Source organism: Artemia franciscana, chromosome 4 (genome assembly GCF_032884065.1).
Source record: "Artemia franciscana chromosome 4, ASM3288406v1, whole genome shotgun sequence".
In the NCBI taxonomy this organism is placed as follows: Eukaryota; Metazoa; Arthropoda; class Branchiopoda; order Anostraca; family Artemiidae; genus Artemia; species Artemia franciscana.
Window position 1 is genome coordinate 33,408,473 of NC_088866.1, and position 61,017 is coordinate 33,469,489.

General features: G+C 32.4%; 2 protein-coding genes across 2 annotated transcripts; both read left to right on the forward strand.

The window, feature by feature from the left end:
- Positions 1-11,945: 11,945 nt before the first annotated feature.
- LOC136026325 (macrophage mannose receptor 1-like) lies at positions 11,946-15,188 on the forward strand. The gene has a single exon (XM_065702749.1). The coding sequence runs from the start codon at positions 11,961-11,963 to the stop codon at positions 12,918-12,920; it is 960 nt and encodes a 319-aa protein (XP_065558821.1). The 5' UTR covers positions 11,946-11,960; the 3' UTR covers positions 12,921-15,188.
- A 10,928-nt stretch (positions 15,189-26,116) lies between these two features.
- LOC136026326 (macrophage mannose receptor 1-like) lies at positions 26,117-40,226 on the forward strand. Its single transcript, XM_065702750.1, has 2 exons — positions 26,117-26,248; positions 37,579-40,226. Exons 1-2 carry the CDS (start codon positions 26,197-26,199, stop codon positions 38,445-38,447), a joined length of 921 nt encoding a protein of 306 aa, XP_065558822.1. The 5' UTR covers positions 26,117-26,196; the 3' UTR covers positions 38,448-40,226.
- The last annotated feature ends 20,791 nt before the right edge of the window (positions 40,227-61,017 follow it).

Here is a 61,017-nt window from a genome sequence, read left to right on the forward strand (position 1 = left end):
GGTGTCCCCGTTGTAGTTGTGTCCCTGTGTCCCGGTCGTCATTTATATTCCCTGTGTCCCGGTCGTCATTTGTATCCCGGTGTACCGGAGTTGTGTCCCTGTGTCCCGGTCGTCATTTATATTCCCTGTGTCCCGGGTCCCGGTCGTCATTTGTATCCCGGTGTCCCGGTCTGTATATACATTCGTTTTTTAGTTTTGTTTTTCTCCTTTATTTTTTTCCTTTTTTTTTCTTTTTTAGCTTATTTAGATTTTTAGATTTTTTAGTTTTTTTATTAGTTTTTAGTTTTTTTTTCTTTTTAGTTTTTTTGTCCCGGTCGTCATTTATATCCCCCTGTTTCCCCCGGGTCGTCATTTATACTCCCTGTGTCCCGGTGCTTTGTTGATTGCTAATCGAACATTCCTTTTGTCCTGGTCGCTTTCTCTTTGAGTGTCGTCATTTATTTTTTTCTTTTTTAGTTCTTTTAGTTTTTACCTTTTTTAGTTTTTTTTAGTTTTTAGTTTTTTTAGTTTTTTACCTTTTTTTAGTTTTTTTAGTTTTTTTTAGTTTTTTAGCTTTTTTATTTTTTTTATTAGTTTTTAGTTTTTTTGTAGTTTTTGCCTTTTTTTTAGTTTTTTTAGTTTTTTAGCTTTTTTATTAGTTTTTAGTTTTTTTTGTAGTTTTTGCCTTTTTTTAGTTTTTTTAGTTTTTTAGCTTTTTTATTTTTTTTATTAGTTTTTAGTTTTTTTTGTAGTTTTTGCCTTTTTTTTTCTCTTTGAGTGTCGTCATTTATTAGTTTTTTCCTTTTTTTTTTTAGTTTTTTATTGGTTTTTACCTTTATTTTAGCTTATTTTTCAGTTTTTTCCTTTTTTTTAGTTTTTTTATTTTTTATTTTTTTTAGTTTTTTACCTTTTTTTAGTTTTTTTAGTTTTTTAGCTTTTTTACTTTTTTTATTAGTTTTTAGTTTTTTTTGTAGTTTTTGCCTTTTTTTAGTTTTTTCAGTTTTTTTTTTAGTTTTTTATTGGTTTTTACCTTTATAGTTTTTTTAGTTTTTTAGCTTTTTTATTTTTTTTATTAGTTTTTAGTTTTTTTTGTAGTTTTTGCCTTTTTTTAGTTTTTTCAGTTTTGACGTCACCTGATCCAGTTTTTTCAGGTGACGTCACCTGACACATCCATCCACACATCCATCCATCCATCCATCCACAGACAACTTATTTTTATATATATAGATATCTTCTATCTATCTATATAAAAATAAGTTGTCTGTGGATGGATGGATGGATGGATGTGTGGATGGATGTGTCAGGTGACGTCACCTGAAAAAACTGGATTAGGTGACGTCAAAACTGAAAAAACTAAAAAAAGGCAAAAACTACAAAAAAAACTAAAAACTAATAAAAAAAATAAAAAAGCTAAAAAACTAAAAAAACTATAAAGGTAAAAACCAATAAAAAACTAAAAAAAAAACTGAAAAAACTAAAAAAAGGCAAAAACTACAAAAAAAAACTAAAAACTAATAAAAAAAGTAAAAAAGCTAAAAAACTAAAAAAACTAAAAAAACTAAAAAAAGGTAAAAAACTAAAAAAAATAAAAAATAAAAAAAAACTAAAAAAAAGGAAAAAACTGAAAAATAAGCTAAAATAAAGGTAAAAACCAATAAAAAACTAAAAAAAAAAAGGAAAAAACTAATAAATGACGACACTCAAAGAGAAAGCGACCAGGACAAAAAACTAAAAAAAAAGGCAAAAACTACAAAAAAACTAAAAACTAATAAAAAAAATAAAAAAGCTAAAAAACTAAAAAAACTAAAAAAAGGTAAAAAACTAAAAAAACTAAAAACTAAAAAAAACTAAAAAAGGTAAAAACTAAAAGAACTAAAAAAGAAAAAAATAAATGACGACACTCAAAGAGAAAGCGACCAGGACAAAAGGAATGTTCGATTAGCAATCAACAAAGCACCGGGACACAGGGAGTATAAATGACGACCAGGACACAAGTAAAAAAAAAAATTAACAAAACTAAAAAGAAGGTAAAAACTACAAAAAAACTAAAAAGAAAAAAAAACTAAAAACTAATAAAAAAACTAAAAAATCTAAAAATCTAAATAAACTAAAAAAGAAAAAAAAAGGAAAAAAATAAAGGAGAAAAACAAAACTAAAAAACGAATGTATATACAGACCGGTACACCGGGATACAAATGACGACCGGGACACAGGGAATATAAATAACGACCGGGACACAGGGACACAACTACAACGGGGACACCGGGGGAAACAGGGGGATATAAATGACGACCGGGACAAAAAAACTAAAAAGAAATAAAAACTAAAAACTAATAAAAAAAACTAAAAAATCTAAAAATCTAAATAAGCTAAAAAAGAAAAAAAAAGGAAAAAAATAAAGGAGAAAAACAAAACTAAAAAACGAATGTATATACAGACCGGGACACCGGGATACAAATGATGACCGGGACCCGGGACACAGGGAATATAAATGACGACCGGGACACAGGGACACAACTACAACGGGGACACCGGGGGAAACAGGGGGATAACCTGACAATCTATTTATATGCAAAGACAATGGGACAGCAAAGAATGTTGTATATTCGCAAGTTTTACGTAGTTAAAACCATATATATATATATATATATATCTATATTCACAGGTGGGACATAGGGACACAACTACAATGGCGCGTAACTATTATGGCGCGTAACGACTTACGCGCGCGGGGGGGCTTGGGGGGGGCGCGAAGCGCCCCCACCAACTAGGTGTTGGGGTGGCGCGAAGCGCCACCCCAACAGCTAGTATATATATATATATATATCTATATATATAAAAATAAGTTGTCTGTCCGTTACGCTAGATTATATCTTCTATATATATAAAGAAAACAAACTAGAATGTAAAAACTGGAAATTGCATAAATATTTCGAAATATTTTGACAATAGATAAAAGTAATTCGAAAAAGAAAAATGGTAAAAAACTAAAAAAAAACTAAGAGAAAAAACTAAAAAAAAAAATTAAAAATTAAAAAAATTAAAAAAAGAAAAAACCTAAAAAGAAAAAACGTAAAAAAATAAAAAAGATAAAAAACTAAAAAAAAACTAAAAAAGCTAAAAACTAAAAAAAGAAAAAACTAAAAAAAAAACTGGGAATTGCACAAATATTTCAATATATTTTGACAATAGATTAAAGTAATTCGAAAACCTTAAAACAGATACCCCAATCACTTTAAATTAATCAAGTATTCAATAATACAAAATGTAGTAGCAGTTACCGTAGTACATTGGCTTTGATACTCTCTTTCGAATTCGAAGGATGTGAGTTCAAGCCACTTTGCGGTAATCTACTGGACATCCAATTACTGCTGGAAATACAAACTCTGGTTCTTTATATATATATATATAATAAGCTAAAATAAAGGTAAAAACTAATATAAAACTAAAAAAAAACTGAAAAAAACTAAAAAAATGCAAAAACTACAAAAAAAACTAAAAACTAATAAAAACAGTAAAAAAGCTAAAAAACTAAAAAAACTAAAAAAAGGTAAAAAACTAAAAAAAATAAAAAATAAAAAAAAACTAAAAAAAAGGAAAAAACTGAAAAATAAGCTAAAATAAAGGTAAAAACCAATAAAAAACTAAAAAGAAAAAAAGGAAAAAACTAAAAAAAATTTTCATCTAAAAAACTAAAAAAAACTAAAAAAGGTAAAAACTAAAAGAACTAAAAAATAAAAAAAAAAAGACGACACTCAAAGAGAAAGCGACCAGGACAAAAGGAATGTTCGATTAGCAATCAACAAAGCACCGGGACACAGGGAGTATAAATGACGACCAGGACATAAGTAAAAAAAAAACTAACAAAACTAAAAAGAAGGTAAAAACTACAAAAAAACTAAAAAGAAAAAAACTAAAAAAAAGGCAAAAACTACAAAAAAAACTAAAAACTAATAAAAAAGCTAAAAAACTAAAAAAACTAAAAAAAGGCAAAAACTACAAAAAAACTAAAAACTAATAAAAAAGCTAAAAAACTAAAAAAAGGTAAAAAACTAAAAAAACTAAAAACTAAAAAAAAACTAAAAAAAAGGAAAAAACTGAAAAATAAGCTAAAATAAAGGTAAAAACCAATAAAAAACTAAAAAAAAAAACTGAAAAAACTAAAAAAAGGTAAAAAACTAAAAAAAAATAAAAAATAAAAAAAAAAATAAAAAAAAGGAAAAAACTGAAAAATAAGCTAAAATAAAGGTAAAAACCAATAAAAAACTAAAAAGAAAAAAAGGAAAAAACTAAAAAAAAATTTCATCTAAAAAACTAAAAAAAAACTAAAAAAGGTAAAAACTAAAAGAACTAAAAAAGAAAAAAATAAATGACGACACTCAAAGAGAAAGCGACCAGGACAAAAGGAATGTTCGATTAGCAATCAACAAAGCACCGGGACACAGGGAGTATAAATGACGACCAGGACATAAGTAAAAAAAAAACTAACAAAACTAAAAAGAAAAAAAAACTAAAAACTAATAAAAAAACTAAAAAATCTAAAAATCTAAATAAACTAAAAAAGAAAAAAAAAGGAAAAAAATAAAGGAGAAAAACAAAACTAAACAACGAATGTATATACAGACCGGGACACCGGGATACAAATGACGACCGGGACACAGGGAATATAAATGACGACCAGGACACAGGGACACAACTACAACGGGGACACCGGGGGAAACAGGGGGATATAAATGACGACCGGGACACCGGGACAGGGAATGGTCGATTAGCAATCACCATCAACAAAGCTCAAGGGCAATCATTAGAATCATGAGGTATAGATCTGAATACAGATTGTTTTCCCATGGACCATTATATGTTGCATGTTCAAGAGTCGGTAAACCTGACAATCTATTTATATGCAAAGACAATGTGACAGCAAAGAATGTTGTATATTCGCAAGTTTTACGTAGTTAAAACCATATATATATATATATATATATATATATATATATATATATATATATATATATATATATATATATATATATATATATATATATATATATATATATATATATACTAGCTGTTGGGGTGGCGCTTCGCGCCACCCCAACACCTAGTTGGTGGGGGCGCTTCGCGCCCCCCCCAAGCCCCCCCGCGCGCGTAAGTCGTTACGCGCCATAATAGTTACGCGCCATTGTAGTTGTGTCCCTATGTCCCACCTGTGAATATAGATAGATATATATATATGGTTTTAACTACGTAAAACTTGCGAATATACAACATTCTTTGCTGTCCCATTGTCTTTGCATATAAATAGATTGTCAGGTTTACCGACTCTTGAACATGCAACATATAATGGTCCATGGGAAAACAATCTGTATTCAGATCTATACCTCATGATTCTAATGATTGCCCTTGAGCTTTGTTGATGGTGATTGCTAATCGACCATTCCCTGTCCCGGTGTCCCGGTCGTCATTTACATCCCCCTGTTTCCCCCGGTGTCCCCGTTGTAGTTGTGTCCCTGTGTCCCGGTCGTCATTTATATTCCCTGTGTCCCGGGTCCCGGTCGTCATTTGTATCCCGGTGTCCCGGTCTGTATATACATTCGTTTTTTAGTTTTGTTTTTCTCCTTTATTTTTTTCCTTTTTTTTCTTTTTTAGCTTATTTAGATTTTTAGATTTTTTAGTTTTTTTATTAGTTTTTAGTTTTTTTTTCTTTTTAGTTTTTTTGTCCCGGTCGTCATTTATATCCCCCTGTTTCCCCCGGTGTCCCCGTTGTAGTTGTGTCCCTGTGTCCCGGTCGTCATTTATATTCCCTGTGTCCCGGTCGTCATTTGTATCCCGGTGTACCGGAGTTGTGTCCCTGTGTCCCGGTCGTCATTTATATTCCCTGTGTCCCGGGTCCCGGTCGTCATTTGTATCCCGGTGTCCCGGTCTGTATATACATTCGTTTTTTAGTTTTGTTTTTCTCCTTTATTTTTTTCCTTTTTTTTTCTTTTTTAGCTTATTTAGATTTTTAGATTTTTTAGTTTTTTTATTAGTTTTTAGTTTTTTTTTTCTTTTTAGTTTTTTTGTCCCGGTCGTCATTTATATCCCCCTGTTTCCCCCGGGTCGTCATTTATACTCCCTGTGTCCCGGTGCTTTGTTGATTGCTAATCGAACATTCCTTTTGTCCTGGTCGCTTTCTCTTTGAGTGTCGTCATTTATTTTTTTCTTTTTTAGTTCTTTTAGTTTTTACCTTTTTTAGTTTTTTTTAGTTTTTAGTTTTTTTAGTTTTTTACCTTTTTTTAGTTTTTTTAGTTTTTTTTAGTTTTTTAGCTTTTTTATTTTTTTTATTAGTTTTTAGTTTTTTTGTAGTTTTTGCCTTTTTTTAGTTTTTTTAGTTTTTTAGCTTTTTTATTAGTTTTTAGTTTTTTTTGTAGTTTTTGCCTTTTTTTAGTTTTTTTAGTTTTTTAGCTTTTTTATTTTTTTTATTAGTTTTTAGTTTTTTTTGTAGTTTTTGCCTTTTTTTTCTCTTTGAGTGTCGTCATTTATTAGTTTTTTCCTTTTTTTTTTTAGTTTTTTATTGGTTTTTACCTTTATTTTAGCTTATTTTTCAGTTTTTTCCTTTTTTTCAGTTTTTTTTATTTTTTATTTTTTTTAGTTTTTTACCTTTTTTTAGTTTTTTTAGTTTTTTAGCTTTTTTACTTTTTTTATTAGTTTTTAGTTTTTTTTGTAGTTTTTGCCTTTTTTTAGTTTTTTCAGTTTTTTTTTAGTTTTTTATTGGTTTTTACCTTTATAGTTTTTTTAGTTTTTTAGCTTTTTTATTTTTTTTATTAGTTTTTAGTTTTTTTTGTAGTTTTTGCCTTTTTTTAGTTTTTTCAGTTTTGACGTCACCTGATCCAGTTTTTTCAGGTGACGTCACCTGACACATCCATCCATCCATCCACAGACAACTTATTTTTATATATATAGATATTTTTTTATTAGTTTTTAGTTTTTTTTGTAGTTTTTGCCTTTTTTTTCTCTTTGAGTGTCGTCATTTATTAGTTTTTTCCTTTTTTTTTTTAGTTTTTTATTGGTTTTTACCTTTATTTTAGCTTATTTTTCAGTTTTTTCCTTTTTTTTAGTTTTTTTTATTTTTTATTTTTTTTAGTTTTTTACCTTATTTTAGTTTTTTTAGTTTTTTAGCTTTTTTACTTTTTTTATTAGTTTTTAGTTTTTTTTGTAGTTTTTGCCTTTTTTTAGTTTTTTCAGTTTTTTTTTTAGTTTTTTATTGGTTTTTACCTTTATAGTTTTTTTAGTTTTTTAGCTTTTTTATTTTTTTTATTAGTTTTTAGTTTTTTTTGTAGTTTTTGCCTTTTTTTAGTTTTTTCAGTTTTGACGTCACCTGATCCAGTTTTTTCAGGTGACGTCACCTGACACATCCATCCATCCATCCACAGACAACTTATTTTTATATATATAGATATATATATATCTATATTCACAGGTGGGACATAGGGACACAACTACAATGGCGCGTAACTATTATGGCGCGTAACGACTTACGCGCGCGGGGGGGCTTGGGGGGGGGCGCGAAGCGCCCCCACCAACTAGGTGTTGGGGTGGCGCGAAGCGCCACCCCAACAGCTAGTATATATATATATATATATATATATATATATATATATATATATATATATATATATATATATATATATATATATATATATATATATATATATATATATATATCTATATATATAAAAATAAGTTGTCTGTCTGTGGATGGATCAGGTGACGTCACCTGAAAAAACTGGATCAGGTGACGTCAAAACTGAAAAAACTAAAAAAAGGCAAAAACTACAAAAAAAACTAAAAACTAATAAAAAAAATAAAAAAGCTAAAAAACTAAAAAAACTAAAAAAAAGGCAAAAACTACAAAAAAAACTAAAAACTAATAAAAAAAATAAAAAAGCTAAAAAACTAAAAAAACTAAAAAAACTAAAAAAAGGTAAAAAACTAAAAACTAAAAAAAACTTAAAAAAAAGGAAAAAACTGAAAAATAAGCTAAAATAAAGGTAAAAACCAATAAAAAACTAAAAAAAAAACTGAAAAAACTAAAAAAAGGCAAAAACTACAAAAAAAACTAAAAACTAATAAAAAAAGTAAAAAAGCTAAAAAACTAAAAAAACTAAAAAAACTAAAAAAAGGTAAAAAACTAAAAAAAAAAAAAAAACTAAAAAAAAGGAAAAAACTGAAAAATAAGTCATTCTACAATAAATTCAGAGCTTGGCATGCACTATTGTAAGTGTCATGTATAGTACCGTTTACAGTGCTCAAATACTCAAAGGATGTCGGACCGGGTACATTCACCAAAAGCAGGCGTAGAATTAAGCATTCATGTTGATTGGGGTGAACAGTGTAGAGTTTTCCTATTGTGGAATCTTTGAAGATGATAGGTTGGCCGTCGACTGACGTACCCTGTTTTCGACGTTCAAATACTTTATTTTTAGTATTCCTTCTTTAGTAAGAATCATTTTTGCAAAGCGAAAAGAAAGCGGTTAACTTTGTATCCGGTGGATTCAGGGCTCTTTGTTGCACGTTGGTTTCCGAGAAATAAACACGTTGACCATTCTGTAAATCTACCGCTAAGTGAACAACAGCTGGACTACGTTCATGTATCGGAAATAAAAGAATTCACCAAACAGCTTCATTACTGCTTATGTATCTTCCAGCCTGATATTGTACGATTTCGTCGATATCTTTGATTTCGGGCTGCAAGCTAAAAACTGCCATATCACTGCCTTTGTTGACGTATTTACATATGTATTTGATTGCCTTTACGGAATTACAGTATTCAACGTTTATGTGTGCATTAAATTTTTTTGATAATAATGGGGAATATGGAACAACCCACTGGTTATCTACTTCGATGGTGGTACCGTTACGCTTCTTCATTATTGCTATTTTACCGCCATCTTCAGTAGATCTTCTTCTATATTGTGGGTAACCATCATTGCCAGTAATTGTGTTGGATACTAAAAGTCGAGGATATTGCTTTGTGCACCTTCCTTTTGGCCATGCATGGTGATTTTTCGTTCAATGCACCGCAAGGTCCATGTATCATATTTTTTACAATAATATCATGTAACCCCTTATCGACATTTTCATCAGGTATTTCAGCAGAAATCACATCATCAATTTCGTTCGAAGTAGTTTTTTTTATGTAGCCAGATTAGTATATGTGCGTGTGGCAAACCTCTTTTTTGCCATTCCACTGAGTACATCCAGCATCGCACTGACCCAAACACTTCAAGTTTTACTATGTAGTTTATCAGTGATTTCAACTTTTGCCGGAAGACACGGGCCGTAATGTCATGTCTATGAACCGCCGATTGTCCTTGAAGTAAAAGCTGCCGTATCTCGTCCTAAGATTGGTTACATGTAAATGTAATAAATAAATCTGGACGACCATAGAGACGAACATACGCAATAGCATCTTGAGCATATTCATGCATATGACGGGGACTGCCAGCATATGACGAAGGTAAAATTGTTAATCTTCCAACGTTTGTGGTATTACCGTCATTTACAACTGCATCTCGCAAATGAATGTATTGTTCAGAGCGTTGCTTGGTCTGATTCAGGCGGATATATAGCAAACGTTCTGATTCAATTTTAGCATACATATCAACGACGTATTGGTGAAACAATTGACGGCATTTTAAAATATAATTTTCTTCATCCTGCCGAATCATTAGTCTATAGGAATAATAGTGCATTGCACTGCATTTCTTATTAATTTCTTTGTTAGTGGCTGGATTCATCAATTTAATATTAAAGTGATAGCTGTCGGCTCCATCCCAAAAAATGATAGGATATTGTAGGGCATCGTAGCATCGATGAGTTTCCGCAATTCTTAACAACTGAGCGTTTCGCTTATGAAGAATAATATCTCGAGGTAAAAACTGATCACCGACCATAACGATTGCCACTTAGTCAATAGTTGGAGCATTGTATCTACGCACATGTTGGCCAGGAGGCGTTTTGTCAGCGGAAATAACAATTTTATGCGTATTAGTAGGCATCAAATCGTGGCTGTTTTGAACAGACGCACTAAATTATTATTTTCGTGGAAAAGATGTTGCAATGGGGAAACGATTGTCCTTTCAACGTTGGGAGAAATTTCGCAACTTGCATCCAATTCAGAATTTCTATCACTGATGAAGTACAATTGTAAAAATTTATAATTCTCGCCTGAGAATGGTAGAAGGGACCCTGCTCTATGATAAATTTGCCCTTTTACTTTGAAAGTAGACATAAATGTATCTTGATTTTCGATTTGGGCTCCAAACGACGTCATTTGGAAACATGAGTTATATTTTCTGATTTGTGATAAAAAACGCTTAGATTCTGACGTAGTTCCAGTAAGGAAAGTCTTCAATGGCTCTGGTGGTGCAGCCAATAGAGGAAGTTTAACTTTTCCCGAGGCGCAACACATTCCCATTGTTTTACCATTGAATTTCAAGGCCTTGCAATAGGGACAAATTTTAGACATAGTCCCGATTTGAACACATCTACTCAAGCTATAATCATCGACTGGGCTGTACCTGAATGCCAGGCGATAACTTTCAGGTTGCTCTGATTCCTCGGCATGCTTTCTTTTCTTACTTTCTCTATCAGCAGCAAGCCTGATTTCTTGCTGTTCTTGTGATTCCTCGGCACGCCTTCTTTTTTCACTTTCTCTTTTAGCAGCAAGTCTGGTTTCATGTTACTCTGGTAGTTCCTTGGCATGCCTTCTTTTTTCACTTTCTCTTTTAGCAGCAAGTCTGGTATCATGTTGCTCTGGTAGTTCCTTGGCACGCCTTCTTTTTTCACTTTCTCTTTTAGCAGCAAATCTGATTTCGCGTTGCTCTGGTAGTTCCTCGGCACGCTTTCTGTTCTATCTTTCTCTATCAGCCTCCAGCCTGTTTTCTTGCTGTTCTTTTGATTCCTCGGCACGCTTTCTTTTCTTACTTCCTCTATCAGCAGCAAGTTTTTTGGCATAGACTCTTTGAGCATCTTCCTCGGCTGTTGCCATTGTAAGTTCATCAGTCATTTTACAGTTAAACATTAATAGATTTCCCCGTGAACGCATGTCTTAAATACCTTTAATGACATCACCGTCATAACAAAAATGACGACAACTAACTTCATGACGTCAGTCAACACACAAACATGACGTCACCCGACAGACCCAAACACACAGAGACAACTTATTTTTATATTTATACTATACTGAAGAATACTGAAGAATGAATCTTATCTTATTTTTGCTTATTTGAAACTAGCGTTAAAGCGTATATCAACTGGTATGTTTAAGCTTAACTTAGTGAATCAGTAAATAAATTGTAAACTTACCCACTTGACTGTGTCACAGCTCTTTCTTAATGTTACTTTGGTACTAGTTGGGATTATATACTAACCATTATTGAGAAATAGTTACAAAATACCTACAACCACAAAAATTACTTAACTTTTGTCAATATGATAGAGCTGTATAGTCTAAAAAACAAGAGATGGCCGAAGGGGTTAGAAAACATATTGACTATAAGCCACTCTGATAACAAGAACAGAGCTGCTGGACCCGTCATCAGTGTGGGTGTTTATTCTTGTGCTCAATTCGAAATTGCTAAGTTTATGACTGTTTACCATGCAAACCGAGGTACAAGTAAAGAGACAAGTCATCAAATGGAGGGTAGTAGGAGATCTTTCAGAAAACTAGCATTGGTACCACATCATATTTATCATTGAGAGGTTGTAAGTTTGCCCAACTGGTGCTAGAACTCACACAAAGGAAGTATTTTGGGATTTTTAGAGTGGTGCTAGCAAATGTTTTTAGCATCTGCAAAATACAAGTAATTTCTGGGGGCATTCGTAAAAAGAAAACTAAGAAGACATTATATAAAAAGTTTTAATGATAAAAAACTCGAGCAACAAATTACATAAGCAAATTACTCTATATATAAGAAAAATATTGTAAAAAGTCCATGATAAACGTGAAGGTTCAGTGCTCAGTAGAAAATAACTATCATCAAGTATTTATTCGTAGTAAATTTGCAACTTTTATTCTTCTTTTAGTTCAGAAGCATCCAGACTCAAAAAACGGAGCATATTGTGCAGATGGATGGAGCCTAGTTTGCAGCAATGAAAATGACTGTAGCTGCTTTCAATACGTTGACGGCTACGTTCGCTACGAAATTGCTGAACAGATTTGTAATGGTTTCGGAGGAGAATTACCCTCAATCCATTCAGAAGATAAGAACAAGTTTCTTTACGTGTTTCCAGACGACTTACGACGCGGTGCTTGGATAGGACTGAGAAGAGTTAATAATTCCTTTATATGGGTGGATGAAAGCGATTTGAACTATGCCAGCTGGAACGATGATGCACCCACAAATGGGGCCAATTCCAGTGACTGTGTTCATTATGTTGGATACGAAGACGAGGGCTATATCGTGCCCTTCAAATGGCGTGATAGTCCTTGTACTGAACTACGACCAATATTCTGTGAAATGCCACTTTCTAAACCAACAACTACAGTTCCACCACCTACAACGCAGCAACCCGATCCATGCCCTAATAACTATACAGAAAGATGCTTCCAAAACAACGTCTGCTATTGCTATTCAGTCAAACAAAAAATGTACTGGGGAGATGGGATTGCTGCTTGTAGAAATGAAGGAGCTGATATGATTTCGATACACTCCAGTGAAGAAAATAGCTTTATCCGGGAGATAGCAGGATCAGAAATTGTGTGGATTGGTTGCTTGTATAATTCAACATACTGGGTGGATGGCACCAACATGAATTATGAGAACTGGCTCAGTTCCTATAATAGTCACAATTTAGGATATATGAGCTTTGAGTATAGTGGATATTGGAGGGGGTCTATAAATATTGGTGAATATATGACTGTCGTGTGCAAGAAGCCAACGTATCGCAACTAAGTAAAAAAGAAAAACATTACACATACATTTACTATGGAACAACTTTCTAGCTCAAAATGTTTGAAATAGAGTTAAATATGAAGTTTTTTTGTAAAAATGTATAGTTAATTTTCAAAAGACTAACAAATTAAAAAAAATCATAATTGAGTAATGTTCTAATTTTTGCTTTAATTTAATAAGAGGAAATAACTGAAAAGAGGCTTGAAGACCAATAAAAATATTTCTAATGTGTAAGAAATTGTTTGGCTCCCAGACCCTGTCCCAAATAACTAATCAAGTCATTTTATCCTTCCATAATAAGGTAACGTGCCTGGAAATTTCAAGTTAATCCCCCTATCGCAACTAACCAAAATAGAAAAAACATAACACTTACGTTTACAATGGAACAACTGTCTTACTGAAAACTGTTTGAAACAGAGTTACATCTGAAGTTGTTTTAAATATGTATAGTTGTATAATTTATTTTCCAAGGATACACAAATAAAAAAAAAATCATAATTGAGTACTGTTCTAATTTTTGCTTTACTTCAATAAAAGGAAAACCGTGTCCCCCTAACCGTGTCCGAAGCAACTAATCAAGGTCATCTTACCGTCCCATCATAAAGCACAGTGTCTGAAAATTTCAGTTTCATCCCCCTAACCACGAGACAAAACAGGGAAGACCTACAAAAACTGTTTATTTTAATATGTGAATATAAAGAGTTTCCGCAGAGAAAAGATTCCTCCTCTCCTGCTATCAAATTTAACATTTGTCTCTGTACATAAACTACCCCAATAATGGTATTTTCTTCAAAAATAAGAATTTTACCTGAAAAATAATGTTTTCTTAGTATTTAACTTTAAAATATCGAAAAAAAACCATAACGACTGGATTATTTATGTCGCTAAAATTGGGAGTCTGGTCCTCTACCGACTGAGCTTGCCATTCCTGTTAAGTGGTTTCACGCCTTTTTTGCGTTAATGTATAAAAAAATTGGTTTTTTATAGGATATAGTTAGGGACCCTTAAGAATCACCAAAACAATGGTTGGAAAGAGACGTCTCTATATACTGTTTCGGTAGGTTTTCCATGTATTTGTAATATTGTTGTACTCTAGCTTTTTAGGTTCCACGTTTGTCTGAATGCTCAACTCAAAAAGACTTAACCGAACCAAATCGGAAAGAAAAACCAATTTTTTGGCTCGAGAAATAATTGAAATACTAGAATGCATTAATCTAAAAGTACCTAGGATGCTAACATAAATTTTTATTCTTTTAAATTCATAATTAGCGCAATGATTTTGCAATAGACATTTGAAAGTGGTGTTTTTTCCTTTAGTTGCATTTTTATTGTTGGCATGAACATCAAAATTGCACCATGCCATTTAAATGGCACGATAGTCCTTATACAGTACTGTGAAAAATCCTGAACGAAGAGTCTTTCAATAATTATAAATATAGTTTCACCCAAGGGTAGTCCTATAAAAGCTACATCTGTCCTTTCTGTTTAGTACGATTGGCCAGACAACACATATATATTGTCTATAATTACACATAATTATTGATGGTAATCACCATCAATAATTAATTGAAATCAATAATTAATTCAATAAATAATTGAAACTCAAAACGAGCAGAAACTAAGAGGAATACGTCTGATGCCCCCCCCCCGGTGCCTTCTAAAGACCAAAAAAATCTTGCACTTTACTGAAAATAACCGTTGTTTAAAGTTTTTTGTTCGTTATTTTGAGCTATGTGTTTTTATTTCTCTTTATATCAAAAAATAAAGATAAGGAAATCACCGTTATAACCAAGACAACTGAAAAAACTCAATCTATATATATATAAAAATAAGTTGTCTGTCTGTCTGTGGATCTGTGGATCAGGTGACGTCATGTTTCTGTGTCGACTGACGTCATGTTTTCGACTGACGAAATTACGAAATTACATTGGGACACAAATGACGACCAGGACACCGGCACATAGGGAATATAAATGACGACCGGGACACTCAAAGAGAAAGCGACCGGGACACAAGGAATGTTCAATTAGCAATTACCATCAACAAAACACCGTTAACAAACCATCACAAATGACGACCGGGACACAGGGAGTATAAATGACGACCAGGACATAAGTAAAAAAAAAAACTAAAAAAAAGGTAAAAACTACAAGAAAACTAAAAAGAAAAAAAACAAACTAAAAACTAATAAAAAAACTAAAAAAGCTAAAAAACTAAAAAAACTAAAAAATAAAAAAAACTAAAAAAGGAAACAAAAAGAAAAATAAAGGAGAAAAACAAAACTAAAAAAACTAAAAAGAAAAAACAAACTAAAACTAAAACTGAAACTAAAAAAATAAAAATAAAAAAAAACTAAAAAGAAAAAAGAAAAAAAACTAAAAAAACTAAAAAAATGTAAAAACCAAAAAAACTAAAAAGAAAAAAAGGGGAAAAGTACAAAAATTTATTTCATCATTTACCATTTCAAAAACGAATGTATATACAGACTGGGACACCGGAATACAAATGACGACCGGGACACAGGGAATATAAATGACGACCGGGACACAGGGACACAACTACAACGGGGGCGCCGGGGGGCACAGGGGGATATATAAATGACGATGGGGACACAGAGAATGTTCGATTAGCAATCACCATCAACAAAGCTCAAGGGGAATCATTAGAATCATGAGGTATAACTAAAAAAAACTAAAAAAAAGGCAGAAAACTAAAACCTAAAAAAAATAGCCATTCAAAAACGAATGTATATACAGACTGGGACACCGGGACACGAATGACGACCGGGACACCGGGACACAAGGAATATCAATGACGCCCGGGACCCTCAAAGAGAATTCACAGACTGGGACACCGGGACATAAATGACGACCGGAACACATGGAATACAAATGACGACCGGGACACCGGGGGGCACACGGGGATATATAAATGACGACGGCGACACAGGGAATCGTCGATTAGCAATCACCATCAACAAAGCTCAAGGAAATCATTAGAATCATGAGGTATAGATCTGAATACGGATTGTTTTCCCATGGACCATTATATGTTGCATGTTCAAGAGTCGGTAAACCTGACAATCTATTTATATGCACAGACAATGGGACAGCAAAGAATGTTGTATATGTTGTATATATTTAAAACACCAAAATGTTGTATAATGTTGTATTTAAAACACCAAAATGAACATGCTGGAGTAGTCACTCGGTGAGAGAGGGTGTCAGAACGGAGAATGAAGGTCCCAGGTTCAAATCCTGGTTAGGCTAAAAAAGGTAAAAAACTAAAAACTAAAAAAAACTGAAAAAACTAAAAAAAGGCAAAAACTACAAAAAAAACTAAAAACTAATAAAAAAATAAAAAAGCCGAAAAACTAAAAAAACTAAAGAAACTAAAAAAAGGAAAAAACTTAAAAAACTAAAAACTAAAAAAAACTAAAAAAAAGGAAAAATGAAAAATAGAAGAGAAAAAGAATACTAATAAAATTAAAAATAAAAATAAAAAAAAATAAAAAAGATAAAAAGCTAAAAAAAGTAAAAACCAATAAAAAACTAAAAAGAAAAAAAGGTAAAAAACTAAAAAAAATTTCATCTAAAAAACTAAAAAAAACTAAAAAAGGTAAAAACTAAAAGAACTAAAAAAGTAAAAAAAAACTAAAAAAAGGAAAAAACTGAAAAATAAGCGGGATATAAAACAGGGGGATATAAATGACGACCGGGACACCGGGACATAAGGAATATAAATGAATCAGAAAATACAACTCATGTTTCCAAATGACGTCGTTTGGAGCCCAAATTGAAAATCCAGATCAATTTATGTCTACTTTCAAAGTAAAAGGGCAAATTTATCATAGAGCAGGGTCTCTTCTACCATTCTCAGGCGAGAATCATAAATTTTTACAATTGTACTTCATCAGTGATAGAAATTCTGAATTGAATGCACGTTGCGAAATTTCTCCCAACATTGAAAGGACAATCGTTTCCCAATTACAACATCTTTTCCACGAAAATAATAATTTAGTGCGTCTGTTCAAAACAGCCATCGATTTGATGCCTACTTATACGCATAAAATTGTTATTTCCGCTGACAAAACGCCTCCTGGCCAACATGTGCGTAGATACAATGCTCCAACTATCGACGAAGTGGCCATCGTTATGGTCGGTGATCAGTTTTTACCTCGAGATATTATTCTCAGGGTTTCCACCACACGTGCTACAACTAAAAATAGGCCTACCAATAATACTTTAAAGAAATATAAACCACCAAAGCTTTGCTATGGCACTCGACTTGCCGTAAAAAAAAACAATGGAAAACCTAATAGAGGCCACAATCTTGACAGGGCCTTTTGAGGGTGAGGCTGCTCTTATTCCTCGCATTCCCAAGATTCCAACGGATCTGCCTTTTCAATTTAAAAGATTGCAATTCCCAATTCGATTAGCATTTGCAATCACCATTAACAAAGCTCAAGGTCAATCATTAGAAAAATGTGGTATAGATCTTAATACTGATTGTTTTTCCCATTGACAATTGTACGTTGCATGTTCGAGGGTCGGTAAACCTGACAATCTATTTATATGCAGCGACAATTGGACAGCGAAGAATGTTGTATATTCGCAAGTTTTACGCAGTTAATTTGTATTTTATCTATCTATCTATCTATCTATCTATATGAAAACAAGTTGTATGTATGCATGTTTGTTTGTTTGTAAAAAGAGCGTTTGCATATGATGTCATTATTAGTACATACGGCTTTGTATATGCAGAGACAATGGGAAAGCCAAGAATGTTGTATATTCGCAATTTTTACGTAGTTTAACTCCTGCAGACGAAATGAATGCTTGCCTAAAAAATTCTAATTTATAGGCACACGTAAAAATATTAAAATTAACTACAAATATGCGTGTCCGATTGCAAAACGATGACTCTGGTCAAACAGTAGACTCAATTTCAGGACGTATATAACTACCTGCTGATTTCTGTAATTTAGTGACGTCCAAAAATGAATTGATTGAAAAAGTATTTCCGAATATTCTAAAAAATTATAAAAATAATAAATGGCTAAGTGAAAGAGCGATTCTCGCACCCAAAAATATAGACGTCCACGAAATCAAAAATATTGTTTTGAACAAGATTCGAGACCAGACAGTCCTTTACAAGTCAGTCGACACAGTTTTGGAACCAAATGAAGCGGTTTATTATCCATCTGAATTTTTAAATTCCATAGATCCTTCAGGGTTTCCACCACACGTGCTACAACTAAAAATAGGCGTACCAATAATACTTTTAAGAAATATCAACCCACCAAAGCTTTGCAATGGCACGCGACTTGCCGTAAAAAAAAACAATGGAAAACCTAATAGAGGCCACAATCTTGACAGGGCCTTATGAGGGTGATGCTGTTCTTATTCATCGCGTTCCCATGATTCCAACGGATCTGCTTTTTCAATTTAAAAGATTGCAATTCCCAATTCGATTAGTATTTGCAATCACCATTAACAAAGCTCAAGGTCAATCATTAGAAAAATGTGGTATAGATCTTAATCCTGATTGTTTTTCCCATGGACAATTGTACGTTGCATGTTCGAGGGTCGGTAAACCTGACAATGTATTTATATGCAGCGACAATTGGACAGCGAAGAATGTTGTTTATTCGCAAGTTTTACGCAGTTAATTTGTATTGTATCTATCTATCTATCTATCTATATAAAAACGAGTTATGTGGATGCATGTTTGTTTGTTTGTAAAAAGAGCGTTTGTATATGACGTCATTATTAGTACATACGACTTTGCATATGCACAGACAATGGGAAAGCCAAGAATGTTGTTTATTCGCAATTTTTGCGTAGTTTGAAACACATATATAAATCTATCTATATTTACAGGTGGGACACAGGGACACAACTACAATGGCGCATAACTAATATGGCGCGTAACGACTTACGCGTGCGGGGGGGCTTGGGGGGGGGGCGCGAAGCGCCCCACCAACTAGGTGTTGGGGTGGCGCGAAGCGCCACCCCAACAGCTAGTATATATATATATATATATATATATATATATATATATATATATATATATATATATATATATATATATATATATATATATATATATATCTATATTCACAGGTGGGACATAGGGACACAACTACAATGGCGCGTAACTAACGTGGCGCGTAACGACTTACGCGCGCGGGGGGGCTTGGGGGGCGCGAAGCGCCCCCACCAACTAGGTGTTGGGGTGGCGCGAAGCGCCACCCCAACAGCTAGTTATATATAAATTGAAAGCTTAATATATACACAGATATTCAATCCTAAAAGTCAGAATGATTTGGACTTATGAAAGTTCTTAAGCTCGAACTGGCCAGACATGACAATAAACAACAAAGAGAGATAAAACTCTACAAAAAGAAAACTTCAAACGAGACGACGGCCAGTAGAAAGGAAGGACTAAAACAATGCGGATATTTCGCCTGTATCCAAACAAGGCGTCCTCAGCTCAAGATAAAAACTAAAAGAAAACTAAACTAAAAGCAAATAAAAACCACCACCAATAATAATAAATACAATTGTCGCTATTTATCCACGTAGGGAAAAGCAGCTATTTGAGTTACTTCAATGAGAATCAAAGAGCAAGCTGAGGACGTCTTGTTTGGATACAGGTGAAATATCCGCGTTGTTTTAGTCTTTCCTTTCTATTGGCCGTCGTCTCGTTTGAAGTTTTCTTTTTGTAGAGTTTTATCTCTCTTTGTTGTTGATTTGGACTTATCAAAATACAAAAAGGGGAAGTATTTAAAACACATTTTGTTTTCAAATGCAAAGAATTTAAATAAATAAATAGTTTTATTCCTCACGCCTCTCAATAAAAAAATTTCCACATAACTGACACCTTTTGAAAAGAAAAATGTTATGGCAGGGCGAAGAGCGAATCGACTGCAGCACGATTGCCATTTAAAGTCGTCCTATGTTGATAGTCTAGAGATATGGTATGTTTATGTTTAGGCTATTGGAGAAGGCTTCCAGTGATTTTATCTTTTCGTCTGGGAATGGTAGTTTGTTCCAGATCCTGATGACCCAGGGTATGAACAAATGATGGTAAAAATTAGATCTTGCAATCTTCATCTTCATAGGCTCCAATTGCAGACTATGCGATCTTTTGTTGCTTTGGGGAGTTATTTGAACAAGCTTGTCTTTTACGTTACCAAAATTCTCATGAACTATCTTGAAGAGGGCTTTTAAGTCTAAGATCGTTCTTCTTGTCTCAAGTTTATGGAGAGTGAGCCTTCTTAGAGCTTCGTCATACGGAAGGTTTCTGAATCCTTGAAGTCCTTGCAAAAAGTGTTTCTGGACTCGTTCTATTCTGTCAATATTCTTTTTGAGATATGGTGACCAGATGACAGTAGTATTCAAGCTGTGGTCTGACGTAGCTTGTTTATGCTGAGATCTTTGAGTGAATGTCAAGGTATCGTAGGGAGTGAGTGAGTAGCCAGAGAGTTTTTGATGATTTACGCACAACCACGCTGATCTACTTTTCTGGTTTGAGGTCTAAGCTCAGAATTACACGAAGGTCCTTTTCACAGGTAGATTTTGTCAGGTCAATACCTTTCATTTTGTATGAGTACGTAGGATTTTGGCGGCTAAGATATACGACAGAGCATTTTACTACATTTGGTGAAAGTTTGCTTTGGATTTGTGATGATGCACTAGCTTCTTCTAGGAGCTTTATATCGTCTGCCAACAGGCCGAAGACCGTTTGGGAAATGGCATTTATTCAAATGTCTATGTACATGACGAACAAGACTGGGCCGAGAACACTACCTTGTGGGACGCCACTGGTTGCATTTGTGGATAGTGTGTCTGCAACCTTGACTGCTATTTTTCTATCATTCAAGTATGCTGGGAGCCCATTTTTTAGCTATCCCTTGATTCCATCGACTTCTAGGCAGTGGATGAGTTTTCGTAAGGATATTCCGTCGAAGGCCTTAATTAGATCGATTAGGATAATATCTATTGTAATCCCACAGTCCAGGGCAGACTGGATGTAGTTTTGTATAACTACTATTTGGGAAACAGTAGAATGATTTTTACGGAATCCATGCTGATGATCTAAGATGAGGCTGTTCAATTCGAAATGCAAGTTTAACTTTTCCACTGTGACCCTTTCCATGATTTTCAGGAAAGGTGAAGCAAGGCTGATCGGGCGATAATTCTCCGAGTCACTCCGTTTCCCGTTTCCTTTGAAAATAGGTGTTACATGGGATAGCTTCCAGGAAGTAGGAAACTTGCATTGCTCGAATGAGATTTGGAAAAGTATTGCCAGAGGTTCACATAGCTCGTCTCTCACTTCTTTCAGGATAAAGGACGGGATGCCATCAGGATTGAGTGCTTTTGACCCTTTCATGCCCTTCATTGCTCTTACAACACTTCCTGGCGTGAAGCCAATGCTGTGAATCTTCAGAATTCACGTTGCGTGTCAACACTGCTCCTTTAGTTTCTGCTTTTTTCGAGTTTGACTCTGTAATTTATTACAGTTTTTGTTCATGTTGGGTTTCAATTGTTTATTGATGGTGATAAGAATGAAATGTCAATTAAAAAAAAAGTTTTCATAACAACCTAGTTATGAATATATTTTATAACAATCCAAGGTCAACTTTCTACTTCAAGAGCAGAGCAGAATCAAAGATTTTTTGGCATGGGCTCACCTTGGTACTCGCTAGGGATTTGTGGAATCCCTGGTGTACCCCAACCAATGCAATATTTGCCACTAGAACAAGGAATGTTCTGCATACTGCTCCTTTGGTTTCTACCGGTCGTTAACACATGAATTTCATATGCTAGGTGCTGCTTCAAGTAGAAGAAGTAGGAGAAAGTATTGTGTCCCAGATATTGGCACCGTGAAGGGATATGCATATATTTCAAAACTTTGAAAAAGTCATAGACGTTTTTCACTCCAAAACAATTTTATTATCAAACGCCTCATGCGGCTATACAGATCAGTAACAGTTCTTGTCTATGCAAAATTAAAAAAAAAAGTATTAATGAAACTCGAGATAACATAAACTAAAGTCAAACTAAAACCTAAGACATTAAAAATTTTTACTTTCTGAAAAAAAAAATTCAAAATAAACTTTAAAATCAACTACGAATAAAAACAATAATGAATTATAACAAAATCTCCAAAAATTTGGTTAGTTCAAGATGAGATGGCTAGTTCTAATTCAGAATTTGAAGGAAAATACAGATTAAATGCAATCAGTAACTGTATTAGCGATATCTTTTTCATCTATAAATTTAGGAGTATTTTTGGCTGCGTGGATGTGAATGAATTCTTTCACTTATATTTGTGAGCGGGCTAAAGAAGCTAGGTATCTATTTCACACACTCCTCCTCCTCCTCATTATATTCAGAAATCCACTACATACTTCCTCCATTGAGCAAACACCTTGCTTTAAAAATTTTCTCCCGGCTTCTTCACATCCCATCCACAATTATACACAAAGATTGATGCTATTGTTAACGGACTGGTAAATTACAAGGAGTGGAAGGAATTGAAGTCAGACCAGAGACTGAATAATTTTTATACATGGAAAGTAGCCAGAGATGTCAGACATAATAACAAAGCTCAAATTACATTAAAGTAGAAAAATACTGTCGATTCATGTGGTAGATGGGTCAGTAACTTTAACACTGTCTTAGTACATATTAAGTAAGTTTAGAGTAAAAAGAAAGACACAAATGTTCTGTTTCTGTTCAAAAATGACTCGCTTGTCCCTAGTACATATAATTAAAAAGGCAGAAGAGACCCTAAAGAGAAGAACAAACTGAAAATTCAGTCTGAATCAATTGACAGTATTATTTTATGGGTTTCTTATTTATCATTTCGTGGTTGAGATCCCAAGGACGAAAATTCTCTTGCCAAAAATTTTACATAATAGGAGATAATAATGCAAAGGTAAATTCTGGGGATTGGAGAAAACATTGAGAGGAGAATTGCTTCGATATGTCTCGATAGCTGTGTTTACTTTACTCAGACCTAGCCTTATCCAAATACAGTGCCTGAAAAATACTATTACTACTGCTGCTGATAACAACTCACTGCAACCACAAGCCATTTGAGGCTAACACAGCTAATAATGCTCCTTTTCCATTCAAATATATCCAAATCTTACCTCTCCACACCCTGCCAAAAATTTATGCTCTTTAATTCTCACGGACCATTTTCTTGGTGGTTGGATAAGTCATAAGTCAATGAGATTTGGGTAAAAATTTGGATATTTTGGAATTTCTTTAAAAAAATCTATAATAGTAGAAAGCTCTACTGGTAAATAGATGGTAAATAAGATGGTAAATAGCCAATTTACCATCTAAATTAAGTTCAACATGCTCCCAGGCTATAGACAATAGGCATTTGTGTGAGCGACCTGCAGTTTTCATCTGAATAACAATGACCTTGATCTAATATGGGTTAGAACCACACCAAGCTATTCATCATTAAATAATTCAACTAACAACAATGAGTTTTTGCATGGATGCTTGAGTTTTTCCTTTAAATTAATCCTGTTCCCTACCAAAAAAATTAGATGTTCAAAATATAATCTTTGGAATCGAAATTAACGATATTTTATTCTAAAATATATTGAAAATAAAAAAAAAATATTATATATGTTTTATTCCCAACCTTAAGGAGGACAGGCCGCTTTCCCTTCATGGCCTGACCCCATCCACCCTCTAGAAAAAAAATTAACGATATTTATTTCCAAAACTTATGCGAGCTGACTCCTGACTCTCCATGGCCTGATATCTCCCCCCCCCCCTCGAAAAAAATATTAACGAAAATATATTCCACAACTCATGGGATTTAACTCCTGGTTCTCCATCACTCTACCCATTCAATACGAAGACCGATTCTTAACGATAATTTATTCCAAAATCAATGCGAGCTGACCCCAGGCCTTCCATCACCCGATCCTCTACTTCCAGAAAGAATTGCTCAAATTATGGCCTAGTAAAGATCATAAGGTTTCGGTGTTTTATTTTTTCCAGAGACAGAGACAGTTCATATGGAAGAAATTTTCATTTAAAATTAGAGGGGGGGGGTCACTCAATAGGAAATTGGAAGTGCTAATGCTCTTTTAAAAGTTAAAAATGATCAGAGGGCAACTAGTCCCTCAGCCTTTTTATCAAAATGGTTATGGTAAAAAATTTAAGATGGTTGTTTTATTAAAAATAGTTCATATGCAGAAAGTTTTCAACTCCTTTATTCATGAAAGACATGTGCGACTTTATGAGAAAATACTATTATTTCAGTCACGATAAAGGGAAAGACAGAATCCCCTGAGAAAGTTAAAATAATTAAGCATGAACACGATCTATATGTCACTGCATTTATCATTGTTGTTTAAAAAATTTGTTGTTAAAAAAGCGACAAACTCCCCTTCCCTCTTCATATTTGAGAATTAATTGCACAGAAGTTTGTCATTTTATTGCTTCATGTTTAGAATAGAGCTTTATAAAGATAGTGGCATTTGTTATGGAGTTGAAAATGAATGAGAAGATAGTATCGATGGCTGTGAGAAAGTTTGAACTGGGAAAGACAATATTGATTATGGGCGGTATTTTTAACTTTTATTCCTTTTTGGTGCCCACATCTGCCACACTAGGTGTTTTACAATATATGATATCAGAAAAAGTAAGTAGATTCTTCTGCATACGTTCGTGCCCTTCAGGGTGCAAAAAAGGGATACAGCCTACTAATTTAGGTACTCTTATATTTGTAATAAGGAAGAATAAAATACTCCTGATCATTTTCAGCAACCTATTAATATTAATCAAAATTGAAATTAAGAGAAAACTAGAACGCTAGTTGAACACCATAAATGATACATGAGCTGAATTGGTAGAATTTTAAAGAGTTTAGACGGATAAATCTGAAAACTAAAAATCTTAGAAGCCTAGGTATATAAAAGAGAATTAAACTTTTTAAATGTAAAGAATTTTATTATCGAAAATAGAATTGTGTCAAAATTTGATTAAAAGTTTAATTCTCTGAATTTTGAAGAGCAGGATTACAAATTTCTGAAAATCTATGGGGAGTTTTGTTTCTGAAACATAAAGGTTTAAAGTCCTAGAATTGAAACATAGAGATATAAAATAGGGTTGAAAATAAGGTTAGAAAAATCCATAAAAGAAAGGCTTTTATCGAGATTCCTGCAAGAAATTTGAGTGGGATGGCCTCCTTTCATTAAAAAAGGGCTGTTGAAGTGATGAGGCACATTTGTTGTTTAAATAAAGAGTTAAAAACAAAGATAAAATTTATTGAACGTAAAAAAACACACACTTAAGTGTAGGTTGCATATTTGTAATTGTCTACACATTGTTTTGAGTGGGTGCACCACTGACTCTGTGCACTGTACGGCACCCCGTGTTTCAAACAATAGGCTGTACGAAAAGTGTGGTTCAATCCTGCTTTCTAGCGTTACAATTAGAGGAAGGTTGAGGTGGCTAGGGCACGTTCTGCGGATGAATGATTACCAAACATTGTCCTTTCCGGCCAACAGTGTAAGGCTGAACTGGAGAACGTCCGTGGGTGGGGTGGGAGGATTTAGTGAAGAAAGATTTAAAGGTAATAGGAACCTACTGGGAGGATGTAAAAAGGGAGGCTTTGAATATGAGTTGGGAGGTGTTGAAGCGTACGTAGCTATGTTGGCCTCAGGTCACATAGCTACCTACAGCGTTTGTAAAATTCTAATTGGTATCTATTAACAATCCAAAACACACTTAAGAAGTGAAGTTAGGTTAATTACGATGAAATATACCAAATACGATGATAATATAGAAAAAAAATGCGAAAACTGCGACAAGGAATTATGGAAAGCAGGTCGCGCAGACTGCATTAGATTAAAACCTAACCTTACCCACAATCCCATTAAAATGTTAAATATTTAATTAATTTATAACTGCATCGTAGTTTTTCTCACTAAAAGTAAGCAAATCATAACCGATTCCAGAGAGGCGAACCAGATTTGTTAGATAATACGCAGCATAATTCCTGAATGTGTTATGGACAGTTAAAAAGAACCTTTTAGTTATAGTAAATCTAGGAAAATGTTCTCAAACAATAATTTGTTTGTTATTTGGATAGAGTTGATGATTTATCGATTTGGTCTGTAGTTGGATCCATGAAATCATCCCTATAAATTACTCTGATGTCAATGTTTGTTTTAGATAAAAATACAGTACAAATCTGTGTCTCCTAATAGTTTTCAAATCAATCTTTCAAGATGATTTCAATGTTTCTTTACTTGCTTGTCTTTCTCAGCTCATCCTGGGCAGGTATCTTGAGATTTTATTATACTATTCTGTCAACTATTTTTTTCGTGTTAACAGTGCTTTGTCGTAAATCCGTTAGTATTTGCTACAGTAGATGAGACAGTAAGTTGTGGTAACTAATATCCTTAAAATCGTGTTGGTGACTGTTTAAGTTTATTTTATTTTGCTTCTTTTACAACTACTATAACATGACTGATAAGATATTTTTCGGTTGGATTACAATTTTTTTCACAACATTTTTTTATCTCTTTCTTTCATTGTTCTCTTCAGCTTAAACTTTATTAACTTATAATGTTTTTTTTTTATCTAGCTTATTCCACGGACATAATGCAATCTCAAAATCAAGGATATCCAAAGGATATCCCCCTGAAAATTTTTTTGTCATGCAAACTCCCCCACCTGCGTATTATTAACGGTTGCTTAATTTTCAAAGTATTTGAAAAAGCCTCTTACAGAAAATTGACCTTCGAAAACCCCCTACCCCATGGAAATTCCTTCCCTCGCTTAAAACATTTCCCCTAGAGAAAATTCCGACTTGCGAAAAATTTACCCCAACATTTTCCTAACAGTGAAATGCCCTCAAATATTTCTATCAGCCTCAAGTGGAATATCCTCCCCCCCCAGACAAATCCCTAATGGAACATTTTTCCCTCATGTAAAGCGAAGACTGCATTTTTAAATTAATTGAAAATAAGGGGATGATTACTAATAAGCCCGTCGGGTATTGTCAGATTACTAATATCCAGGAAATATAAATAATGTGAACACAAGCGACTTTCATGCATTTGTGTTCAGGGGCTTCTAGTTTTAGTCGACGCGAGAAGTATTTTAAACATTAAGATAGCCTTAGTCGAGGGAGAGGGGAGGGTTATATATAAATAAGTATTTATATATATATATATATATATATATATATATATAAATAAGTATATATATATATACATATATATATATATATATATATATATATATATATATATATATATATATATATATATATATATATATATATATATATATATATATATATATATATATATATATATATATATATATATATATATATATATATATATATATATATATATATATATATATATATATATATATATATACCTAGTTGGTGGGGGCGCTTCGCGCCCCCCCCCAGCCCCCCCGCGCGCGTAAGTCGTTACGTGCCATTTTAGTTACGCGCCATTGTAGTTGTGTCCCTATGTCCCACCTGTGAATATAGATATATATATATATATATATATATATATATATATATATATATATATATATATATATATATATATATATATATATATATATATATATATATATATATATATATATATATATATATATATATATGTTTTTAACTACGTAAAACTTGCGAATATACAACATTCTTTGCTGTCCCATTGTCTGTGCATATAAATAGATTGTCAGGTTTACAGACTCTTGAACATGCAACATATAATGGTCCATGGGAAAACAATCCGTATTCAGATCTATACCTCATGATTCTAATGATTGCCCTTGAGCTTTGTTGATGGTGATTGCTAATCGACCATTCCCTGAGTCGCCATCGTCATTTATATATCCCCCTGTGCACCCCGGCGTCCCCTTTGTAGTTATGTCCCTGTGTCCCGGTCGTCATTTATATTCCCTGTGTCCCGGTCGTCATTTGTGTCCCGGTGTTCCAGTCTGTGATTTCTCTTTGAGTGTCCCGGGCGTCATTTATATTCCTTGCGTCTCGGTGTCCCGGTCGTCATTTATATCCCCCTGTGCCCCCCGGCGTCCCCATTGTAGTTGTGTCCCTGTGTCCCGGTCGTCATTTATATTCCCTGTGTCCCGGTCATCATTTGTATCCCGGTGTCCCGGTCTGTATATACATTCGTTTTTTAGTTTTGTTTTTCTCCTTTATTTTTTTCCTTTTTTCTTTTTTTTCTTTTTTAGTTTATTTAGATTTTTAGATTTTTTAGTTTTTTTATTAGTTTTTAGTTTTTTTGTAGTTTTTACCATTTTTTTACTTTTTTATATTTATTAATATTTTTTTAGTTTTCTTTTTCTCTTATTTTTCAGTTTTTTCCTTTTTTTTTTAGTTTTTTCTTTTTTAGTTTTTAGTTTTTTTTTGTTTTTTACCTTTTTTTAGTTTTTTTAGTTTTTTTAGTTTTTTAGCTTTTTTAGTTTTTTTATTAGTTTTTAGTTTTTTTTTTAGTTTTTGCCCTTTTTTAATTTTTTTTTAGTTTTTTTTTAGTTTTAGTTTTTTACCTTTTTTTAGTTTTTTTTTAGTTTTTTAGCTTTTTTAGTTTTTTTTCTTTTTAGTTTTTTTTGTAGTTTTTACCTTTTTTAGTTTTTTTTCTTCTTTTGTATTAGTGTGAAATAATTCAGACGTCATATGCGGACAAACACGACGTCACTCGACAGACAGACAGACAGACATAACCCACAAACAACTTATTTTTATATATATTTATTCATATTTTTTAGTTTTCTTTTTCTCTTTTATTTTTCAGTTTTTTCCTTTTTTTTTAGTTTTTTTCTTTTTTAGTTTTTAGTTTTTTTTAGTTTTTTACCTTTTTTTAGTTTTTTTTAGTTTTTTTAGTTTTTTAGCTTTTTTAGTTTTTTTTATTAGTTTTTATTTTTTTTGTAGTTTTTGCCTTTTTTTATTTTTTTCAGTTTTTTTTTAGTTATTAGATTTTTACCTTTTTTTAGTTTTTTTTTAGTTTTTTAGCTTTTTTAGTTTTTTTTTCTTTTTAGTTTTTTTTGTAGTTTTTACCTTTTTTAGTTTTTTTCTTCTTTTGTATTAGTGTGAAATAATTCAGACGTCATATGCGGACAAACATGACGTCACCTGATCCATCCACAGATCCACACACAGACAACTTATTTTTATATATATAGATTTATATTTATATTTTTTATATTTATTAATATTTTTTTAGTTTTCTTTTTTTCTTATTTTTCAGTTTTTTCCTTTTTTTTAGTTTTTTCTTTTTTAGTTTTTAGTTTTTTTTTGTTTTTTACCTTTTTTTAGTTTTTTTAGTTTTTTTAGTTTTTTAGCTTTTTTAGTTTTTTTATTAGTTTTTAGTTTTTTTTTAGTTTTTGCCTTTTTTTAGTTTTTTCAGTTTTTTTTAGTTTTTAGTTTTTTACCTTTTTTTAGTTTTTTTTAGTTTTTTAGCTTTTTTAGTTTTTTTTCTTTTTAGTTTTTTTGTAGTTTTTACCTTTTTTAGTTTTTTTTCTTCTTTTGTATTAGTGTGAAATAATTCAGACGTCATATGCGGACAAACACGACGTCACTCGACAGACAGACAGACAGACATAACCCACAAACAACTTATTTTTATATATATTTATTCATATTTTTTTAGTTTTCTTTTTCTCTTTTATTTTTCAGTTTTTTCCTTTTTTTTAGTTTTTTTCTTTTTTAGTTTTTAGTTTTTTTAGTTTTTTACCTTTTTTTAGTTTTTTTTAGTTTTTTTAGTTTTTTAGCTTTTTTAGTTTTTTTATTAGTTTTTATTTTTTTTGTAGTTTTTGCCTTTTTTATTTTTTTCAGTTTTTTTTAGTTATTAGATTTTTACCTTTTTTTAGTTTTTTTTAGTTTTTTAGCTTTTTTAGTTTTTTTTTCTTTTTAGTTTTTTTTGTAGAGTAAAAAAAAAAATTAACAAAACTAAAAAGAAGGTAAAAACTACAAAAAAACTAAAAAGAAAAAAAAACTAAAAACTAATAAAAAAACTAAAAAATCTAAAAATCTAAATAAACTAAAAAAGAAAAAAAAAGGAAAAAAATAAAGGAGAAAAACAAAACTAAAAAACGAATGTATATACAGACCGGTACACCGGGATACAAATGACGACCGGGACACAGGGAATATAAATAACGACCGGGACACAGGGACACAACTACAACGGGGACACCGGGGGAAACAGGGGGATATAAATGACGACCGGGACAAAAAAACTAAAAAGAAATAAAAACTAAAAACTAATAAAAAAAACTAAAAAATCTAAAAATCTAAATAAGCTAAAAAAGAAAAAAAAAGGAAAAAAATAAAGGAGAAAAACAAAACTAAAAAACGAATGTATATACAGACCGGGACACCGGGATACAAATGATGACCGGGACCCGGGACACAGGGAATATAAATGACGACCGGGACACAGGGACACAACTACAACGGGGACACCGGGGGAAACAGGGGGATAACCTGACAATCTATTTATATGCAAAGACAATGGGACAGCAAAGAATGTTGTATATTCGCAAGTTTTACGTAGTTAAAACCATATATATATATATATATATATCTATATTCACAGGTGGGACATAGGGACACAACTACAATGGCGCGTAACTATTATGGCGCGTAACGACTTACGCGCGCGGGGGGGCTTGGGGGGGGCGCGAAGCGCCCCCACCAACTAGGTGTTGGGGTGGCGCGAAGCGCCACCCCAACAGCTAGTATATATATATATATATATCTATATATATAAAAATAAGTTGTCTGTCCGTTACGCTAGATTATATCTTCTATATATATAAAAGAAAACAAACTAGAATGTAAAAACTGGAAATTGCATAAATATTTCGAAATATTTTGACAATAGATAAAAGTAATTCGAAAAAGAAAAATGGTAAAAAACTAAAAAAAAACTAAGAGAAAAAACTAAAAAAAAAAATTAAAAATTAAAAAAATTAAAAAAAGAAAAAACCTAAAAAGAAAAAACGTAAAAAAATAAAAAAGATAAAAAACTAAAAAAAAACTAAAAAAGCTAAAAACTAAAAAAAGAAAAAACTAAAAAAAAAACTGGGAATTGCACAAATATTTCAATATATTTTGACAATAGATTAAAGTAATTCGAAAACCTTAAAACAGATACCCCAATCACTTTAAATTAATCAAGTATTCAATAATACAAAATGTAGTAGCAGTTACCGTAGTACATTGGCTTTGATACTCTCTTTCGAATTCGAAGGATGTGAGTTCAAGCCACTTTGCGGTAATCTACTGGACATCCAATTACTGCTGGAAATACAAACTCTGGTTCTTTATATATATATATATAATAAGCTAAAATAAAGGTAAAAACTAATATAAAACTAAAAAAAAACTGAAAAAAACTAAAAAAATGCAAAAACTACAAAAAAAACTAAAAACTAATAAAAACAGTAAAAAAGCTAAAAAACTAAAAAAACTAAAAAAAGGTAAAAAACTAAAAAAAATAAAAAATAAAAAAAAACTAAAAAAAAGGAAAAAACTGAAAAATAAGCTAAAATAAAGGTAAAAACCAATAAAAAACTAAAAAGAAAAAAAGGAAAAAACTAAAAAAAATTTTCATCTAAAAAACTAAAAAAAACTAAAAAAGGTAAAAACTAAAAGAACTAAAAAATAAAAAAAAAAAGACGACACTCAAAGAGAAAGCGACCAGGACAAAAGGAATGTTCGATTAGCAATCAACAAAGCACCGGGACACAGGGAGTATAAATGACGACCAGGACATAAGTAAAAAAAAAACTAACAAAACTAAAAAGAAGGTAAAAACTACAAAAAAACTAAAAAGAAAAAAACTAAAAAAAAGGCAAAAACTACAAAAAAAACTAAAAACTAATAAAAAAGCTAAAAAACTAAAAAAACTAAAAAAAGGCAAAAACTACAAAAAAACTAAAAACTAATAAAAAAGCTAAAAAACTAAAAAAAGGTAAAAAACTAAAAAAACTAAAAACTAAAAAAAAACTAAAAAAAAGGAAAAAACTGAAAAATAAGCTAAAATACAGGTAAAAACCAATAAAAAACTAAAAAAAAAAACTGAAAAAACTAAAAAAAGGTAAAAAACTAAAAAAAAATAAAAAATAAAAAAAAAAATAAAAAAAAGGAAAAAACTGAAAAATAAGCTAAAATAAAGGTAAAAACCAATAAAAAACTAAAAAGAAAAAAAGGAAAAAACTAAAAAAAAATTTCATCTAAAAAACTAAAAAAAAACTAAAAAAGGTAAAAACTAAAAGAACTAAAAAAGAAAAAAATAAATGACGACACTCAAAGAGAAAGCGACCAGGACAAAAGGAATGTTCGATTAGCAATCAACAAAGCACCGGGACACAGGGAGTATAAATGACGACCAGGACATAAGTAAAAAAAAAACTAACAAAACTAAAAAGAAAAAAAAACTAAAAACTAATAAAAAAACTAAAAAATCTAAAAATCTAAATAAACTAAAAAAGAAAAAAAAAGGAAAAAAATAAAGGAGAAAAACAAAACTAAACAACGAATGTATATACAGACCGGGACACCGGGATACAAATGACGACCGGGACACAGGGAATATAAATGACGACCAGGACACAGGGACACAACTACAACGGGGACACCGGGGGAAACAGGGGGATATAAATGACGACCGGGACACCGGGACAGGGAATGGTCGATTAGCAATCACCATCAACAAAGCTCAAGGGCAATCATTAGAATCATGAGGTATAGATCTGAATACAGATTGTTTTCCCATGGACCATTATATGTTGCATGTTCAAGAGTCGGTAAACCTGACAATCTATTTATATGCAAAGACAATGTGACAGCAAAGAATGTTGTATATTCGCAAGTTTTACGTAGTTAAAACCATATATATATATATATATATATATATATATATATATATATATATATATATATATATATATATATATATATATATATATATATATATATATATATATATATATCTATATTCACAGGTGGGACATAGGGACACAACTACAATGGCGCGTAACTATTATGGCGCGTAACGACTTACGCGCGCGGGGGGGCTTGGGGGGGGGCGCGAAGCGCCCCCACCAACTAGGTGTTGGGGTGGCGCGAAGCGCCACCCCAACAGCTAGTATATATATATATATATATATATATATATATATATATATATATATATATATATATATATATATATATATATATATATATATATATATATATATATATATATCTATATATATAAAAATAAGTTGTCTGTCTGTGGATGGATCAGGTGACGTCACCTGAAAAAACTGGATCAGGTGACGTCAAAACTGAAAAAACTAAAAAAAGGCAAAAACTACAAAAAAAACTAAAAACTAATAAAAAAAATAAAAAAGCTAAAAAACTAAAAAAACTAAAAAAAAGGCAAAAACTACAAAAAAAACTAAAAACTAATAAAAAAAATAAAAAAGCTAAAAAACTAAAAAAACTAAAAAAACTAAAAAAAGGTAAAAAACTAAAAACTAAAAAAAACTTAAAAAAAAGGAAAAAACTGAAAAATAAGCTAAAATAAAGGTAAAAACCAATAAAAAACTAAAAAAAAAACTGAAAAAACTAAAAAAAGGCAAAAACTACAAAAAAAACTAAAAACTAATAAAAAAAGTAAAAAAGCTAAAAAACTAAAAAAACTAAAAAAACTAAAAAAAGGTAAAAAACTAAAAAAAAAAAAAAAACTAAAAAAAAGGAAAAAACTGAAAAATAAGTCATTCTACAATAAATTCAGAGCTTGGCATGCACTATTGTAAGTGTCATGTATAGTACCGTTTACAGTGCTCAAATACTCAAAGGATGTCGGACCGGGTACATTCACCAAAAGCAGGCGTAGAATTAAGCATTCATGTTGATTGGGGTGAACAGTGTAGAGTTTTCCTATTGTGGAATCTTTGAAGATGATAGGTTGGCCGTCGACTGACGTACCCTGTTTTCGACGTTCAAATACTTTATTTTTAGTATTCCTTCTTTAGTAAGAATCATTTTTGCAAAGCGAAAAGAAAGCGGTTAACTTTGTATCCGGTGGATTCAGGGCTCTTTGTTGCACGTTGGTTTCCGAGAAATAAACACGTTGACCATTCTGTAAATCTACCGCTAAGTGAACAACAGCTGGACTACGTTCATGTATCGGAAATAAAAGAATTCACCAAACAGCTTCATTACTGCTTATGTATCTTCCAGCCTGATATTGTACGATTTCGTCGATATCTTTGATTTCGGGCTGCAAGCTAAAAACTGCCATATCACTGCCTTTGTTGACGTATTTACATATGTATTTGATTGCCTTTACGGAATTACAGTATTCAACGTTTATGTGTGCATTAAATTTTTTTGATAATAATGGGGAATATGGAACAACCCACTGGTTATCTACTTCGATGGTGGTACCGTTACGCTTCTTCATTATTGCTATTTTACCGCCATCTTCAGTAGATCTTCTTCTATATTGTGGGTAACCATCATTGCCAGTAATTGTGTTGGATACTAAAAGTCGAGGATATTGCTTTGTGCACCTTCCTTTTGGCCATGCATGGTGATTTTTCGTTCAATGCACCGCAAGGTCCATGTATCATATTTTTTACAATAATATCATGTAACCCCTTATCGACATTTTCATCAGGTATTTCAGCAGAAATCACATCATCAATTTCGTTCGAAGTAGTTTTTTTTATGTAGCCAGATTAGTATATGTGCGTGTGGCAAACCTCTTTTTTGCCATTCCACTGAGTACATCCAGCATCGCACTGACCCAAACACTTCAAGTTTTACTATGTAGTTTATCAGTGATTTCAACTTTTGCCGGAAGACACGGGCCGTAATGTCATGTCTATGAACCGCCGATTGTCCTTGAAGTAAAAGCTGCCGTATCTCGTCCTAAGATTGGTTACATGTAAATGTAATAAATAAATCTGGACGACCATAGAGACGAACATACGCAATAGCATCTTGAGCATATTCATGCATATGACGGGGACTGCCAGCATATGACGAAGGTAAAATTGTTAATCTTCCAACGTTTGTGGTATTACCGTCATTTACAACTGCATCTCGCAAATGAATGTATTGTTCAGAGCGTTGCTTGGTCTGATTCAGGCGGATATATAGCAAACGTTCTGATTCAATTTTAGCATACATATCAACGACGTATTGGTGAAACAATTGACGGCATTTTAAAATATAATTTTCTTCATCCTGCCGAATCATTAGTCTATAGGAATAATAGTGCATTGCACTGCATTTCTTATTAATTTCTTTGTTAGTGGCTGGATTCATCAATTTAATATTAAAGTGATAGCTGTCGGCTCCATCCCAAAAAATGATAGGATATTGTAGGGCATCGTAGCATCGATGAGTTTCCGCAATTCTTAACAACTGAGCGTTTCGCTTATGAAGAATAATATCTCGAGGTAAAAACTGATCACCGACCATAACGATTGCCACTTAGTCAATAGTTGGAGCATTGTATCTACGCACATGTTGGCCAGGAGGCGTTTTGTCAGCGGAAATAACAATTTTATGCGTATTAGTAGGCATCAAATCGTGGCTGTTTTGAACAGACGCACTAAATTATTATTTTCGTGGAAAAGATGTTGCAATGGGGAAACGATTGTCCTTTCAACGTTGGGAGAAATTTCGCAACTTGCATCCAATTCAGAATTTCTATCACTGATGAAGTACAATTGTAAAAATTTATAATTCTCGCCTGAGAATGGTAGAAGGGACCCTGCTCTATGATAAATTTGCCCTTTTACTTTGAAAGTAGACATAAATGTATCTTGATTTTCGATTTGGGCTCCAAACGACGTCATTTGGAAACATGAGTTATATTTTCTGATTTGTGATAAAAAACGCTTAGATTCTGACGTAGTTCCAGTAAGGAAAGTCTTCAATGGCTCTGGTGGTGCAGCCAATAGAGGAAGTTTAACTTTTCCCGAGGCGCAACACATTCCCATTGTTTTACCATTGAATTTCAAGGCCTTGCAATAGGGACAAATTTTAGACATAGTCCCGATTTGAACACATCTACTCAAGCTATAATCATCGACTGGGCTGTACCTGAATGCCAGGCGATAACTTTCAGGTTGCTCTGATTCCTCGGCATGCTTTCTTTTCTTACTTTCTCTATCAGCAGCAAGCCTGATTTCTTGCTGTTCTTGTGATTCCTCGGCACGCCTTCTTTTTTCACTTTCTCTTTTAGCAGCAAGTCTGGTTTCATGTTACTCTGGTAGTTCCTTGGCATGCCTTCTTTTTTCACTTTCTCTTTTAGCAGCAAGTCTGGTATCATGTTGCTCTGGTAGTTCCTTGGCACGCCTTCTTTTTTCACTTTCTCTTTTAGCAGCAAATCTGATTTCGCGTTGCTCTGGTAGTTCCTCGGCACGCTTTCTGTTCTATCTTTCTCTATCAGCCTCCAGCCTGTTTTCTTGCTGTTCTTTTGATTCCTCGGCACGCTTTCTTTTCTTACTTCCTCTATCAGCAGCAAGTTTTTTGGCATAGACTCTTTGAGCATCTTCCTCGGCTGTTGCCATTGTAAGTTCATCAGTCATTTTACAGTTAAACATTAATAGATTTCCCCGTGAACGCATGTCTTAAATACCTTTAATGACATCACCGTCATAACAAAAATGACGACAACTAACTTCATGACGTCAGTCAACACACAAACATGACGTCACCCGACAGACCCAAACACACAGAGACAACTTATTTTTATATTTATACTATACTGAAGAATACTGAAGAATGAATCTTATCTTATTTTTGCTTATTTGAAACTAGCGTTAAAGCGTATATCAACTGGTATGTTTAAGCTTAACTTAGTGAATCAGTAAATAAATTGTAAACTTACCCACTTGACTGTGTCACAGCTCTTTCTTAATGTTACTTTGGTACTAGTTGGGATTATATACTAACCATTATTGAGAAATAGTTACAAAATACCTACAACCACAAAAATTACTTAACTTTTGTCAATATGATAGAGCTGTATAGTCTAAAAAACAAGAGATGGCCGAAGGGGTTAGAAAACATATTGACTATAAGCCACTCTGATAACAAGAACAGAGCTGCTGGACCCGTCATCAGTGTGGGTGTTTATTCTTGTGCTCAATTCGAAATTGCTAAGTTTATGACTGTTTACCATGCAAACCGAGGTACAAGTAAAGAGACAAGTCATCAAATGGAGGGTAGTAGGAGATCTTTCAGAAAACTAGCATTGGTACCACATCATATTTATCATTGAGAGGTTGTAAGTTTGCCCAACTGGTGCTAGAACTCACACAAAGGAAGTATTTTGGGATTTTTAGAGTGGTGCTAGCAAATGTTTTTAGCATCTGCAAAATACAAGTAATTTCTGGGGGCATTCGTAAAAAGAAAACTAAGAAGACATTATATAAAAAGTTTTAATGATAAAAAACTCGAGCAACAAATTACATAAGCAAATTACTCTATATATAAGAAAAATATTGTAAAAAGTCCATGATAAACGTGAAGGTTCAGTGCTCAGTAGAAAATAACTATCATCAAGTATTTATTCGTAGTAAATTTGCAACTTTTATTCTTCTTTTAGTTCAGAAGCATCCAGACTCAAAAAACGGAGCATATTGTGCAGATGGATGGAGCCTAGTTTGCAGCAATGAAAATGACTGTAGCTGCTTTCAATACGTTGACGGCTACGTTCGCTACGAAATTGCTGAACAGATTTGTAATGGTTTCGGAGGAGAATTACCCTCAATCCATTCAGAAGATAAGAACAAGTTTCTTTACGTGTTTCCAGACGACTTACGACGCGGTGCTTGGATAGGACTGAGAAGAGTTAATAATTCCTTTATATGGGTGGATGAAAGCGATTTGAACTATGCCAGCTGGAACGATGATGCACCCACAAATGGGGCCAATTCCAGTGACTGTGTTCATTATGTTGGATACGAAGACGAGGGCTATATCGTGCCCTTCAAATGGCGTGATAGTCCTTGTACTGAACTACGACCAATATTCTGTGAAATGCCACTTTCTAAACCAACAACTACAGTTCCACCACCTACAACGCAGCAACCCGATCCATGCCCTAATAACTATACAGAAAGATGCTTCCAAAACAACGTCTGCTATTGCTATTCAGTCAAACAAAAAATGTACTGGGGAGATGGGATTGCTGCTTGTAGAAATGAAGGAGCTGATATGATTTCGATACACTCCAGTGAAGAAAATAGCTTTATCCGGGAGATAGCAGGATCAGAAATTGTGTGGATTGGTTGCTTGTATAATTCAACATACTGGGTGGATGGCACCAACATGAATTATGAGAACTGGCTCAGTTCCTATAATAGTCACAATTTAGGATATATGAGCTTTGAGTATAGTGGATATTGGAGGGGGTCTATAAATATTGGTGAATATATGACTGTCGTGTGCAAGAAGCCAACGTATCGCAACTAAGTAAAAAAGAAAAACATTACACATACATTTACTATGGAACAACTTTCTAGCTCAAAATGTTTGAAATAGAGTTAAATATGAAGTTTTTTTGTAAAAATGTATAGTTAATTTTCAAAAGACTAACAAATTAAAAAAAATCATAATTGAGTAATGTTCTAATTTTTGCTTTAATTTAATAAGAGGAAATAACTGAAAAGAGGCTTGAAGACCAATAAAAATATTTCTAATGTGTAAGAAATTGTTTGGCTCCCAGACCCTGTCCCAAATAACTAATCAAGTCATTTTATCCTTCCATAATAAGGTAACGTGCCTGGAAATTTCAAGTTAATCCCCCTATCGCAACTAACCAAAATAGAAAAAACATAACACTTACGTTTACAATGGAACAACTGTCTTACTGAAAACTGTTTGAAACAGAGTTACATCTGAAGTTGTTTTAAATATGTATAGTTGTATAATTTATTTTCCAAGGATACACAAATAAAAAAAAAATCATAATTGAGTACTGTTCTAATTTTTGCTTTACTTCAATAAAAGGAAAACCGTGTCCCCCTAACCGTGTCCGAAGCAACTAATCAAGGTCATCTTACCGTCCCATCATAAAGCACAGTGTCTGAAAATTTCAGTTTCATCCCCCTAACCACGAGACAAAACAGGGAAGACCTACAAAAACTGTTTATTTTAATATGTGAATATAAAGAGTTTCCGCAGAGAAAAGATTCCTCCTCTCCTGCTATCAAATTTAACATTTGTCTCTGTACATAAACTACCCCAATAATGGTATTTTCTTCAAAAATAAGAATTTTACCTGAAAAATAATGTTTTCTTAGTATTTAACTTTAAAATATCGAAAAAAAACCATAACGACTGGATTATTTATGTCGCTAAAATTGGGAGTCTGGTCCTCTACCGACTGAGCTTGCCATTCCTGTTAAGTGGTTTCACGCCTTTTTTGCGTTAATGTATAAAAAAATTGGTTTTTTATAGGATATAGTTAGGGACCCTTAAGAATCACCAAAACAATGGTTGGAAAGAGACATCTCTATATACTGTTTCGGTAGGTTTTCCATGTATTTGTAATATTGTTGTACTCTAGCTTTTTAGGTTCCACGTTTGTCTGAATGCTCAACTCAAAAAGACTTAACCGAACCAAATCGGAAAGAAAAACCAATTTTTTGGCTCGAGAAATAATTGAAATACTAGAATGCATTAATCTAAAAGTACCTAGGATGCTAACATAAATTTTTATTCTTTTAAATTCATAATTAGCGCAATGATTTTGCAATAGACATTTGAAAGTGGTGTTTTTTCCTTTAGTTGCATTTTTATTGTTGGCATGAACATCAAAATTGCACCATGCCATTTAAATGGCACGATAGTCCTTATACAGTACTGTGAAAAATCCTGAACGAAGAGTCTTTCAATAATTATAAATATAGTTTCACCCAAGGGTAGTCCTATAAAAGCTACATCTGTCCTTTCTGTTTAGTACGATTGGCCAGACAACACATATATATTGTCTATAATTACACATAATTATTGATGGTAATCACCATCAATAATTAATTGAAATCAATAATTAATTCAATAAATAATTGAAACTCAAAACGAGCAGAAACTAAGAGGAATACGTCTGATGCCCCCCCCCCGGTGCCTTCTAAAGACCAAAAAAATCTTGCACTTTACTGAAAATAACCGTTGTTTAAAGTTTTTTGTTCGTTATTTTGAGCTATGTGTTTTTATTTCTCTTTATATCAAAAAATAAAGATAAGGAAATCACCGTTATAACCAAGACAACTGAAAAAACTCAATCTATATATATATAAAAATAAGTTGTCTGTCTGTCTGTGGATCTGTGGATCAGGTGACGTCATGTTTCTGTGTCGACTGACGTCATGTTTTCGACTGACGAAATTACGAAATTACATTGGGACACAAATGACGACCAGGACACCGGCACATAGGGAATATAAATGACGACCGGGACACTCAAAGAGAAAGCGACCGGGACACAAGGAATGTTCAATTAGCAATTACCATCAACAAAACACCGTTAACAAACCATCACAAATGACGACCGGGACACAGGGAGTATAAATGACGACCAGGACATAAGTAAAAAAAAAAACTAAAAAAAAGGTAAAAACTACAAGAAAACTAAAAAGAAAAAAAACAAACTAAAAACTAATAAAAAAACTAAAAAAGCTAAAAAACTAAAAAAACTAAAAAATAAAAAAAACTAAAAAAGGAAACAAAAAGAAAAATAAAGGAGAAAAACAAAACTAAAAAAACTAAAAAGAAAAAACAAACTAAAACTAAAACTGAAACTAAAAAAATAAAAATAAAAAAAAACTAAAAAGAAAAAAGAAAAAAAACTAAAAAAACTAAAAAAATGTAAAAACCAAAAAAACTAAAAAGAAAAAAAGGGGAAAAGTACAAAAATTTATTTCATCATTTACCATTTCAAAAACGAATGTATATACAGACTGGGACACCGGAATACAAATGACGACCGGGACACAGGGAATATAAATGACGACCGGGACACAGGGACACAACTACAACGGGGGCGCCGGGGGGCACAGGGGGATATATAAATGACGATGGGGACACAGAGAATGTTCGATTAGCAATCACCATCAACAAAGCTCAAGGGGAATCATTAGAATCATGAGGTATAACTAAAAAAAACTAAAAAAAAGGCAGAAAACTAAAACCTAAAAAAAATAGCCATTCAAAAACGAATGTATATACAGACTGGGACACCGGGACACGAATGACGACCGGGACACCGGGACACAAGGAATATCAATGACGCCCGGGACCCTCAAAGAGAATTCACAGACTGGGACACCGGGACATAAATGACGACCGGAACACATGGAATACAAATGACGACCGGGACACCGGGGGGCACACGGGGATATATAAATGACGACGGCGACACAGGGAATCGTCGATTAGCAATCACCATCAACAAAGCTCAAGGAAATCATTAGAATCATGAGGTATAGATCTGAATACGGATTGTTTTCCCATGGACCATTATATGTTGCATGTTCAAGAGTCGGTAAACCTGACAATCTATTTATATGCACAGACAATGGGACAGCAAAGAATGTTGTATATGTTGTATATATTTAAAACACCAAAATGTTGTATAATGTTGTATTTAAAACACCAAAATGAACATGCTGGAGTAGTCACTCGGTGAGAGAGGGTGTCAGAACGGAGAATGAAGGTCCCAGGTTCAAATCCTGGTTAGGCTAAAAAAGGTAAAAAACTAAAAACTAAAAAAAACTGAAAAAACTAAAAAAAGGCAAAAACTACAAAAAAAACTAAAAACTAATAAAAAAATAAAAAAGCCGAAAAACTAAAAAAACTAAAGAAACTAAAAAAAGGAAAAAACTTAAAAAACTAAAAACTAAAAAAAACTAAAAAAAAGGAAAAATGAAAAATAGAAGAGAAAAAGAATACTAATAAAATTAAAAATAAAAATAAAAAAAAATAAAAAAGATAAAAAGCTAAAAAAAGTAAAAACCAATAAAAAACTAAAAAGAAAAAAAGGTAAAAAACTAAAAAAAATTTCATCTAAAAAACTAAAAAAAACTAAAAAAGGTAAAAACTAAAAGAACTAAAAAAGTAAAAAAAAACTAAAAAAAGGAAAAAACTGAAAAATAAGCGGGATATAAAACAGGGGGATATAAATGACGACCGGGACACCGGGACATAAGGAATATAAATGAATCAGAAAATACAACTCATGTTTCCAAATGACGTCGTTTGGAGCCCAAATTGAAAATCCAGATCAATTTATGTCTACTTTCAAAGTAAAAGGGCAAATTTATCATAGAGCAGGGTCTCTTCTACCATTCTCAGGCGAGAATCATAAATTTTTACAATTGTACTTCATCAGTGATAGAAATTCTGAATTGAATGCACGTTGCGAAATTTCTCCCAACATTGAAAGGACAATCGTTTCCCAATTACAACATCTTTTCCACGAAAATAATAATTTAGTGCGTCTGTTCAAAACAGCCATCGATTTGATGCCTACTTATACGCATAAAATTGTTATTTCCGCTGACAAAACGCCTCCTGGCCAACATGTGCGTAGATACAATGCTCCAACTATCGACGAAGTGGCCATCGTTATGGTCGGTGATCAGTTTTTACCTCGAGATATTATTCTCAGGGTTTCCACCACACGTGCTACAACTAAAAATAGGCCTACCAATAATACTTTAAAGAAATATAAACCACCAAAGCTTTGCTATGGCACTCGACTTGCCGTAAAAAAAAACAATGGAAAACCTAATAGAGGCCACAATCTTGACAGGGCCTTTTGAGGGTGAGGCTGCTCTTATTCCTCGCATTCCCAAGATTCCAACGGATCTGCCTTTTCAATTTAAAAGATTGCAATTCCCAATTCGATTAGCATTTGCAATCACCATTAACAAAGCTCAAGGTCAATCATTAGAAAAATGTGGTATAGATCTTAATACTGATTGTTTTTCCCATTGACAATTGTACGTTGCATGTTCGAGGGTCGGTAAACCTGACAATCTATTTATATGCAGCGACAATTGGACAGCGAAGAATGTTGTATATTCGCAAGTTTTACGCAGTTAATTTGTATTTTATCTATCTATCTATCTATCTATCTATATGAAAACAAGTTGTATGTATGCATGTTTGTTTGTTTGTAAAAAGAGCGTTTGCATATGATGTCATTATTAGTACATACGGCTTTGTATATGCAGAGACAATGGGAAAGCCAAGAATGTTGTATATTCGCAATTTTTACGTAGTTTAACTCCTGCAGACGAAATGAATGCTTGCCTAAAAAATTCTAATTTATAGGCACACGTAAAAATATTAAAATTAACTACAAATATGCGTGTCCGATTGCAAAACGATGACTCTGGTCAAACAGTAGACTCAATTTCAGGACGTATATAACTACCTGCTGATTTCTGTAATTTAGTGACGTCCAAAAATGAATTGATTGAAAAAGTATTTCCGAATATTCTAAAAAATTATAAAAATAATAAATGGCTAAGTGAAAGAGCGATTCTCGCACCCAAAAATATAGACGTCCACGAAATCAAAAATATTGTTTTGAACAAGATTCGAGACCAGACAGTCCTTTACAAGTCAGTCGACACAGTTTTGGAACCAAATGAAGCGGTTTATTATCCATCTGAATTTTTAAATTCCATAGATCCTTCAGGGTTTCCACCACACGTGCTACAACTAAAAATAGGCGTACCAATAATACTTTTAAGAAATATCAACCCACCAAAGCTTTGCAATGGCACGCGACTTGCCGTAAAAAAAAACAATGGAAAACCTAATAGAGGCCACAATCTTGACAGGGCCTTATGAGGGTGATGCTGTTCTTATTCATCGCGTTCCCATGATTCCAACGGATCTGCTTTTTCAATTTAAAAGATTGCAATTCCCAATTCGATTAGTATTTGCAATCACCATTAACAAAGCTCAAGGTCAATCATTAGAAAAATGTGGTATAGATCTTAATCCTGATTGTTTTTCCCATGGACAATTGTACGTTGCATGTTCGAGGGTCGGTAAACCTGACAATGTATTTATATGCAGCGACAATTGGACAGCGAAGAATGTTGTTTATTCGCAAGTTTTACGCAGTTAATTTGTATTGTATCTATCTATCTATCTATCTATATAAAAACGAGTTATGTGGATGCATGTTTGTTTGTTTGTAAAAAGAGCGTTTGTATATGACGTCATTATTAGTACATACGACTTTGCATATGCACAGACAATGGGAAAGCCAAGAATGTTGTTTATTCGCAATTTTTGCGTAGTTTGAAACACATATATAAATCTATCTATATTTACAGGTGGGACACAGGGACACAACTACAATGGCGCATAACTAATATGGCGCGTAACGACTTACGCGTGCGGGGGGGCTTGGGGGGGGGGCGCGAAGCGCCCCACCAACTAGGTGTTGGGGTGGCGCGAAGCGCCACCCCAACAGCTAGTATATATATATATATATATATATATATATATATATATATATATATATATATATATATATATATATATATATATATATATATATCTATATTCACAGGTGGGACATAGGGACACAACTACAATGGCGCGTAACTAACGTGGCGCGTAACGACTTACGCGCGCGGGGGGGCTTGGGGGGCGCGAAGCGCCCCCACCAACTAGGTGTTGGGGTGGCGCGAAGCGCCACCCCAACAGCTAGTTATATATAAATTGAAAGCTTAATATATACACAGATATTCAATCCTAAAAGTCAGAATGATTTGGACTTATGAAAGTTCTTAAGCTCGAACTGGCCAGACATGACAATAAACAACAAAGAGAGATAAAACTCTACAAAAAGAAAACTTCAAACGAGACGACGGCCAGTAGAAAGGAAGGACTAAAACAATGCGGATATTTCGCCTGTATCCAAACAAGGCGTCCTCAGCTCAAGATAAAAACTAAAAGAAAACTAAACTAAAAGCAAATAAAAACCACCACCAATAATAATAAATACAATTGTCGCTATTTATCCACGTAGGGAAAAGCAGCTATTTGAGTTACTTCAATGAGAATCAAAGAGCAAGCTGAGGACGTCTTGTTTGGATACAGGTGAAATATCCGCGTTGTTTTAGTCTTTCCTTTCTATTGGCCGTCGTCTCGTTTGAAGTTTTCTTTTTGTAGAGTTTTATCTCTCTTTGTTGTTGATTTGGACTTATCAAAATACAAAAAGGGGAAGTATTTAAAACACATTTTGTTTTCAAATGCAAAGAATTTAAATAAATAAATAGTTTTATTCCTCACGCCTCTCAATAAAAAAATTTCCACATAACTGACACCTTTTGAAAAGAAAAATGTTATGGCAGGGCGAAGAGCGAATCGACTGCAGCACGATTGCCATTTAAAGTCGTCCTATGTTGATAGTCTAGAGATATGGTATGTTTATGTTTAGGCTATTGGAGAAGGCTTCCAGTGATTTTATCTTTTCGTCTGGGAATGGTAGTTTGTTCCAGATCCTGATGACCCAGGGTATGAACAAATGATGGTAAAAATTAGATCTTGCAATCTTCATCTTCATAGGCTCCAATTGCAGACTATGCGATCTTTTGTTGCTTTGGGGAGTTATTTGAACAAGCTTGTCTTTTACGTTACCAAAATTCTCATGAACTATCTTGAAGAGGGCTTTTAAGTCTAAGATCGTTCTTCTTGTCTCAAGTTTATGGAGAGTGAGCCTTCTTAGAGCTTCGTCATACGGAAGGTTTCTGAATCCTTGAAGTCCTTGCAAAAAGTGTTTCTGGACTCGTTCTATTCTGTCAATATTCTTTTTGAGATATGGTGACCAGATGACAGTAGTATTCAAGCTGTGGTCTGACGTAGCTTGTTTATGCTGAGATCTTTGAGTGAATGTCAAGGTATCGTAGGGAGTGAGTGAGTAGCCAGAGAGTTTTTGATGATTTACGCACAACCACGCTGATCTACTTTTCTGGTTTGAGGTCTAAGCTCAGAATTACACGAAGGTCCTTTTCACAGGTAGATTTTGTCAGGTCAATACCTTTCATTTTGTATGAGTACGTAGGATTTTGGCGGCTAAGATATACGACAGAGCATTTTACTACATTTGGTGAAAGTTTGCTTTGGATTTGTGATGATGCACTAGCTTCTTCTAGGAGCTTTATATCGTCTGCCAACAGGCCGAAGACCGTTTGGGAAATGGCATTTATTCAAATGTCTATGTACATGACGAACAAGACTGGGCCGAGAACACTACCTTGTGGGACGCCACTGGTTGCATTTGTGGATAGTGTGTCTGCAACCTTGACTGCTATTTTTCTATCATTCAAGTATGCTGGGAGCCCATTTTTTAGCTATCCCTTGATTCCATCGACTTCTAGGCAGTGGATGAGTTTTCGTAAGGATATTCCGTCGAAGGCCTTAATTAGATCGATTAGGATAATATCTATTGTAATCCCACAGTCCAGGGCAGACTGGATGTAGTTTTGTATAACTACTATTTGGGAAACAGTAGAATGATTTTTACGGAATCCATGCTGATGATCTAAGATGAGGCTGTTCAATTCGAAATGCAAGTTTAACTTTTCCACTGTGACCCTTTCCATGATTTTCAGGAAAGGTGAAGCAAGGCTGATCGGGCGATAATTCTCCGAGTCACTCCGTTTCCCGTTTCCTTTGAAAATAGGTGTTACATGGGATAGCTTCCAGGAAGTAGGAAACTTGCATTGCTCGAATGAGATTTGGAAAAGTATTGCCAGAGGTTCACATAGCTCGTCTCTCACTTCTTTCAGGATAAAGGACGGGATGCCATCAGGATTGAGTGCTTTTGACCCTTTCATGCCCTTCATTGCTCTTACAACACTTCCTGGCGTGAAGCCAATGCTGTGAATCTTCAGAATTCACGTTGCGTGTCAACACTGCTCCTTTAGTTTCTGCTTTTTTCGAGTTTGACTCTGTAATTTATTACAGTTTTTGTTCATGTTGGGTTTCAATTGTTTATTGATGGTGATAAGAATGAAATGTCAATTAAAAAAAAAGTTTTCATAACAACCTAGTTATGAATATATTTTATAACAATCCAAGGTCAACTTTCTACTTCAAGAGCAGAGCAGAATCAAAGATTTTTTGGCATGGGCTCACCTTGGTACTCGCTAGGGATTTGTGGAATCCCTGGTGTACCCCAACCAATGCAATATTTGCCACTAGAACAAGGAATGTTCTGCATACTGCTCCTTTGGTTTCTACCGGTCGTTAACACATGAATTTCATATGCTAGGTGCTGCTTCAAGTAGAAGAAGTAGGAGAAAGTATTGTGTCCCAGATATTGGCACCGTGAAGGGATATGCATATATTTCAAAACTTTGAAAAAGTCATAGACGTTTTTCACTCCAAAACAATTTTATTATCAAACGCCTCATGCGGCTATACAGATCAGTAACAGTTCTTGTCTATGCAAAATTAAAAAAAAAAGTATTAATGAAACTCGAGATAACATAAACTAAAGTCAAACTAAAACCTAAGACATTAAAAATTTTTACTTTCTGAAAAAAAAAATTCAAAATAAACTTTAAAATCAACTACGAATAAAAACAATAATGAATTATAACAAAATCTCCAAAAATTTGGTTAGTTCAAGATGAGATGGCTAGTTCTAATTCAGAATTTGAAGGAAAATACAGATTAAATGCAATCAGTAACTGTATTAGCGATATCTTTTTCATCTATAAATTTAGGAGTATTTTTGGCTGCGTGGATGTGAATGAATTCTTTCACTTATATTTGTGAGCGGGCTAAAGAAGCTAGGTATCTATTTCACACACTCCTCCTCCTCCTCATTATATTCAGAAATCCACTACATACTTCCTCCATTGAGCAAACACCTTGCTTTAAAAATTTTCTCCCGGCTTCTTCACATCCCATCCACAATTATACACAAAGATTGATGCTATTGTTAACGGACTGGTAAATTACAAGGAGTGGAAGGAATTGAAGTCAGACCAGAGACTGAATAATTTTTATACATGGAAAGTAGCCAGAGATGTCAGACATAATAACAAAGCTCAAATTACATTAAAGTAGAAAAATACTGTCGATTCATGTGGTAGATGGGTCAGTAACTTTAACACTGTCTTAGTACATATTAAGTAAGTTTAGAGTAAAAAGAAAGACACAAATGTTCTGTTTCTGTTCAAAAATGACTCGCTTGTCCCTAGTACATATAATTAAAAAGGCAGAAGAGACCCTAAAGAGAAGAACAAACTGAAAATTCAGTCTGAATCAATTGACAGTATTATTTTATGGGTTTCTTATTTATCATTTCGTGGTTGAGATCCCAAGGACGAAAATTCTCTTGCCAAAAATTTTACATAATAGGAGATAATAATGCAAAGGTAAATTCTGGGGATTGGAGAAAACATTGAGAGGAGAATTGCTTCGATATGTCTCGATAGCTGTGTTTACTTTACTCAGACCTAGCCTTATCCAAATACAGTGCCTGAAAAATACTATTACTACTGCTGCTGATAACAACTCACTGCAACCACAAGCCATTTGAGGCTAACACAGCTAATAATGCTCCTTTTCCATTCAAATATATCCAAATCTTACCTCTCCACACCCTGCCAAAAATTTATGCTCTTTAATTCTCACGGACCATTTTCTTGGTGGTTGGATAAGTCATAAGTCAATGAGATTTGGGTAAAAATTTGGATATTTTGGAATTTCTTTAAAAAAATCTATAATAGTAGAAAGCTCTACTGGTAAATAGATGGTAAATAAGATGGTAAATAGCCAATTTACCATCTAAATTAAGTTCAACATGCTCCCAGGCTATAGACAATAGGCATTTGTGTGAGCGACCTGCAGTTTTCATCTGAATAACAATGACCTTGATCTAATATGGGTTAGAACCACACCAAGCTATTCATCATTAAATAATTCAACTAACAACAATGAGTTTTTGCATGGATGCTTGAGTTTTTCCTTTAAATTAATCCTGTTCCCTACCAAAAAAATTAGATGTTCAAAATATAATCTTTGGAATCGAAATTAACGATATTTTATTCTAAAATATATTGAAAATAAAAAAAAAATATTATATATGTTTTATTCCCAACCTTAAGGAGGACAGGCCGCTTTCCCTTCATGGCCTGACCCCATCCACCCTCTAGAAAAAAAATTAACGATATTTATTTCCAAAACTTATGCGAGCTGACTCCTGACTCTCCATGGCCTGATATCTCCCCCCCCCCCTCGAAAAAAATATTAACGAAAATATATTCCACAACTCATGGCATTTAACTCCTGGTTCTCCATCACTCTACCCATTCAATACGAAGACCGATTCTTAACGATAATTTATTCCAAAATCAATGCGAGCTGACCCCAGGCCTTCCATCACCCGATCCTCTACTTCCAGAAAGAATTGCTCAAATTATGGCCTAGTAAAGATCATAAGGTTTCGGTGTTTTATTTTTTCCAGAGACAGAGACAGTTCATATGGAAGAAATTTTCATTTAAAATTAGAGGGGGGGGGTCACTCAATAGGAAATTGGAAGTGCTAATGCTCTTTTAAAAGTTAAAAATGATCAGAGGGCAACTAGTCCCTCAGCCTTTTTATCAAAATGGTTATGGTAAAAAATTTAAGATGGTTGTTTTATTAAAAATAGTTCATATGCAGAAAGTTTTCAACTCCTTTATTCATGAAAGACATGTGCGACTTTATGAGAAAATACTATTATTTCAGTCACGATAAAGGGAAAGACAGAATCCCCTGAGAAAGTTAAAATAATTAAGCATGAACACGATCTATATGTCACTGCATTTATCATTGTTGTTTAAAAAATTTGTTGTTAAAAAAGCGACAAACTCCCCTTCCCTCTTCATATTTGAGAATTAATTGCACAGAAGTTTGTCATTTTATTGCTTCATGTTTAGAATAGAGCTTTATAAAGATAGTGGCATTTGTTATGGAGTTGAAAATGAATGAGAAGATAGTATCGATGGCTGTGAGAAAGTTTGAACTGGGAAAGACAATATTGATTATGGGCGGTATTTTTAACTTTTATTCCTTTTTGGTGCCCACATCTGCCACACTAGGTGTTTTACAATATATGATATCAGAAAAAGTAAGTAGATTCTTCTGCATACGTTCGTGCCCTTCAGGGTGCAAAAAAGGGATACAGCCTACTAATTTAGGTACTCTTATATTTGTAATAAGGAAGAATAAAATACTCCTGATCATTTTCAGCAACCTATTAATATTAATCAAAATTGAAATTAAGAGAAAACTAGAACGCTAGTTGAACACCATAAATGATACATGAGCTGAATTGGTAGAATTTTAAAGAGTTTAGACGGATAAATCTGAAAACTAAAAATCTTAGAAGCCTAGGTATATAAAAGAGAATTAAACTTTTTAAATGTAAAGAATTTTATTATCGAAAATAGAATTGTGTCAAAATTTGATTAAAAGTTTAATTCTCTGAATTTTGAAGAGCAGGATTACAAATTTCTGAAAATCTATGGGGAGTTTTGTTTCTGAAACATAAAGGTTTAAAGTCCTAGAATTGAAACATAGAGATATAAAATAGGGTTGAAAATAAGGTTAGAAAAATCCATAAAAGAAAGGCTTTTATCGAGATTCCTGCAAGAAATTTGAGTGGGATGGCCTCCTTTCATTAAAAAAGGGCTGTTGAAGTGATGAGGCACATTTGTTGTTTAAATAAAGAGTTAAAAACAAAGATAAAATTTATTGAACGTAAAAAAACACACACTTAAGTGTAGGTTGCATATTTGTAATTGTCTACACATTGTTTTGAGTGGGTGCACCACTGACTCTGTGCACTGTACGGCACCCCGTGTTTCAAACAATAGGCTGTACGAAAAGTGTGGTTCAATCCTGCTTTCTAGCGTTACAATTAGAGGAAGGTTGAGGTGGCTAGGGCACGTTCTGCGGATGAATGATTACCAAACATTGTCCTTTCCGGCCAACAGTGTAAGGCTGAACTGGAGAACGTCCGTGGGTGGGGTGGGAGGATTTAGTGAAGAAAGATTTAAAGGTAATAGGAACCTACTGGGAGGATGTAAAAAGGGAGGCTTTGAATATGAGTTGGGAGGTGTTGAAGCGTACGTAGCTATGTTGGCCTCAGGTCACATAGCTACCTACAGCGTTTGTAAAATTCTAATTGGTATCTATTAACAATCCAAAACACACTTAAGAAGTGAAGTTAGGTTAATTACGATGAAATATACCAAATACGATGATAATATAGAAAAAAAATGCGAAAACTGCGACAAGGAATTATGGAAAGCAGGTCGCGCAGACTGCATTAGATTAAAACCTAACCTTACCCACAATCCCATTAAAATGTTAAATATTTAATTAATTTATAACTGCATCGTAGTTTTTCTCACTAAAAGTAAGCAAATCATAACCGATTCCAGAGAGGCGAACCAGATTTGTTAGATAATACGCAGCATAATTCCTGAATGTGTTATGGACAGTTAAAAAGAACCTTTTAGTTATAGTAAATCTAGGAAAATGTTCTCAAACAATAATTTGTTTGTTATTTGGATAGAGTTGATGATTTATCGATTTGGTCTGTAGTTGGATCCATGAAATCATCCCTATAAATTACTCTGATGTCAATGTTTGTTTTAGATAAAAATACAGTACAAATCTGTGTCTCCTAATAGTTTTCAAATCAATCTTTCAAGATGATTTCAATGTTTCTTTACTTGCTTGTCTTTCTCAGCTCATCCTGGGCAGGTATCTTGAGATTTTATTATACTATTCTGTCAACTATTTTTTTCGTGTTAACAGTGCTTTGTCGTAAATCCGTTAGTATTTGCTACAGTAGATGAGACAGTAAGTTGTGGTAACTAATATCCTTAAAATCGTGTTGGTGACTGTTTAAGTTTATTTTATTTTGCTTCTTTTACAACTACTATAACATGACTGATAAGATATTTTTCGGTTGGATTACAATTTTTTTCACAACATTTTTTATCTCTTTCTTTCATTGTTCTCTTCAGCTTAAACTTTATTAACTTATAATGTTTTTTTTTTATCTAGCTTATTCCACGGACATAATGCAATCTCAAAATCAAGGATATCCAAAGGATATCCCCCTGAAAATTTTTTTGTCATGCAAACTCCCCCACCTGCGTATTATTAACGGTTGCTTAATTTTCAAAGTATTTGAAAAAGCCTCTTACAGAAAATTGACCTTCGAAAACCCCCTACCCCATGGAAATTCCTTCCCTCGCTTAAAACATTTCCCCTAGAGAAAATTCCGACTTGCGAAAAATTTACCCCAACATTTTCCTAACAGTGAAATGCCCTCAAATATTTCTATCAGCCTCAAGTGGAATATCCTCCCCCCCCAGACAAATCCCTAATGGAACATTTTTCCCTCATGTAAAGCGAAGACTGCATTTTTAAATTAATTGAAAATAAGGGGATGATTACTAATAAGCCCGTCGGGTATTGTCAGATTACTAATATCCAGGAAATATAAATAATGTGAACACAAGCGACTTTCATGCATTTGTGTTCAGGGGCTTCTAGTTTTAGTCGACGCGAGAAGTATTTTAAACATTAAGATAGCCTTAGTCGAGGGAGAGGGGAGGGTTATATATAAATAAGTATTTATATATATATATATATATATATATATATATATATATATATATATATATATATATATATATATATATATATATATATATATATATATATATATATATATATATATATATATATATATATCTATATATATAAAAATAAGTTGTCTGTCTGTGGATGTGTGGATGGATGTGTGGATGGATGTGTCAGGTGACGTCACCTGAAAAAACTGGATTAGGTGACGTCAAAACTGAAAAAACTAAAAAAAGGCAAAAACTACAAAAAAAACTAAAAACTAATAAAAAAAATAAAAAAGCTAAAAAACTAAAAAAACTATAAAGGTAAAAACCAATAAAAAACTAAAAAAAAAACTGAAAAAACTAAAAAAAGGCAAAAACTACAAAAAAAAACTAAAAACTAATAAAAAAAGTAAAAAAGCTAAAAAACTAAAAAAACTAAAAAAACTAAAAAAAGGTAAAAAACTAAAAAAAATAAAAAATAAAAAAAAACTAAAAAAAAGGAAAAAACTGAAAAATAAGCTAAAATAAAGGTAAAAACCAATAAAAAACTAAAAAAAAAAAGGAAAAAACTAATAAATGACGACACTCAAAGAGAAAGCGACCAGGACAAAAAACTAAAAAAAAAGGCAAAAACTACAAAAAAAACTAAAAACTAATAAAAAAAATAAAAAAGCTAAAAAACTAAAAAAACTAAAAAAAGGTAAAAAACTAAAAAAACTAAAAACTAAAAAAAAACTAAAAAAGGTAAAAACTAAAAGAACTAAAAAAGAAAAAAAATAAATGACGACACTCAAAGAGAAAGCGACCAGGACAAAAGGAATGTTCGATTAGCAATCAACAAAGCACCGGGACACAGGGAGTATAAATGACGACCAGGACACAAGTAAAAAAAAAAATTAACAAAACTAAAAAGAAGGTAAAAACTACAAAAAAACTAAAAGAAAAAAAAACTAAAAACTAATAAAAAAACTAAAAAATCTAAAAATCTAAATAAACTAAAAAAGAAAAAAAAAGGAAAAAAATAAAGGAGAAAAACAAAACTAAAAAACGAATGTATATACAGACCGGTACACCGGGATACAAATGACGACCGGGACACAGGGAATATAAATAACGACCGGGACACAGGGACACAACTACAACGGGGACACCGGGGGAAACAGGGGGATATAAATGACGACCGGGACAAAAAAACTAAAAAGAAATAAAAACTAAAAACTAATAAAAAAAACTAAAAAATCTAAAAATCTAAATAAGCTAAAAAAGAAAAAAAAAGGAAAAAAATAAAGGAGAAAAACAAAACTAAAAAACGAATGTATATACAGACCGGGACACCGGGATACAAATGATGACCGGGACCCGGGACACAGGGAATATAAATGACGACCGGGACACAGGGACACAACTACAACGGGGACACCGGGGAAACAGGGGGATAACCTGACAATCTATTTATATGCAAAGACAATGGGACAGCAAAGAATGTTGTATATTCGCAAGTTTTACGTAGTTAAAACCATATATATATATATATATCTATATTCACAGGTGGGACATAGGGACACAACTACAATGGCGCGTAACTATTATGGCGCGTAACGACTTACGCGCGCGGGGGGGCTTGGGGGGGGCGCGAAGCGCCCCCACCAACTAGGTGTTGGGGTGGCGCGAAGCGCCACCCCAACAGCTAGTATATATATATAAATAAGTATATATATATATACATATATATATATATATATATATATATATATATATATATATATATATATATATATATATATATATATATATATATATATATATATATATATACCTAGTTGGTGGGGGCGCTTCGCGCCCCCCCCAGCCCCCCCCGCGCGCGTAAGTCGTTACGCGCCATTTTAGTTACGCGCCATTGTAGTTGTGTCCCTATGTCCCACCTGTGAATATAGATATATATATATATATATATATATATATATATATATATATATATATATATATATATATATATATATATATATATGTTTTTAACTACGTAAAACTTGCGAATATACAACATTCTTTGCTGTCCCATTGTCTGTGCATATAAATAGATTGTCAGGTTTACCGACTCTTGAACATGCAACATATAATGGTCCATGGGAAAACAATCCGTATTCAGATCTATACCTCATGATTCTAATGATTGCCCTTGAGCTTTGTTGATGGTGATTGCTAATCGACCATTCCCTGAGTCGCCATCGTCATTTATATATCCCCCTGTGCACCCCGGCGTCCCCTTTGTAGTTATGTCCCTGTGTCCCGGTCGTCATTTATATTCCCTGTGTCCCGGTCGTCATTTGTGTCCCGGTGTTCCAGTCTGTGATTTCTCTTTGAGTGTCCCGGGCGTCATTTATATTCCTTGTGTCTCGGTGTCCCGGTCGTCATTTATATCCCCCTGTGCCCCCCGGCGTCCCCATTGTAGTTGTGTCCCTGTGTCCCGGTCGTCATTTATATTCCCTGTGTCCCGGTCATCATTTGTATCCCGGTGTCCCGGTCTGTATATACATTCGTTTTTTAGTTTTGTTTTTCTCCTTTATTTTTTTCCTTTTTTCTTTTTTTTCTTTTTTAGTTTATTTAGATTTTTAGATTTTTAGTTTTTTTATTAGTTTTTAGTTTTTTTGTAGTTTTTACCATTTTTTTACTTTTTTATATTTATTAATATTTTTTTAGTTTTCTTTTTCTCTTATTTTTCAGTTTTTTCCTTTTTTTTTTAGTTTTTTCTTTTTTAGTTTTTAGTTTTTTTTGTTTTTTACCTTTTTTTTAGTTTTTTAGTTTTTTTAGTTTTTTAGCTTTTTTAGTTTTTTATTAGTTTTTAGTTTTTTTTTAGTTTTTGCCTTTTTTTAGTTTTTTTAGTTTTTTTTTAGTTTTTAGTTTTTTACCTTTTTTTAGTTTTTTTTTAGTTTTTTAGCTTTTTTAGTTTTTTTTCTTTTTAGTTTTTTTTGTAGTTTTTACCTTTTTTAGTTTTTTTTCTTCTTTTGTATTAGTGTGAAATAATTCAGACGTCATATGCGGACAAACACGACGTCACTCGACAGACAGACAGACAGACATAACCCACAAACAACTTATTTTTATATATATTTATTCATATTTTTTAGTTTTCTTTTTCTCTTTTATTTTTCAGTTTTTTCCTTTTTTTTAGTTTTTTTCTTTTTTAGTTTTTAGTTTTTTTTAGTTTTTTACCTTTTTTTAGTTTTTTTTAGTTTTTTTAGTTTTTTAGCTTTTTTAGTTTTTTTATTAGTTTTTATTTTTTTTGTAGTTTTTGCCTTTTTTTATTTTTTTCAGTTTTTTTTTAGTTATTAGATTTTTACCTTTTTTTAGTTTTTTTTTAGTTTTTTAGCTTTTTTAGTTTTTTTTTCTTTTTAGTTTTTTTGTAGTTTTTACCTTTTTTAGTTTTTTTCTTCTTTTGTATTAGTGTGAAATAATTCAGACGTCATATGCGAACAAACATGACGTCACCTGATCCATCCACAGATCCACACACAGACAACTTATTTTTATATATATAGATTTATATTTATATTTTTTATATTTATTAATATTTTTTTAGTTTTCTTTTTCTCTTATTTTTCAGTTTTTTCCTTTTTTTTAGTTTTTTCTTTTTTAGTTTTTAGTTTTTTTTTGTTTTTTACCTTTTTTTAGTTTTTTTAGTTTTTTTAGTTTTTTAGCTTTTTTAGTTTTTTTATTAGTTTTTAGTTTTTTTTTAGTTTTTGCCTTTTTTTAGTTTTTTCAGTTTTTTTTAGTTTTTAGTTTTTTACCTTTTTTTAGTTTTTTTTAGTTTTTTAGCTTTTTTAGTTTTTTTTCTTTTTAGTTTTTTTGTAGTTTTTACCTTTTTTAGTTTTTTTTCTTCTTTTGTATTAGTGTGAAATAATTCAGACGTCATATGCGGACAAACACGACGTCACTCGACAGACAGACAGACAGACATAACCCACAAACAACTTATTTTTATATATATTTATTCATATTTTTTTAGTTATCTTTTTCTCTTTTATTTTTCAGTTTTTTCCTTTTTTTTTAGTTTTTTTCTTTTTTAGTTTTTAGTTTTTTTTAGTTTTTTACCTTTTTTTAGTTTTTTTAGTTTTTTTAGTTTTTTAGCTTTTTTAGTTTTTTTATTAGTTTTTATTTTTTTTGTAGTTTTTGCCTTTTTTATTTTTTTCAGTTTTTTTTAGTTATTAGATTTTTACCTTTTTTTAGTTTTTTTTAGTTTTTTAGCTTTTTTAGTTTTTTTTCTTTTTAGTTTTTTTTTGTAGTTTTTACCTTTTTTAGTTTTTTTCTTCTTTTGTATTAGTGTGAAATAATTCAGACGTCATATGCGGACAAACATGACGTCACCTGATCCACACACAGATCCACACACAGACAACTTATTTTTATATATATATATACTAGCTGTTGGGGTGGCGCTTCGCGCCACCCCAACACCTAGTTGGTGGGGCGCTTCGCGCCCCCCCCCCCAAGCCCCCCCGCGCGCGTAAGTCGTTACGCGCCATAATAGTTACGCGCCATTGTAGTTGTGTCCCTATGTCCCACCTGTGAATATAGATAGATATATATATATATATATATATATATATATATATATATATATATATATATATATATATATATATATATATATATATATATATATATATATATATATATATATATATATATATATATATATATGGTTTTAACTACGTAAAACTTGCGAATATACAACATTCTTTGCTGTCCCATTGTCTTTGCATATAAATAGATTGTCAGGTTTACCGACTCTTGAACATGCAACATATAATGGTCCATGGGAAAACAATCTGTATTCAGATCTATACCTCATGATTCTAATGATTGCCCTTGAGCTTTGTTGATGGTGATTGCTAATCGACCATTCCCTGTCCCCGGTGTCCCGGTCGTCATTTACATCCCCCTGTTTCCCCCGGTGTCCCCGTTGTAGTTGTGTCCCTGTGTCCCGGTCGTCATTTATATCCCTGTGTCCCGGTCGTCATTTGTATCCCGGTGTCCCGGTCTGTATATACATTCGTTTTTTAGTTTTGTTTTTCTTTTTAGTTTTTTTGTCCCGGTTGTCATTTATATCCCCCCGTTTCCCCCGGTGTCCCCGTTGTAGTTGTGTCCCTGTGTCCCGGTCGTCATTTATATTCCCTGTGTCCCGGTCGTCATTTGTATCCCGGTGTACCGGTCTGTATATACATTCGTTTTTTAGTTTTGTTTTTCTCCTTTATTTTTCTTTTTTAGTTTATTTAGATTTTTAGATTTTTTAGTTTTTTTATTAGTTTTTAGTTTTTTTTTTCTTTTTAGTTTTTTTGTAGTTTTTACCTTCTTTTTAGTTTTGTTAATTTTTTTTTTTACTTATGTCCTGGTCGTCATTTATACTCCCTGTGTCCCGGTGCTTTGTTGATTGCTAATCGAACATTCCTTTTGTCCTGGTCGCTTTCTCTTTGAGTGTCGTCATTTATTTTAGCTTATTTTTCAGTTTTTTTATTTTTTTTTTATTTTTTTTTGTTTTTAATTTTTACCTTTTTTTAGTTTTTTTAGTTTTTTTAGTTTTTTTAGTTTTTTAGCTTTTTTACTTTTTTTATTAGTTTTAGTTTTTTTTGTAGTTTTTGCCTTTTTTTAGTTTTTTCAGTTTTTTTTTAGTTTTTTATTGGTTTTTACCTTTATTTTAGCTTATTTTTCAGTTTTTTCCTTTTTTTTTAGTTTTTTTTAGTTTTTAGTTTTTTTAGTTTTTTACCTTTTTTTAGTTTTTTTAGTTTTTTTAGTTTTTTTAGTTTTTTAGCTTTTTTATTTTTTTTATTAGTTTTTAGTTTTTTTTGTAGTTTTTGCCTTTTTTTAGTTTTTTTAGTTTTTTAGCTTTTTTATTAGTTTTTAGTTTTTTTTGTAGTTTTTGCCTTTTTTTAGTTTTTTTAGTTTTTTAGCTTTTTATTTTTTTTATTAGTTTTTAGTTTTTTTTGTAGTTTTTTGCCTTTTTTTAGTTTTTTCAGTTTTGACGTCACCTGATCCAGTTTTTTCAGGTGACGTCACCTGACACATCCATCCATCCATCCACAGACAGACAACTTATTTTTATATATATAGATATATATATATATATATATATATATATATATATATATATATATATATATATATATATATATATATATATATATACTAGCTGTTGGGGTGGCGCTTCGCGCCACCCCAACACCTAGTTGGTGGGGGCGCTTCGCGCCCCCCCCCAAGCCCCCCCGCGCGCGTAAGTCGTTACGCGCCATAATAGTTACGCGCCATTGTAGTTGTGTCCCTATGTCCCACCTGTGAATATAGATATATATATATATATATATGGTTTTAACTACGTAAAACTTGCGAATATACAACATTCTTTGCTGTCCCATTGTCTTTGCATATAAATAGATTGTCAGGTTTACCGACTCTTGAACATGCAACATATAATGGTCCATGGGAAAACAATCTGTATTCAGATCTATACCTCATGATTCTAATGATTGCCCTTGAGCTTTGTTGATGGTGATTGCTAATCGACCATTCCCTGTCCCGGTGTCCCGGTCGTCATTTACATCCCCCTGTTTCCCCCGGTGTCCCCGTTGTAGTTGTGTCCCTGTGTCCCGGTCGTTATTTATATTCCCTGTGTCCCGGTCGTCATTTGTATCCCGGTGTACCGGTCTGTATATACATTCGTTTTTTAGTTTTGTTTTTCTCCTTTATTTTTTTCCTTTTTTTTTCTTTTTTAGTTTATTTAGATTTTTAGATTTTTTAGTTTTTTTATTAGTTTTTAGTTTTTTTTTCTTTTTAGTTTTTTTGTAGTTTTTACCTTCTTTTTAGTTTTGTTAATTTTTTTTTTTACTTGTGTCCTGGTCGTCATTTATACTCCCTGTGTCCCGGTGCTTTGTTGATTGCTAATCGAACATTCCTTTTGTCCTGGTCGCTTTCTCTTTGAGTGTCGTCATTTATTTTTTTCTTTTTTAGTTCTTTTAGTTTTTACCTTTTTAGTTTTTTTTTAGTTTTTAGTTTTTTTAGTTTTTTACCTTTTTTTAGTTTTTTTAGTTTTTTAGCTTTTTTATTTTTTTTATTAGTTTTTAGTTTTTTTGTAGTTTTTGCCTTTTTTTTTAGTTTTTTGTCCTGGTCGCTTTCTCTTTGAGTGTCGTCATTTATTAGTTTTTTCCTTTTTTTTTTAGTTTTTTATTGGTTTTTACCTTTATTTTAGCTTATTTTTCAGTTTTTTCCTTTTTTTTAGTTTTTTTTTATTTTTTAATTTTTTTAGTTTTTTACCTTTTTTTAGTTTTTTTAGTTTTTTTTAGTTTTTTAGCTTTTTTACTTTTTTTATTAGTTTTTAGTTTTTTTTTGTAGTTTTTGCCTTTTTTTAGTTTTTTCAGTTTTTTTTTTAGTTTTTTATTGGTTTTTACCTTTATAGTTTTTTTAGTTTTTTAGCTTTTTTATTTTTTTTATTAGTTTTTAGTTTTTTTTGTAGTTTTTGCCTTTTTTTAGTTTTTTCAGTTTTGACGTCACCTAATCCAGTTTTTTCAGGTGACGTCACCTGACACATCCATCCACACATCCATCCACACATCCATCCACAGACAACTTATTTTTATATATATAGATATATATATATATATATATATATATATATATATATATATATATATATATATATATATATATCTATATATATAAAAATAAGTTGTCTGTCTGTGGATGGATCAGGTGACGTCACCTGAAAAAACTGGATCAGGTGACGTCAAAACTGAAAAAACTAAAAAAAGGCAAAAACTACAAAAAAAACTAAAAACTAATAAAAAAAATAAAAAAGCTAAAAAACTAAAAAAACTAAAAAAAAGGCAAAAACTACAAAAAAAACTAAAAACTAATAAAAAAAATAAAAAAGCTAAAAAACTAAAAAAACTAAAAAAACTAAAAAAAGGTAAAAAACTAAAAACTAAAAAAAACTTAAAAAAAAAGGAAAAAACTGAAAAATAAGCTAAAATAAAGGTAAAAACCAATAAAAAACTAAAAAAAAAACTGAAAAAACTAAAAAAAGACAAAAACTACAAAAAAAAACTAAAAACTAATAAAAAAAGTAAAAAAGCTAAAAAACTAAAAAACTAAAAAAACTAAAAAAAGGTAAAAAACTAAAAAAAAAAAAAAACTAAAAAAAAGGAAAAAACTGAAAAATAAGCTAAAATAAAGGTAAAAACCAATAAAAAACTAAAAAGAAAAAAAGGAAAAAACTAAAAAAAATTTTCATCTAAAAAACTAAAAAAAACTAAAAAAGGTAAAAACTAAAAGAACTAAAAAAGAAAAAAATAAATGACGAAACTCAAAGAGAAAGCGACCA

What these genes read in the sequence shown, in the direction of transcription:
- LOC136026325 (XM_065702749.1), top strand. Translation starts at nt 11,961, where the DNA reads ATGATAAACGTGAAGGTTCAGTGCTCAGTAGAAAATAACTATCATCAA.
- LOC136026326 (XM_065702750.1), top strand. Translation starts at nt 26,197, where the DNA reads ATGATTTCAATGTTTCTTTACTTGCTTGTCTTTCTCAGCTCATCCTGG. An exon ending in TCTCAGCTCATCCTGGGCAG is followed by an intron (nt 26,249 to 37,578) that starts GTATCTTGAGAT and finishes TTCTTCTTTTAG; the next exon opens with TTCAGAAGCATCCAGACTCA.